This window comes from Chiloscyllium punctatum, chromosome 49 (assembly GCF_047496795.1).
Source record: "Chiloscyllium punctatum isolate Juve2018m chromosome 49, sChiPun1.3, whole genome shotgun sequence".
Classification (NCBI taxonomy): domain Eukaryota; kingdom Metazoa; phylum Chordata; class Chondrichthyes; order Orectolobiformes; family Hemiscylliidae; genus Chiloscyllium; species Chiloscyllium punctatum.
Window position 1 is genome coordinate 27238318 of NC_092787.1, and position 52343 is coordinate 27290660.

General features: G+C 48.5%; 1 protein-coding gene across 1 annotated transcript; it reads left to right on the forward strand.

The window, feature by feature from the left end:
- The first annotated feature begins 357 nt into the window (after positions 1 to 357).
- On the forward strand, positions 358 to 37802 carry gfi1b (growth factor independent 1B transcription repressor). Its single transcript, XM_072565678.1, has 7 exons — positions 358 to 517; positions 4353 to 4470; positions 14179 to 14343; positions 19056 to 19321; positions 24413 to 24550; positions 27295 to 27460; positions 36465 to 37802. Exons 2-7 carry the CDS (start codon positions 4365 to 4367, stop codon positions 36644 to 36646), a joined length of 1023 nt encoding a protein of 340 aa, XP_072421779.1. The 5' UTR covers positions 358 to 517; positions 4353 to 4364; the 3' UTR covers positions 36647 to 37802.
- Positions 37803 to 52343: the final 14541 nt, after the last annotated feature.

Consider the following 52343-nt stretch of genomic DNA (forward strand, 5'->3'; position numbering starts at 1 on the left):
GTCACTCTCTCTCACACCCAGTCACTGTCTGTGTGTCTCTGTCTCCCTCTGTCACTCTCTCTCACACCCAGTCTCTGTCTCTCTGTCTCCCTCTGTCACTCTCTCTCACACCCAGTCTCTGTCTCTGTGTCTCCCTCTGTCACTCTCTCTCACACCCAGTCACTGACTCTGTCTCTCTCTCTCGGTTGAAACAGTTTGAAGTTGTCCCGTTCCCCATTGGCCAGTGAGTGCCTCCCCAAAAACAGATTTGTGGGTGTGTGGGGGAATGTCATTATCAGATTGAAAAATCAGGGCGGGTTACACACACACACACACCCACCCAGACAGAGAGAGACAGAGAGAAGCGGCAGAGCCGGGGAGCGCGGAGACCGGCGGGTTGAGCTGCGGAGATAGTTGCGTCTCTCCAGGATCGCGGTTGCCGGTTGCTGAAGGCGGAGGGTATTGGAGACTCCATCCCAGCCCGGGGGTAGGAAGGAGCAGCTGGAAATCTGGGAATCTGCCGGCGAGAGGGAGCCAGGTGATAGTGAACCGGTTGCCTATTGCTCAGGGGCTTGTGTTTGTTTTCTGTGACCGGGGCAGGAACTTCACCCTGTTCCCAGGTTCCGAGAGGAGTGAATCCCTAATCCTCATCCTGGTCACTCCGTCCGTGCCAGTGAATCCGCCTTTAGTCCCAGAAAACTACAAACCCACTCTGTCCCAATCCCAATCTCTCTCCCCCGATCCCTCTCTCTCCCAATCCCCAGCTCTCTCTCTCCCAAACCCTCTCTCTCAATCCCAATCTCTCTCCCCTGATCCCTCTCTCTTCCAATCCCCAGATCTCTCTTTCCCAATCCCAATCCCAATCTCTCTCCCCCGATCCCTCTCTCTCCCAATCCCCAGCTCTCTCTCCCAAACCCTCTCTCCCAATCCCAATCTCTCTCCCCCATCCCTCTCTCTTCCAATCCCCAGATCTCTCTCTCCCAATCCCAATCCCAATCTCTCTCCCCGATCCCTCTCTCTCCCAAACCCTCTTTCCCAATCCCCCTCCCAATCCCAATCTCTCTCCCCTGATCTCTCTCTCTCTCCCAATCCCCAGCTCTCTCTCTCCCAACCGCTCTCTCCCAATCCCTATCTCTCTCCCCTGATTTCTCTCTCTCCCATTCCCCACCTCTCTCTCCCAATCCCAATCTCTTTCCCAGATCCCTCTCTCTTCCAAACCCTCTCTCCCAATCCCAATCTCCCTCCCAATGCCTCTTTCCTAATCCCTCTCTCTCCCAATCCATCGCTCCAATCCTTGTCTAGTTCCTGGTTCCAACCCCAGTCTCCAATCCCAATCTCTTTCTCAATCCCAGTCTCCTCTCCAATCTGTTTCTCTCCTAATCTGCATCTCTCTCCAAATCCAATGTCTCTCCAAACTCCAGTCTCTCTCCAACCAAATCTTGCCCAAATCCTGGATCGGCTCCATTCCCGGTCTCTCTTCCATTCCCAGTCTCTGACCCAATACCAGCTCGAACTAATCTCACTATGTCCCAATTCATTTTCCTTAATCCCAGTCTTCCTCGATCTGTCTACCCTAAATGCAGTCTCCCTCAATTCCAGTCTCCTTTATCCTAGTCCCTCTCCAGTCTGTTCCAATCCCAGCCTCTCTCTAATCTCAGTCTGTCCCTGTCCAAGTCTCCCTCAGTTCCAGTCTGTCCCAGTCCTGGTCTGAATTTAAAGGAACTAATTCGGCAATTTGCTTTGTTCCTAAAAATAGTTTGTTAAAGGGTTGCCATCCTCATAAAAACCATGTTAATCTCATTGAGGATGTTGGAGGCTTGGAAGTGGAATCTTTTTATCAGACATAAGAATCTACGAACTTGAAGGAGTAGGCCATTCAGCCCATTGAGCAAGCTAGTCAGGAAGATCATGCTTCAAAGGATTGTAATGTCAAGACTACTTGACATTAACCATTGACTCACTCATTAATCAATAATCCATTAACCTCTGTCATAAAGGAACTCAGGACCCTGCCTCCACTGCATTGGGCATTTATTTAGATAAAAATAAGGTGCAAGGGTATGGGGAGGGTGCAGGAGATTGGCACAGAGGGAAAGCTGCTCATTGAACAAGTTGGAGTAGGCATGAGGGATCTGGAACGATTCCCTCTTTCTGCTGTCTGGGGCAGACGGTTCCAAAGACTCTTGGCTCTTTGAATGAAAACAGTTTTCCTCCTCTCTGTTTTTAAATGAGAGAGCCTTTGTTTTAAAACTGTGTCGCCCAGTTCTAGTCTCTCCCAAGAGGACAGAAACACTGTCTCGGTGTCCACCCTCTCAAGTCCCCTCAGGATTGTCTATGTCCCAGTAAGATCACTTCTCATTTTTTCCGAACTCCAACAGATACAAGACCTTCCCTCGTATGATAACTCCACTCTCCTACCCCAAGGATTCAGCCCTACAAAACTTCTCTGAACTGAACTGGTTTTTCAAATAATTAAATACTTTCTCAAGTAAGGAGATCAAAGCTGTCCACAGATCTCCAGAAGGGATCTGACCAATACCCTGCACAAATGTAGCAAAACATTCCTGCTTTTCTGTTTTAACTCCAGCTTGTTGAAATGATACAAGTGCTGAATTTGGTGTGATTAGAATTGTTACAATTCAAATGGAAAATAAACATTTGGTTAAGTTTACCACCACCTTCTCCAGGAGTGAATAATAAATGCTCCATCAGTGATGCCCACATCAATAAATAAATATTTTCTAAACTTGACTTGAACATTGATCACATTCCAGGGATCTTCTGGGATCTGTTGAAAATCCATTACTGTCTCTGGTCATTTAAACCCCCTCTCCCTCCCTTTCTCACCATTCGACTAGAGAGAAAGAAATATATGACGTGAAAAAAATTAGGTAAATATCAGACAATTAGCATAGCTTGGCAAGATGCCAGATTTATGACATAGGATGAAATCCCTGTGCCTTTAGAAATACGTAATATAATCAAGAAGAGTCAGTGTGGCTTTATAAACAGGAATTCATTCTTGACAAATTTATTACAGCTCTTTATGGAAGAAACAAGCAGGATAGATAAAGGTTAAGCAATGGATGTAATATATTTGGATTTTCAGAAGGAGTTTGATAGGGTATCTCAGAGTTGGCGAGAGCCCACAGTGTTGGGGTGGTATATTAGTACAGATAGAGGATTGACAAAGTAATCAGAGTTAAGATAAAGGGGACATTTTTGAGGATGGCAACATATAACTAGTGGAATGCCATAGGGATCAGTGCTGGGACCCAGGAAAGTAAATTTGGAAATGATATGAAAATAATTGGGAAGGCAAGTGGTGAAGATGGCACAAGGAGTTTGCAGAGGGATAGAGACAAGTTAAAGGTGTGGGCAAAACTCAACGGATGGAATGTAATATGGGAAAACATGATATTATGCAATTTGGCAGAAAGAATAGAGGAGGTGAAGATTATTTAATTGGAGAAAGACTGCAGAAAGTGACAGAACTGATTATTTTGGGAGTCCTATCCATAAATCACAAAATGCTAGCAGCCATATTCAGTGGGTAATAGGGAGGGTAAACGTATGTTAGATTTTATTTCAAAGGAAATGGAGTATAAAAACAGGGAGGTTTTATTAAAACTATACAAGACATTAATCAGACCCCAGTTGGAATACTGTGAACAGGATTGGGTCCCTTATCTAAGGAAAGATAGACTGGCATTGGGGGGCAGTCCAGAGAAGGTTTACTCGGCTAATCCTAGGGATGGAGGGACTGTCAGCCGAGGAGAGGGTGAGAAGGTTGAGTATGTACTTGATGGAGTTTATAAGAATGAGATGTGACTTTGTTGAACAGGGGTGATATGGAGCAGTTGTTTCAATGTGTGGGAGTCTACGAGCATCTCAGAATACGGGGTGGCACAGTTAATACAAGAGATGAGGAGGAATTTCTTCTCTTGGAGTGGTGAATCTGTGGAATTCTTTATTGTCAGGATGAGGTCATTCAGTATATTCAAGGCTGAGACTGATTTTTAATCAGGAAGGGGGATCAAGGGTTATGGGGAAAAGGCAGGAAAGTGGAGTTGGGGATGATCAGATCAATCATGATCCCAATGAATGGTGGAGAAGACTCGATGGGCTGAATGGTCTACTGCTGCTCCTTATATTTTACGGTTTTATATCTCCTCTGCACCCTCATTGGTCAATATTTGGAACTGGTTCTCAGATAGAGTCGATGGCGGGGCTGCCCAGTAAAAGTGTGGAAAATGAGATTTTTGATTTAGTCTGGGGTTAGAATGAATAAACGATGGGCCAAACAGCTGTCTACATCTTGTTTTTAGCTCTTTTCAAATGATGATGCTTTATTTTCCCCAATCTTTCTCCAGAGGGCTGTCACAATGCCACGATCATTTCTGGTGAAGATAAAGAAGACTTACCATCAGGTTCGTCCCACCGATGATGAAGTGTTTCTCAAACTGGAGCCAGCACCATTGCCTCCTGTTGGTGAGTATCCTTTGGGACATGCAGCTGTCGATGAGTGTGTAATAACGGAGGGAGAATTCATCAATCCATTATGATATCATTATCTCCCCAAGACTCTAGCTCCCTCCCATGCTTCACCTTTAACCCATCCCTTGTTCAATCCATATTTCTCTCTTTCCTTTCTCTCGATTCACTCATGGGATGTGGGCATCTCTGGCTATTACTCAGCCCCCAATTAACAGTTAAGAGTCCATCACGTTGCTGGAGGCACACATAGACCAGTCCAGGTAAGGACGACAGTTTTTTGAAGGACATTAGTGAACCAGATGGGTTTTTCCCCAATAATTAGCAATGGTTAGCAATGGTTATCATTAGATCCTTAACACCAGATTCTTTTCTTAAATGAATTCCAATTTTACCATCTACTGTAGTGGGATTTGAACCCTGGACCCAGGATATGAAATGAGTTTCTGGATTAATAGACTAGCGATAATACCACCAGGCAGCTGTCTCCCCTATTGCTCTTCTCTCACCTTCTTCCACTTTCCGTTTCCCTTTGACTTTCCAGCATTTTTGTTTGGCGTATCTCTACATCCTTTGCCTCTTGATCGATGACACGGTCAATCTAAAAGGCTGGTGGAAGTGGAGGCTGGAATGCACTGAGGAAGGTTTGCCATAACCGTATATATTCCCGGTTTGACCCCACCCAGAGCTCTGTCTACATCGCACCTTGGGTGGCCATGAATGAGTGGAGCACAGTTTCACTCAGAATGTTGCCATGATTCCATATTTTAATGATAAGGAGATGGCACATTAGTCAGTTCTGGTTGAGCAAGAGCTGCCATCTGTGGTGAAGTCTTCTCCTGGAGGGGTCATCACATGCTCTCACCCTCCAGCCATTGGTCAGCTAATGCATGGCACAATACCTTCCTCCACCAATGGGAAAACACAAAACTTTATGACCCACTTGGGTGGTGTCAAACTGTCAGCCAATCAGCCTTTTGGGTCCCTTTGCAATATTTAGATTAGATTCGATTCGATGCCCTACCCTTTGGCCCAACAAGTCCATACCAAACAGCAACCCACCCAGACCCATTCCCCAACTCTATAATTACCCCTGACTAATGCACCTAACACTACGGGCAATTTAGCATGGCCAATTCACCTGACCTGCACATCTTTGGATTGTGGGAGGAAACCGGAGCCCCTGAAGGAAACCCATACAGACACGGGGAGAATGTGCAAACTCCACACAGAAAGTCAAATAACCTATGTATATAATATTTATATTTTCAAGAAGGAAGTCAATACAACTGTGGTCTAAAGGGATCAAGGATAGTGGGCAGGATGATGGCACTGAACTCAATAATCAGCCATGATCAAATTGTATGGTGTGGAAGGCTTGAGGGATTGAATGGCTTACTCCTGTTCCTATCTTCTGTGTTTCTATTTGGGAAAGAGAAAATGACAAAAATCCATTTTTTTAACACTCCTCTGGTCTCTCTCCACACAATATCCTGGAAACTGGTCTGTTCTCTGTCCTCTCATGGGATGTGGGTATCACAGGCCAGCTAAAGTTACCCATCTTTAATTGTCCCTTGAACTGAGTGGCTCTCGAGTCCATCTCAAAGAGTTAGCCATTAACCATATTGCTGTGGGTCTAGAGTCACATGTCAACCAGACCAAATAAGGATGGGCAGATTTCCTTTCCCAAAGGACATTGATGGGTTTTCACAACAATTGACAATGGTTGTCATTCAGCTAAATCTCAATTTCCAGATTTATTAATTGAATTGTAATTCCACCAATTGCCATGGAGGGAGTCAAACCTGTGTTCCCTGAGCATTAGCCTGGGATCTTCAATCCCTGGAGACTCCTGGCCAATCCTGGAGTGTTGGCAACCTTAAATTAATTTAGTTGAAGATTTTAGGGATTTGAAGAAGAATTAATCAGGTAGCTCGGGTTGATCGGGTGATGCCTTCTTTTGAAACAGTGCCCCCTCATTCTAGATGTCCCCCATGAGTAACATTTTAAAGATTTGGGCCAAAGGCAGGTAGATGGTGTTAGGCCACAGATCAGCCATGATCTCATTGAACAGTGGAGGAACAGGCTGGAGGGGCTGAACGGCCTACTCCTGTTCCCGAGGTGAAGCCTCTGGATGTCACTGAAGAGTTATCCAATGGGATTGGAAAGATTCTGACCACTTTCTGATTACCTTGGGAGGGGGCAGTTGTAGATCATGTGATTGAAACATACATTGAATCAACCCAGCTTACTCTTTGCCAAGTGATTGTGGGACCTGCATGTACCCAGCTAGAAGACAATATTTTCAAGTGAGGGGGAAAAACAGACAAGAAAATAGAAACGTTCTCACCCAATGTGGAAATATTTATGTGTAAACTTTGCGCTGATTATTATTAATTTTTTTGGGATGGGGTGGAGTTGGCTTAAGGGACAGGAGTCGCGGCTTGTCTTGCTAACAGTAAACACAGAAGGGCATTATCTTTCCGCCATCAGCAACTACAGCTTTCACAGCGCTAAAGATTGAAAACCCTTAGCTCCCAACTGCAGTGGCTGCTAATGGGCTAGATAAATGATTTGCATGAAGCTGGGATGGGAAGTAATCTCCGTTGTGTCGCATAAACAGACAGGCCATGCAGATCTCCAGAGGTAACTGGTTCACCCAGGAGCAGGGATGGGGAGGGAGAGAGTGAAGATGAAAAGGTTGATGTGAGTTTGTTGAAAACTCATCCCAACAGCAGGTGTCAAACTGTGATGTTGCTTCAAATAAAACAAGGCATCGTAATTCATGATGTAGTTGCAGACCATCATTCAAATGAAATAATGCAGTCGTAGCTGGAGAGATCGGGTAGGTCAGGCCTGTACTCAGAGTTGAGATGAAACCTTATTGAGACATACAAGATTCTGAGGGGCCTTGACAGGGGAAGGTGTGGAGAGGTTGGGGGAGAGTCTAGGACCAGAGGGTATCATTTCAGAATGGGGGGGGGGGTCACACATTGAAGCCAGGAATGAGGAGAAATTTCCTCTGCAACAGGGGAGTGAATCATAGAGTCATAGAGATGTACAGTATGGAGCATCCAAAGAGCAGTAATCAGGAATACAGACAGAGTGCCTGAAGGGTGGAGAGATAAACGTCGATTTTACTGCTCCTCGGATGCTGCCTGAACTGCTGTGCTTTTCCAGCACCCATCCATGCTGACCAGATATCCGAACCCAACCTAGTCCCACCTGCCTGCACCGAGCCCATATCCCTCCAAACTCTTCCTAGTCATATACCCATCCAAATGCCTCTTAAATGTTGCAATTGTACCAGCCTCCACCACTTCCTCTGGCAGCTCATTCCATATATGTACCACCCTCTGTGTGAAAAGGTTTCCCCTTGAGTCACTTTTATATCTTTCCCCTTTCACCCTAAACCTATGCCCTCTAGTTCTGGACTCCCTGACCCCAGGGAAAAGACTTTGTCTATTTATCCAATCCATGCCCCTCAGAATTTTGTAAACCTCTATAAGGTTACCCCTCAGCCTCCGACGATCCAGGGAAAACAGCCCCAGCCTGTTCATCCTCTCCTTATAGCTCAAATCCTCCAACCCTGGCAACATCCTTGTAAATCTTTTCTGAACCCTTTCAAGTTTCACAACATCTTTCTGATAGGAAGGAGACCAGAATTGCACGCAATATTCCAACAGTAGCCTAACCAATGTCCTGTACAGCCACAACATGACCTCCCAACTCCTGTACTCAATACTCTGACCAATAAAGGAAAGCATACCAAACGCCTTCTTCACTATCCAATCTACCTGCGATTCCACTTTCAAGGAGCTATGAACCTGCACTCCAAGGTCTCTGTGTTCAGCAACACTCCCTAGGACCTTACCAATAAGTGTATAAGTCCTGCTAAGATTTGCTTTCCCAAAATGCAGCACCTCGCATTTATCTGAATTAAACTCCATCTGCCACTTCTCAGCCCATTGGCCCATCTGGTCCAGATCCTGTTGTAATCTGTGGAATTCTTTACTGCAGAGGGCTGAGGCTGGGTCATTCAAAATATTCAAGGCTGAGATCAACTTCATTTTAATCAGAAAGGGAATCGAGAGTTGTGGGGTGAGGCAGGAATGTGAAGCTGAGGATGACCAGATCAGCTATGATCTCACTGAATGATGGAACAGACTCGATGGGTTGAATGGCCTACGTCTGCTGGTACATTTTATGGTTTTATTAAAGGACTCCATAATGATGGGAAATACAGCACATTGCAAAATATGGGGCTCCTTAATTTTCAGGATAAAACTGAGAACTACTACAATCTACATTTTGCTTCACAGTCCATAGATAATTTATGGTGAGTTTGAGATTATTAAATTCCCAACCATTTACAGACCTTGAGTTTTAAAAACTCAGAGATTGACACCCCTTCTAGTTAATTCATTCTCTCTTTGCATCAGAGAGCTGTGGAAGTTCAGTCGTTGGGAATGTTTCAGGCGGAGACCTACTTGTTAAAAACACAGGGCTAGCAGAGGAAATGACAGTGAGGCAGTGGTTCAGCTACAATCTTGTAGAAACATAAAAAATAGCAGCAGGAGTAGGCCATTCGGCCCTTTGAACTTGCTCTATCATTCAATAGGATCATGGCTGATCATCTGCTCAGTTCCCTCTTCTGGCTTTCTCCACCACACCCTTTGATCCTTTTAGCCTTAAGACCTGGATCTAACTCCTTCCTGAAAACATTCAATGTTTTGGACTCAACCACTTTCTATGGGAGAGAATTCCACAGGCTGCCCTGTGTCGGGGTAAAAACATGGTTCCCCCGTCTCTGGGTAAAGACATGGTTCCCCCGTCTCTGGGTAAAAACATGGTTCCCCCGTCTCTGGGTAAAAACATGGCTTCCCCCCTCTTTGGGTAAAGACATGGCTCCCCCCTCTATGGGTAAAGACATGGCTCCCCAGTTCCTGGGTAAAGATATGGCTCCCCCCTCTCTGGGTAAAGACATGTCTGCCCCCGTCTCTGGGTAAAGACATGGCTCCCCCATTCTTGGGTGAAGACATTTCTCCTCATCTCAATTGAATGGTAGAGAGAGTTCCAAGGGTTGAAATAATTTACTCCTGCTCCTACTTCTTAAGTTCCTGTGTCCACGACCATTCTTGGAGGTTTGTGCATTCCCTTCTGATTCCATCACACACACACACACACACACACCTTCTCTTGTGGCAAGAGATGTGGGCCATGGGAGGTGAGATTCAGGAGCTTTCTGGCATCTATGTGGGCAAGCCATTCAGATCTAACGGTTAGGAGGTCGACAAGAGATGGACTCACCCAACATCAGACACAGACTGCAGTTCACCACCATCACTCATGGGCAATTAAGGACGGGCAATAAATGTGGTCCCAGTCAGAAACGTTGTGTGAGGAAATAGAAAGAGTCCAAATAAAGGCTGAGTAAAAGGAACAGCAGACGGAGGGCAGAATTTGAAGAGTGTCGCAATTTCAAAGGGTTGTGGAGTTGGTCAGATGTAGGAGCTGATGTAACCAGTCTGAACCACAATGTGATTCATAATGTGGGGGGAGAGTGAGAGAATTTAGAAATTGCTACCCAAAAAAAAAGACCATTCGGCCTGTGGTGCCTGTGCTCACTCTATATTAGAGCTATACATTTATGTTCTGGGGTTGTGAAAGGCGCTAAGGAAATGCATGCTTTTTTGTTAAAGTCTGTCCACGTCTGCTCTCTCCCTGCCATTGCTTCCTCTGTTATGAAGGAAAGGAAAGTTATTGCAGAGGTTAAAACTGTGTTGATTTTTTCACACTATGTTAAGGATTGGAATGTGGAGCAGTTAAACCAGGGCACTGTATTCAAATCAGTTCCATTCAAATCACGGTCTGCTCAGTAGAAGGTGGAGGCAGGTAATTCCAGCAGAACCTGGGTTTTGCAAATGTGTGTTCAGAAGGAGGGTTACACACAACAAAGTGATTAAAATGAAAATCTGAAGGGAACCTTTTCCTGGGATTCCAGAACAGATACAGCATATATCATTATCGATATAATCTTTTATCCCATTTACTCTTGTGAGTTTATTGTTGTATTTCCCCTTAAACACGTTGATGCCATTTCTCTCAACTACTGTGTGGTAACAAATTCCATCTGTTCTTCATTGTATTGCTCAGTATCTGTTTTATAAGTGTATATTTGCCCAAAAATGTGATTTATTTGTGTAAGATAAAAGGTACACGACTTGAAAGTCATAAAAGTTGCAATAAAACTCAAACATACAAACATGAGTCCAGAACAGGAGGAGGCCATTCGGCCCCCCTCCAATCTGCTTCACCATCCAAATGAGATTCTGCCTGATCTGATGACTCCACATTCCCTCCTATCCTCTCATAATCTTTCACCTCCTTGCTTCCCAAGAATCTATCCACCTCTGCCTTTAACAATGAAGAGTCTACTCCCACAACTTTTGGAGAAGTGTTCCAAAGACTTATGACCTCTCTGTGAGAACAAAGTATTCTTCAGCTCTGTCTTAAACAGGTGACCCCTTATTTTTAAACTATGACCCAGCTCTCCCACAAGGTGAAACATCCTCTCCACATTCACCCAGTCAAGATTCATCAGAACCTTGCATTTTTCAATTCTTAACCTTCTAACCTCCAGCAGATACAAGCCTCGCCCGTCCAGTCTTTCCTCATACGACAGTCACCTATTGCAGATATCAGTGAGGTAAAAATAGTGACTGCAGATGCTGGAAACCAGATTCTGGATTAGTGGTGCTGGAAGAGCACAGCAGTTCAGGCAGCAGTTCAGGGCTAAAGGTGTCCATGCTTCAGGCTCTCTGCCTTTATTCCTGATGAAGGGCTTTTGCCCGAAACGTCGATTTTGCTGCTCCTTGGATGCTGCCTGAACTGCTGTGCTCTTCTAGCACCACTAATCCAGAATATTGCAGATATCAGTCTCACAGACCTCTTCTGAACTGCTTCCCAATGCATTCACCTCTGTCCATAAATAAGAAGACCAATACTCTTCACAGATGTGATCTCACCAATGCCCTGTATAACTGAAACGTAAGCCCTCTCTCCTTTTTTGATTGAATCGCTCTCCCGATCAAGAGGGAGGAGATGGTCCAGTGGTATTATCGCTGAATTGTTAATCCAGAGATCCAGGTAACATTCTGGGGACCTATGTTCAAATTCCCGCCACGGCAGATGGTGGAATTTGAATTCAGTAAATATCCAGAATTAAGAATCTAGTGATGGTCATGAATTGATTGTTGCAAAATCCCACCTGATTCACTAACTCCCTTTAGGGAAGGAAATCTGCTATCCTTACCTGGTCTAGCCTACATGTGATTCCAACAATGTGGTTGACTCTTAACTCCCCTCTGGGCAATTAGGGATGGGCTGGCCTCATTCCTTGAGTGAATAAAGAATAATATTCTGCTAGCTTTCCTGATTACCTGCTGTACCTGAATATTAATCTTCGGCGATTCACACATGAGGATACTCAGATCCCTCTGCATCTCAGGACTCTGTAAATTCTCACCATTTAGATGATATGCATCTTTTTTTAAAATTCTTCTTGCCAAAATGAACAATTTTACATTTTCCCACATTGACTCCAAACAGCATGTCCCTATTTGAGGGTCCTCAAAACCGTTGTAATTGTCTCGATATGTGCAGTGTACATTCCTTGTCAGGGGTTCGACAGTTGCCCAGCTCCTCGATATACTATGGAATGAAAGACCCCAGACAGTGGTCTTTCCCCACTGCACCTTGGCGGCAGCTGCCCCAAACTTTACTGTGTCCCTCCAGCACGTCGTCCTGGGCCTTGGAATGTGACAGGCTGCAACACTGGGACAAGGTCAACTCTCTACACTGGAAGACCAACAGGTTTTGGGCAGACCGAGGAGCTGATGGTCCTCCAGGTGCAGTTGGGATTTGTCTCAGTGTGTTTCCCAGGGAACCGACTGTAGAACACAGGATCTCGCATCACGGAGCTGCTTAGGACAGACCTCAACAAAAACCCACTGCCCCTGTAGGAAAGTGCTGTTGGGAAAGACCGGTCTTGGTGTTTGTTTGATAATTCCCTGTTGTATCCCTATTGATGCCTGTGCCCAAAGCTCCGAGATTACCTCCCTCAAGCCTCCCTGTCTCTATCCCATTGGCCTCCTTGAAGACAATCCCTAAATCGAGATTTTGGTCTCTGATGTAATATCTCCTTAAGTGGCTAGGTGTAACATTTTGTTTTATAATGGTCCTGTGTAGTGGGATGGTTTGTTGTATAAATTGCTGTTATGTTAAAAATCACACAACACCAGGTTAGAGTCCAACAGATTTAATTGGAAGCACTAGCTTTAAGAGCGCCACTCCTTCATCAGGTGGTTGTCCCCAACAGTGCTCCGAAAGCTAGTGCTTCCAATTGAACCTCTTGGACTATAACCTGGTGATGTGTGATTTTTAACTTTGTACACCCCAGTCCAACACCGGCATAGAACATAGAACATAGAACAGTACAGCACAGAACAGGCCCTTCAGCCCACAATGTTGTGCCGACCACTGATCCTCATGTATGCACCCTCAAATTTCTGTGACCATGTGCATGTCCAGCAGTCTCTTAAATGTCCCCAATGACCTCGCTTCCACAACTGCTGCTGGCAACACATTCCATGCTCTCACAACACTCTGTGTAAAGAACCCGCCTCTGACCTCCCCTCTATACTTTCCTCCAACCAGCTTAAAACTATGACCCCTCGTGTTAGTCATTTCTGCCCTGGGAAATCGTCTCTGGCTATCAACTCTATCTATGCCTCTCATTATCTTGTATACCTCAATTAGGTCCCCTCTCCTCCTCTTCTCCAATGAAAAAATCCGAGTTCAGTCAACTTCTCTTCATAAGATAAGTCCTCCATTCCAGGCAGCATCCTGGTAAACCTCCTCTGAACCCTCTCCAAAGCATCCACATCTTTCCTATAATAGGGTGACCAGAACTGGACACAGTATTCCAAGTGCGGTCTAACCAAAGTTTTATAGAGCTGCAACAAGATCTCACGACTCTTAAACTCGATCCCCCTGTTAATGAAAGCCAAAACACCACATGCTTTCTTAATAACCCTGTCCACTTGGGTGGCCATTTTAAGGGAACTATGTACCTGCACACCAAGATCCCTCTGTTCCTCCACACTGCCAAGAATCCTATCCTTAATCCTTTACTCAGCTTTCAAATTCGACCTTCCAAACCTTGCATTTATCCAGGTTGAACTCCAAATCATTGTCATTATGTGTTGTTCTAAGACTGTGGAACGATAGAGGACAGAAGGAGGCCACTCATGCCCTCATCCCTGTGTTTACTCCTCAAAGAGCTATCCAGTTTGGTCCAATCCCTCTGTTCCTTCATTATCGTCCTCCGGATTTTCACCTCTCAAATATATTTATCTAATTCTCTTTGGAAGTTCCAAATGAATCTGCTTCAAACGCCCCTAGTTTTGGGTTCTCCCACAAACAACACAACATTAATCATGTTGTTAAAATACTTGATTGACTGTAAACCTATGATGAAAAGCAGTATCGGAATTTTGGACTGAGGTGGGAGCAGGGTCAGGGGGATGATAGGACCTCTTGCAGTTAAAGCAGAAGGTTGATATAAATTATGACAGACCCTGTTTCTGGATCTCTGCAAGGTTTAAATGAAACACATCTGGTTTCCCATTGCTATTCCCCCAGATTCACCTTCTTGGTCTCTGGGACACCGTGTAGAACCCAAGGCTGGGGTGAAAGGTCATGACACCCAGCCTGGGTGGGAGGAGCTTCCATGGGAGAACAGCACAGCCAATGAGAGGGCATCTCGATGTCACATGACCAAGGACACCACCCACACCTTCTCTTCAGGTAAGAAGACCCAGTTTCCTATTTGTGAAGAGGAAGATCCTGCCATTTAAAATTGAGGGGTGTTGAGGAATGAGGCGGATTCAACAAGGAAAATCTCACTGATTTTCCTTGGGGAAGGGATCTGCCATTCTTACCTGGTCTGACCTACGTGTGACTCCAGACGTATGGCAATGGACTGGACTCTTCACTGCCCTCTGGCACTTAGGGATGGGCAATAGATGCTGGCATGACTCGTGATATCCACGTAGCATTGATGAATAATTTTTTTAAAAACTTATAGGCATGAGTTTCATGATCTCAATTTCCAACTCAACTCACAATGGTAGGGAAAATGGAGCTTGTATTACTCTGGTTGGACCTAGGAGTACTATCAGCAGATCAGGGCACCACAGCACAAGAAGGATTTATTGGCCTTGGAGGGAGAGTAATGTAGGTTTACAGGAATGATACCTGGGCTTCAGAGGTTGCATTATGAAGAGAGATTATGCAATTTAGGCCCGTTTTCTCTGGAATTTAGAAGGCTAGGGAGTGATCTGATCAAAGTCTCCAAGATATTAACAGGAAAAAACAGGGTAGATAAAGATAAACTATTTTCACTGGGGATTCTAGAACTAGATTCTAGAATTAGGGCCAGACAGTTCAGGAGAGATGTTAGGAAGCACAACTACACACAAAGGGTGGGAGATGTTTGGAATGCTCTTCCACAAATGGTAATAAATGTTGGATTAGTTGGCCATTTTAAATCTGAGAGAGAGAATTTTTTGTTAAGCACAGGTATTAAGGGATATGGGCCAAAGGCCACAGATCAGCCATGGTCTCGTTGTATATTGGGACAGGCTGGAGGGGATGAATGGCCTACTCCTGTTCCTGTTTTCTTTCATTACTTCAGAATGTCATTGCAATTGAAGCCAACAAAGTATTTTTGAGGTGTAACTCCTGGCATGATGTAAGAAAAACTGCACCCATGATGATCATGTGATCGGATAGTAGTCCTGTCAGATCAGTAATGGCCTGGACATCCTGACTCCCTCCCTCCCGTCTCCCAGCCACTCCTCCTGTTCTTTCAAAGACTGACTGTGGAATATTTAACGTTTTCCTGAGAGAGCAGGCTCTTTTGCGTCTCCTCTGACAGAGCAGCACTCCCTGTGTGGCCAACTCATGATCATATCAGGCCTGACCCCGTGACAAAGGGTCATGTGATTGCTCATGTGACACCCCACCTTGAGCCAGATGTGGCAAGTGTACTGAAGAGGGGAGGGCAGAGGCTGAAACCTGGTGTCGGGTTGTACTCTGGGGTCAATAAGATGAAGAAGTGTCCATTTCAAACAGTAATTCTGTGGGACTTCCAGTGAAGTTCCGGCTCCCGCTGATTGAGAAAGGCATTTTGTGTGTGTATTTGTTTAGTGTGTTGATTCTGTACAGGAAGTGAACAGTTGAGTCAAAATAAAGTTTATGGTGGTGTACAGATTGTGAGTTGTTAAAAATAATTACTTCCACAACAGCATTTTGTCAGTGAATTTGGCTTTAATGGGATTAACAGTGCATCCTTGAAATGTGTCTCTAATGGGGCTGAGATTCCTCGTCAGATCAGTGGACAGTATGGTGACCATAAGAGGAGCTATTTGATGCATTGATTTACTCTGAACGTTTCAGTATCCAGCACCATGGCGCTGCTCAGACTTTGCTCTGCGATGTACCATTTTCCCTCCATTCACTTGGAGCCAGCTGATGCAGTTTATTTCTCTGACCTCTCCCGACCCCTTGCTCTGCCTGACACTCCTGGAGTGGCACTGGGCGAAACTCCAGCTCTCACAGCTGTTCAGTGAATGCCCCTTGCATCAGGCACCCAGTGACATTGCTGGAACCCCAAGCCAAGCTCCTTTGCTGGGAGAGAGCCAGCAGTGACCTGTCCTAAATGCCTCCTTCCCCATACTCCCTCATCAACACCTTCCCTCCAATTCCTTTTCTCTCCTGTGCGTTTCAAATTCACCGCGCCCCCCCCAAAACCTCATTCGTCCCAATCTCTCCAAACCCCTCGAGCCCATCGGAATCCCCGCACTCACTCAATTCTCGTCCCTCGAATCATAGAGCCCCCGCGGCGTGGAAACAGGCCATTCTGCCCAAGGTACCCACACTGACCCTCCAAAGAGCATCCCACCCAGGCCCACTCCACCATTCTCTCCCTGTAACCCGACATTTCCCATGGCCAATCCACCCTAACCTGTACATTCCAGGACACTGAGGGACAATTTAGCATGGTCATTCCACCCTAACCTGCACATTCCTGGACACTGTGGGACAATTTCCCATGGCCAATCCACCCTAACCTGCACATCCCAGGACACTGTGGGACAACTTAGCATGGCCAATCCACCCTGACCTGCACTTCCCAGAACACTGTGGGACAACTTAGCATGGCCAATCCACCCTAACCTGTGCATCCCTGGACACTGTGGGACAATTTCCCATGGCCAATCCACCCTAACCTGCACATCCCTGGACACTGTGGGACAATTTCCCATGGCCAATCCACCCTAACCTGCACATCCCTGGACACTGTGGGACAATTTCCCATGCCCAATCCACCCTAAAGTGCACATCCCTGGACACTGTGGGACAATTTCCCATGCCCAATCCACCCTAAAGTGCACATCCCTGGATACTGTGGGACAACTTAGCATGGCCATTCCACCCTAACCTGCACATCCCTGGACACTGTGGGACAATTTCCCATGGCCAATCCACCCTAACCTGCACATCCCTGGACACTGTGGGACAATTTCCCATGGCCAATCCACCCTAACCTGCACATCCCAGGACACTGGGGGACAATTTAGCATGGCCAATCCACCTTGACCTGCACTTCCCAGAACAGTGTGGGACAATTTAGCATGGCCAATCCACCCTAACCTGCGCATCCCTGGACACTGTGGGACAATTTCCCGTGGCCAATCCACCCTAACCTGCGCATCCCTGGACACTGTGGGACAATTTCCCATGCCCAATCCACCCTAACCTGCACATCCCAGGACACTGTGGGACAACTTAGCATGGCCTACCCACCCTAACCTGTACACCTTTGGACTGTGGGAGGAGACTGTTGGAGGAGTCAATAGATGTGAAGCTGGAAAAACACAGAGGGCCAGACAGCATCCGAGGAGCAATAAGGTCAACATTTCTCTCGAAGGGGTTTTGGGCTGAAATGTTGACTTTCCTGCTCCTCAGATGCTGTCTGACCCACTGTGTCCTTCCAGCTCCAAACCTATTGTGTCCGGCTTCCAGCATCTGCAGTCCTTACTGTCTCCAGCACTCAAAGAAAACCCACGCAGACACAGGGAGAACAAGCAAACTCCACCCCCCACCCCCCACCCTCCTCTCATTTATCTCTCCACCCTTCAGGCACTCTGCCTGTATTCCTGATGAAGGGCTTTTGCCCGAAACGTCAATTTTACTCCTCCTCGGATGCTGCCTGAACTGCTGTGCTTTTCCAGCACCACTCTAATCTAAACTCCACACAGACAGTCGCCACCCCCCCCCCCCCCCCCCCCCCCCCCCCCCCCTCCTGCCGAGGCTGGAATTGAACCTTGGTCCCTGGCGTTGTGGGGCAGTAGTGCTAACCACTGAACCTTGAGCATCCTTGACTCCACCAACTGGTGATACCTTGGAAGGTGGCTATAAAAATGAAAATTGCGCAAGGCAGGATAGGCTGAGCTTGGGCCTGCGGGAGTTTAGAAACTGTACCACCTGATTGTGTGTGTGTTTCGATCGGGTCGCGAGGGATTGTGACAGGGTGCACGTGGACAGTGCGAGAGGCTAGGACGGGAAATTCTTCTAAAATTAAGGAGTCAGCCGTTTCCGATGGTGATTATGTGAAGGTTTTTCCCCAAAAGGGGTCATCAGTCTTTGAAAAGGTGGTGAAAACACAGTCTTTGAAGGCAGAGGTGGGGGGGATTCTTGAGAAGTGAGGGGTAGAGGGAGGAGGTGAGGGGAGGGTGTTGGGAGTAGGCCGGACTCAAGGAATCAGGTTAGTCGCGACGTTATTGAAAGGTGTAGCAGCTCAGAGGGCCCGAACGACCAACTCCTGATTGGTTTGTTCACTGGACTGTGCCTTCAGCTTCTTCGCTCCATTGAGTGGGCCATGTCCACGTTGGTAGCACCCTGGCCTCTGAGCCGCGAGGTTCTGGGTTCAAGTCTCATTCCAGGAATAGTACACCACAGACCAGGCTGACAGCCTGGTGCAGGGCTGAGGCACGGAAGGGTTGGCCTTTCATGTGGCAGGTTAACCTGAGACCCCAGGGGCCCTTCAAGGGGATGTATGAGCTCCCCTGGCACTATAGTGAAGACAAGCAGGGAGGTTACCACCATGAAAATAAACAGACCATCATTACCGTGTTCCTATGGGATCTTGCTGTGTGGAACTTGGCTGCTCTGTTTCCTGCATCACAACAGTCAATGCACTTTAAAAATACCTCATTGGCCGGCAAGTACTTCCTGACATCTTGGAAGATGGCATCAGGAATTGTTTGATTGAATCTAAATGGCTCCCCAGTTGATGTTAGGAGGAGTTTGTGTTGGGAAGATGGGTGTTTGGAAGTGGGGCATTTGGAGGTGAAATCCCAAGGGGGCGTGCCCTCAGGGAGAGGCAGGCTTGGAGTTGCCAGAGGGCCAGTATGTTTGAGGTGTACATTGACTCTAGTTCCTTTCTGTTGCAGAGTCAGCCTCTCTCGCCCCAAGCTCAGCCAGTGATGAAGATTGCATACTGTCCCCAGTCTCCACGCCTGGCTTCCCTTGGGAGCGATTCCAGAATGTGTACGATCTGTGCCACCTCTCCTCCAGCTTCTCCTCCCCTCTCCTGATGGATAAAGCCGATTTGTACGGAGCCCGTGTTTCGGGACCCTTGGAGATTGACCAACCGATCGACTACAGCACCCACTACAGCTCAGCATCCAGCTCCTACAACTGCGTCAAGTGTAACAAGGTAATAGCAGCTGAAGTCACTCCAGGAGAAGGTCCACAATGTTCCAGCTCATTGTTGACAGGTGCACGTCACAGTCTCAGCCTGATTTAGCGAAATGTTGTCTCTGTGGGTAACAGCCTCATTCCATGAATCCATGTCCCACCTCAGGGAGCTGAGTGTGTGACTGAGGATGTGCTGTCCTACTGGAGCTGCTGTCTGTGTTAAACTACCTACTGCCCTCTTCCCTTCATGAGATTTGGGCATTCCTGCAAAGGTCAGCAATTATTGCCCATCCCTAATTGCCCAGAGGGCAGTTAAGAGTCAACCACCACGCTGTGGGTCTGCAGTCACATGTGGCCAGACCAGGTAAGGATGGCAGCTTCCTTCCCTGAAGAACATTACATTGATGATCTTTGTCATGGTTTCTATGACTGAGACCAGCTTTCAATTCCAAATTGAACAGTAATTTAAGTAATAAATACTTAAATTTCAACTGCCCGAATCAAACCCATGTCACAGAATCTTAGAAAACTACAGGAAAAAGGCCCTCCATTGAGTCTGTGCTGGTCAATAACACCTACATAACTATTCTAATCCCATTTGCTAGCACTGAGTGTTGTATGCCTTGGCATCACTGGTGCATATCTAAACCCTTCCTCAATGTGATGAGGGTTCCTCCTTCTCCCACCCTCACAGGCAGTGAGTTCCAGAATCCCACCACTCTCTGGGTGAAAAGATTTTTCTCACATCCCCTCTAAATCTTCTGCCCGTTCCCTTCAGTCTATGCCCGGGGTCACTGATCCCTCTATCAATGGGAAATCTTCCTTCCTGTCTATGCTCCTTATAATGTTATTCACCTCAACCATGTCCCCCCCCTCAATCTCCTCTGCTTTAAGGAAAACAACCCCAGTCTATCCAATCTCTCTTCATCACTGAAACTCTCCAGTCCAGACATCATCCTGATAAATCTCCTCTGTACCCTCTCCAGTGGTATCATATCCCCCCATAATGTGGATTCCAGAATTGCACACAGTACTGTCGCTGAGGCTTAGTCAACATTTTATATAATTCCAGCATCACCTCCCTGCTCTGAAACACTATGCCTCGGCCAATATATGTCTTCGTAACCCATCCCCCATGGGGAAGACAGTAGAGCAACAATGGCAGGAGTTTCTGGGTGTAATTGAGGACACAGTACAGAGGTTCATCCCAAAGAAAGGATGGATATCAAAGGAAGTCAGGAAATGTATCATAGAAAAAGAGAGAGCCTATAAAGTAGCCAAGAGCACTGGGAAATCAGAAGATTGGGAAGGCTACAAAAACAAACAGAGGATAACAAAGAGAGAAATAAGGAAGGAGAGGATCAAATATGAAGGTAGGCTAGCCAGTAATATTAGAAATGATAGTAAAATTTTCTTTCAATACATAAGAAACAAACGAGAGGCAAAAGTAGACATTGGGCTGCTCCAAATTGATGCAGGAAGGCTAGTGATGGGAGATAAGGAAATAGCTGGAGAACTTAATAAATACTTTGTGTCAGTCTTTACAGTGGAAGACATGAGTAATATCCCAACAATTAAGGAGGGTCAAGGGGCAGAGTTGAATATGGTAGCCTTTACAAAAGAGAAATTGCTAGAAAAGCTAAAAGTTCTAAAAATTGATAAATCTCCTGGCCCGGATGGGTTACATCCTAGAGTTCTGAGGGAGGTGGCTAGGGAAATAGCAGAGACGTTGGTTGTAATCTTTCAAGAATCACTCGAGTCAGGGAAAGTCCCAGATGATTGGAAAATCGCTGTTGTCACCCACTTGTTCAAGAAAGGATCAAGACAAAAGATGGAAAATTATAGGCTGATTAGCCTAACCTCTGTTGTAGGTAAAATTCTAGAATCCATCGTTAAGGATGAGATTTCTAAATTGTTGGAAGTGCAGGGTCAGATTAGAACAAGTCGGCATGGATTTAGTAAGGGGAGGTCGTGCCTGACAAACCTGTTAGAATTCTTTGAAGAGCTAACAAGTAGGTTAGACCAGGGAAACCAAGTGGATGTTATCTACCTAGGCTTCCAAAAGGCTTTTGATAAGGTGCCTTATGGGAGGCTGCTGAGTAAGGTGAGGGCCCCTGGTGTTTGAGGTGAGCTACTGGCATGGATTGAGGATTGATGGTCTGACAGAAGGCAGAGAGTTGGGATAAAAGGTTCTTTTTCGGAATGGCAGCTGGTGATAAGTGGTGTCCCGCAGGGTTCAGTGTTGGGGTCGCAGCTGTTCACTTTATATATTAATGATCTGGATGAAGGGACTAGGGGCATTCTGGTGAAGTCTGCCGATGATATGAAGTTAGGTGAACAGTACAGAGGAGGTGGGGAGGCTGCAGAAAGATTTAGACAATTTAGGAGAGTGGTCCAGGAAATGGCTGATGAAACTCAATGTGAGCAAATGCAAGGTCTTGCACTTTGGAAAAAAGAATTCAGGCATGGACTATTTTCCAAACGGTGAGAAAATTCATAAAGCCAAAGTACAAAGGGATCTGGGAGTGCTAGCCCAGGATTCTCTAAAGGTTGACTTGTCGGTTGAGTCCGTGGTTAAGAAAGCAAATGTAATGTTGTCATTTATCTCAAGAGGGTTGGAATGTAAAAAGCAGTGATGTGCTACTGACACTTTATAGGGCTCTAGTTAGGCCCCATTTGGAATACTGTGTCCAGTTTGGGCCCCGCCCCTCAGGAAGGACATACTGGCACTGGAGTGTGTCCAGCGAAGATTCACATGGATGATCCCTGGAATGGTAGGCCTAACATACGATGAATGGCTGAGGATGCTGGGATTGTAGTCATTAGATTTAGACGGTTGAGGGGAGATCTAATAGAAACTTACAAGTTAATGAATGGCTTAGAAAAGGTGGATGCTGGGAAGTTGTTTCCGTCAGGCGGGGAAACTAGGACCTGTGGGCACAGTCTAAGAATTAGAGGGGTCAATTTAGAACAGAAATGAAGAGACATTTCTTCAGCCAGCGAGTGGTGGGCCTGTGGAATTTATTGCCACGGAGCGTAGTGGAGGCTGGGACGTTAAATGTCTTCAAGGCAGAGATTGATAAATTCTTAATCTCGCAAGGAATTAAGGGATACGGGGAGAGTGCGGATAAGTGGAGTTGAAATGCCCATCAGCCATGATTAAATGATGGAGTGGACTTGATGGGCCAAATGGCCTTACTTCCATTCCTATGTCTTATGGACTTAACCACGTTATCCCGCTGTCCTGATATTTTAAGGGACTGGTGGACATGATGAAGGGCTTATACCCGAAACATTGAATCTCCTGCTCCTCTGATGCTACCTGACCTGCTGTGCTTTTCCAGCACCACATTCTCGATTCTGGTGGACACGGGCTCCAAGTTCCCTCTGATCCTCAGTGCCTCCCGGAGTCCTACTGTTGATCATGGATTCCCTTGCCTAGTTGGTCCTGCCCAAGTGCATCACCCTCACACTTACCCAGATTGAATCCCATTGCCACTGATCAGCTCATCTGACCAGCCCGTCTATATCCACCTCTAATCTAAGGCTATCCTCCTCATCGTTCAACACCTTCCCAATTTTCCTACCGTTCACAAACTTACTGATCACCTCACCTTATTCAAGTCAAAATAATTTATATTCACCTCAAACAGCAAGGGCCCCAGCACTGATCCTGTTGGAGCCTCAGTGGACACAGTGGGATACTGTCTGCAGAACATTATTCTGAGCCTGGGTTTGTCATTCTCATGAGCTGACCATTCAGGAGCAGGCGAGTGCTCCCTGATATACTGGTCAATGTTGATCCTTCGACCCACACCCCATAAAGGAGACGTCCTGTCAATGGTGTTAGTGGGATCTTGCTTTGCCCAAAGTGGCAGTTGTGATTGACTCACAGCTGATGATTCACATACACTTTGGCAGGTGTGTCAATGCTTAGGGGTGTCCAGAGATCCTGGACGATCCTAGAGACGGGAACTATTTTTTTAGAAGGTGTCTGTGATTTTTCTTTTTCAAAAGAAAAAAATAAATCCGACCCCATCCGTGGGGATACTGGGATTTCCTTGGTTTGATCACCATCACCGGTGAGACGCAGACTGACACACCTTCCCTCCCTCAGGATATCGGCCTCCATACATACCCCAGGTCACACTGAGAATGAACAAATAAATGAACGAATGAATGAACGAATGAATTGATGAATGGACAAATGAATGAACAAACAAACGAATGAGAGAACAAATGAATGAAGGAACGAATGAATGAACCTAGACCATTACAGCACAGTACAAGCCCTTTGGTCCTTAATGTTGCGCCACCCTGTGAAACAAACCTGAAGCCGACCTAACCTATACTATTCCATTCTCATCCATATGTTTATCCAATGACCATTTAAATGCCCTTAAAGTTGGCGAGTCTACTACTGTTGTAGGCAGTGCATTCCACGTCCCTACTACTCTCTGAGTAAAGAAATTACCTCTGTCATCTGTCCTATATCTATCACCTCTCAATTTGAAGCTATGTTCCCTTGTACTAGCCATTAACATCCAAGGAAAAAGGCTCTCACTGTCCACCCTATCTAAACCTCTGTTTATATTATATATCCCAATTAAGTCACCTCTCAATCTCCTTCTCTCTAATGAAAACAGCCTCAAGTCCCTTAGATTATCCTCCTTAGACCTTCCCTCCATACCAGGCAATAAATCTCAGTAAATCTCCTCTGAACCCTTTCCAGAGCTTCCACATCCTTCCTATAATACGGTGACCAGAACTGTACGCAGTACTTCAATTGCAGCTGCACCAGAGCTTTGTACAGCTGCAGCATGACCTCGTGGCTTTGAAAATCAATCTCTCTATCCATAAAAACTAACAGACCATATGCCTTTTTAACAACCCTATCAAACTGGGTGGCAGCTTTCAAGGATCTCTGTACCTGGCCACCGAGATCTCCCTCATCTACACTACCAAAAATCTTACCATTAGCCCAGCACTCTGTATTCCTGTTACTCCTTCCAAATAAAAGAATGAATGAATGAATGAACAGGTGAATTAATTCCCTGGGGAGGGGCTCTATGTTGAGATCCCTGTATTAATGACCCAATTCCCCAACCAGGTATTCTCCACCGCCCATGGTCTTGAGGTCCATGTCAGGAGGTCACACAGTGGGATTCGACCTTATGCCTGTGAGCTGTGTGGGAAGACGTTTGGTCATGGAGTCAGTCTGGAGCAGCACATGAACATTCACTCACAGGTACCCAGCACCGACTGTGTAACAACATCAAGGATCGGGGGGGCTTCGGGATGAGTAACATCCAAACACACCAGGGTTGGGGAAGAGGGCATAGAGGGGGAGGGGGCTACACACCAGTGAGAGTCAGTCCCTTCAAGAGGGGAAGGGTGACCCCGTACCCCAGTGAGAGTCAGCCCCTTCAGGAGAGGGTGGGGGACCCCGTACCCTAGTGAGAGTCAGTCCCTTCAAGAGGGGAAGGGTGACCCTGTACCCCAGTGAGAGTCAGCCCCTTCAGGAGAGGGTGGGGGATCCCGTACCCTAGTGAGAGTCAGTCCCTTCAAGAGGGGAAGGGTGACCCCGTACCCCAGTGAGAGTCAGCCCCTTCAGGAGAGGGTGGGGGACCCCGTACCCTAGTGAGAGTCAGTCCCTTCAGGAGAGGGAGGGGGACCCCGTACCCCAGTGAGAGTCAGTCCCTTCAGGAGAGGGTGGGGGACCCCGTACCCTAGTGACAATCAGCCCCTTCAGGAGAGGGAGGGGGACCCCGTACCCCAGTGAGAGTCATCCCCTTCAGGAGAGGGTGGGGGACCCCGTACCCCAGTGAGAGTCATCCCCTTCAGGAGAGGGTGGGGGACCCCGTACCCTAGTGAGAGTCAGCCCCTTCAGGAGAGGGAGGGGGACCCCATACCCCAGTGAGAGTCAGCCCCTTCAGGAGAGGGTGGGGGACCCTGTACCCTAGTGAGAGTCAGCCCCTTCAGGAGAGGGAGGGGGACCCCATACACCAGTGAGAGTCAGCCCCTTCAGGAGAGGGAGGGGTAACCCGTACCCCAGTGGGAGTCAGCCTCTTCAGGAGAGGGAGGGGGACCCCATACACCAGTGAGAGTCAGCCCCTTCAGGAGAGGGAGGGGGACCCTGTACCCTAGTGAGAGTCAGCCCCTTCAGGAGAGGGAGGGGGACCCTGTACCCTAGTGAGAGTCAGCCCCTTCAGGAGAGGGAGGGGGACCCCGTACCCCAATGGGAGTCAGCCCCTTCAGGAGAGGGATGGGGACCCTGTACCCCAGTGGGAGTCAGCCTCTTCAGGAGAGGGAGGGGGACCCCGTACCCCAATGGGAGTCAGCCCCTTCAGGAGAGGGAGGGGGACCCCGTACCCCAGTGGGAGTCAGCCTCTTCAGGAGAGGGTGGGGGACCCCGTACCCTAGTGAGAGTCAGTCCCTTCAAGAGGGGAAGGGTGACCCCGTACCCCAGTGAGAGTCAGCCCCTTCAGGAGAGGGAGGGGGACCCCGTACCCCAGTGGGAGTCAACCTCTTCAGGAGAGGGTGGGGGACCCCGTACCCTAGTTGGAGTCAGTCACTTCAAGAGGGGAAGGGTGACCCCGTACCCCAGTGGGAGTCAGCCCTTTCAGGAGAGGGAGGGGGACCCCGTACCCCAGTGGGAGTCAGCCTCTTCAGGAGAGGGAGGGGGACCCCATACCCCAGTGAGAGTCAGCCCCTTCAGGAGAGGGAGGGGGACCCCGTACCCCAGTGGGAGTCAGCCTCTTCAGGAGAGGGTGGGGGACCCCGTACCCTAGTGAGAGTCAGTCCCTTCAAGAGGGGAAGGGTGACCCCGTACCCCAGTGAGAGTCAGCCCCTTCAGGAGAGGGAGGGGGACCCCGTACCCCAGTGGGAGTCAGCCTCTTCAGGAGAGGGTGGGGGACCCCGTACCCTAGTTGGAGTCAGTCACTTCAAGAGGGGAAGGGTGACCCCGTACCCCAGTGGGAGTCAGCCCTTTCAGGAGAGGGAGGGGGACCCCGTACCCCAGTGGGAGTCAGCCTCTTCAGGAGAGGGTGGGGGACCCCGTACCCTAGTTGGAGTCAGTCACTTCAAGAGGGGAAGGGTGACCCCGTACCCCAGTGGGAGTCAGCCCTTTCAGGAGAGGGAGGGGGACCCCGTACCCCAGTGGGAGTCAGCCTCTTCAGGAGAGGGAGGGGGACCCCGTACCCCAGTGGGAGTCAGCCTCTTCAGGAGAGGGTGGGGGACCCCGTACCCTAGTTGGAGTCAGTCACTTCAAGAGGGGAAGGGTGACCCCGTACCCCAGTGGGAGTCAGCCCTTTCAGGAGAGGGAGGGGGACCCCGTACCCCAATGGGAGTCAGCCTCTTCAGGAGAGGGAGGGGGACCCTGTACCCCAGTGGGAGTCAGCCCCTTCAGGAGTGGGAGGGGGACCCTGTACCCCAGTGGGAGTCATCCCCTTCAGGAGAGGGTGGGGGACCCCGTACCCTAGTGAGAGTCAGCCCCTTCAGGAGAGGGAGGGGGACCCCATACCCCAGTGAGAGTCAGCTCCTTCAGGAGAGGGAGGGGGACCCTGTACCCCAGTGGGAGTCAGCCCCTTCAGGAGAGGGTGGGGGACCCTGTACCCCAGTGGGAGTCAGCCCCTTCAGGAGAGGGTGGGGGACCCTGTACCCCAGTGGGAGTCAGCCCTTTCAGGAGAGGGAGGGGGACCCCATACCCCAGTGAGAGTCAGCTCCTTCAGGAGAGGGAGGGGGACCCTGTACCCCAGTGGGAGTCAGCCCTTTCAGGAGAGGGAGGGGGACCCTGTACCCCAGTGAGAGTCAGCTCCTTCAGGAGAGGGAGGGGGACCCTGTACCCCAGTGGGAGTCAGCCTCTTCAGGAGAGGGAGGGGGTTAAATCAGAAAACAGGAATGTGATATTCCCACATGAAGAGGCATCATGATGGATTGGGACAGGATTTTGTTTTGGAGGCTCAGACTCTCTTGTGTTTTACTCTTTTGTAGGAAAGAATCTTTGAATGTAAAATGTGTGGGAAAAGCTTTAAGAGATCATCTACATTGTCCACCCACCTCCTGATCCACTCAGACACCCGGCCGTATCCCTGTCAATACTGTGGGAAACGATTCCACCAGAAATCCGACATGAAGAAACATACATACATCCACACAGGTACGTGGGCAATATACCCCGAACCACACAGGTACGTGGGCAATATACCCCGAACCACACAGGTACGTGGGCAATATACCCCGATCCACACAGGTACGTGGGCAATATACCCTGAACCATACAGGTATGTGGGCAATATACCCCGAACCACACAGGTACGTGGGCAATATACCCCGAACCACACAGGTATGTGGGCAATATAACCTGAACCATACAGGTACGTGGGCAATATACCCCGATCCACACAGGTACGTGGGCAATATACCCTGAACCATACAGATACGTGGGCAATATACACCGAACCACACAGGTACGTGGCCAATATACCCTGAACCACACAGGTACGTGGGCAATATACCCCGAACCACACAGGTACGTGGGCAATATACCCTGAACCATACAGGTATGTGGGCAATATACCCCGAACCACACAGGTATGTGGGCAATATACCCTGAACCATACAGGTATGTGGGCAATATACCCTGAACCACACAGGTATGTGGGCAATATACCCCGAACCACACAGGTACGTGGGCAATATACCCTGAACCATACAGGTACGTGGGCAATATACCCTGAACCATACAGGTATGTGGGCAATATACCCCGAACCACACAGGTACGTGGGCAATATACCCCGAACCATACAGGTACGTGGGCAATATACCCCGAACCATACAGGTACGTGGGCAATATACCCTGAACCATACAGGTACGTGGGCAATATACCCTGAACCATACAGGTACGTGGGCAATATACCCCGAACCATACAGGTACGTGGGCAATATACCCTGATCCACACAGGTACGTGGGCAATATACCCCGAACCACACAGGTACGTGGGCAATATACCCCGAACCACACAGGTACGTGGGCAATATACCCCGAACCACACAGGTACGTGGGCAATATACCCCGAACCATACAGGTATGTGGGCAATATACCCCGAACCACACAGGTACGTGGGCAATATACCCCGAACCACACAGGTACGTGGGTAATATACCCCGAACCATACAGGTTCGTGGGCAATATACCCCGAACCACACAGGTACGTGGGCAATATATCCCGAACCACACAGGTGCATGGGCAATATACCCCGATCCACACAGGTACGTGAGCAATATACCCCGAACCACACAGGTATGTGGGCAATATACCCCGAACCACACAGGTACGTGGGCAATATACCCCGAACCACACAGGTACGTGGGCAATATACCCCGAACCACACAGGTACGTGGGCAATATACCCCGAACCACACAGGTATGTGGGCAATATAACCTGAACCATACAGGTACGTGGGCAATATACCCCGATCCACACAGGTACGTGGGCAATATACCCCGAACCATACAGGTACGTGGGCAATATACCCCGAACCACACAGGTACGTGGGCAATATACCCCGAACCACACAGGTACGTGGGCAATATACCCCGAACCACACAGGTACGTGGGCAATATACCCCGAACCATACAGGCACATGGGCAATATACCCCGATCCACACAGGTACGTGGGCAATATACCCCGAACCATACAGGCACATGGGCAATATACCCTGATCCACACAGGTACATGGGCAATATACCCCAAACCACACAGGTACGTTGGCAATATACCCCGATCCATACAGGTACGTAGGCAATATACCCCGATCCACACAGGTACGTGGGCAATATACCCCGAACCACACAGGTATGTGGGCAATATACCCTGATTCACATAGGTACGTGCTGAAAATGTGTTGCTGGAAAAGCCCAGCAGGTCAGGCAGCATCCAAGGAGCAGGAGAATCGACGTTTCAGGCATGAACCCTTCTTCAGGAATGAGGAAAGTGTGCCAAGCAGGCTAAGATAAAAGGTAGGGAGGAGGGACTTGGGGGAGGGGCGTTGGAAACGCGATAGGTGGAAGGAGGTTAAGGTGAGGGTGATAGGCCGGAGTGGGGGGTGGGGGCGGAGAGGTCAGGAAGAAGATTGCAGGTTAGAAAGGTGGTGCTTAGTTTGAGGGTTGGGACTAAGACAAGGTGGAGGGAGGGGAAATGAGGAAATTGGAGAAATCTGAGTTCATCCCTTGTGGTTGGAGGGTTCCTATGCGGAAGATGAGGTGCTCTTCCTCCAGCCGTCGTATTGCTATGGTCTGGCGATGGAGGAGTCCAAGGACCTGCACGTCCTTAGTGGAGTGGGAGGGGGAGTTGAAGTGTTGAGCCACAGGGTGGTTGGGTTGGTTGGTCCGGGTGTCCCAGAGGTGTTCTCTGAAACGTTCCGCAAGTAGGTGGCCTGTCTCCCCAATATAGAGGAGGCCACATCTGTTGCAGCGGATGCAGTAAATGATGTGTGTGGAGGTGCAGGTGAATTTGTGGTGGATATGGAAGGATCCCTTGGGGCCTTGGAGGGAAGTAAGGGGGGAGGTGTGGGCACAAGTTTTGCATTTCTTGCGGTTGCAGGGGAAGGTGCCGGGAGTGGAGGTTGGGTTGGTGGGGGGTGTGGACCTGACGAGGGAGTCACGGAGGGAGTGGTCTTTTCGGAACGCTGATAGGGGAGGGGAGGGAAATATATCCCTGGTGGTGAGGTCCGTTTGGAGGTGGCGGAAATGACGACGGGTGATACGATGTATATGGAGGTTGGTGGGGTGGTAGGTGAGGACCAGTGGGGTTCTGTCCTGGTGGCGATTGGAGGGTCGGGGCTCAAGGGCGGAGGAGCAGGAAGTGGAGGAGATGCGGTGGAGGGCATCGTCGATCACGTCTGGGGGGAAATGGCGGTCTTTGAAGGAGGAGGCCATCTGGGTTGTACAGTTTTGGAACTGGTCCTCCTGGGAGCAGATGCGGCGGAGACAAAGGAATTGGGAATATGGGATGGCGTTTTTACAGGGGGCAGGGTGGGAGGAGGTGTAGTCTAGGTAGCTGTTGGAGTCGGTTGGTTTATAGTAAATGTCCGTGTTGAGTTGGTCCCCGAGATAGAAATGGAGAGGTCTAGGAAGGGGAGGGAAGAGTCTGAGACAGTCCAGGTAAATTTGAGGTCGGGGTGGAAGGTGTTGGTAAAGTGGATGAACTGTTCAACCTCCTCATGGGAGCACGAGGCAGCACCGATACAGTCATCGATGTAGCGGAGGAAAAGGTGGGGGGTGGTGCCAGTGTAGCTGCGGAAGATGGACTGTTCCACATATCCTACGAAGAGGCAGGCATAGCTGGGGCCCATGCAGGTGCCCATGGCTACTTCTTTGGTTTGGAGGAAGTGGGAGGATTGGAAAGAGAAGTTGTTCAGAGTGAGGACCAATTCAGTCAGTCGAAGGAGGGTGTCAGTGGAAGGGTACTGGTTGGTACGGCGGGAAAGGAAGAAGCGGAAGGCTTTGAGTCCTTCGTGATGGGGGATGGAGGTGTACAGGGACTGGATGTCCATGGTGAAGATAAGGCGTTGGGGACCGGGGAAGCAAAAATCATGGAGGAGGTGGAGTGCGTGGGTGGTGTCCCGAACGTAGGTGGGGAGTACTTGGACTAAGGGGGACAGGACCATGTCGAGGTATGCAGAGATGAGTTCGGTGGGGCAGGAGCAGGCTGAGACAATGGGTCGGCCGGGGCAGGCAGGTTTGTGGATTTTGGGCAGGAGGTAGAAACGGGCGGTGCGGGGTTGTGGGACTATGAGGTTGGAGGTGGTGGATGGGAGATTCCGGCTCCTCTGCCTTTGAGCCCCACCCCTCCAATCGCTACCAGGACAGAACCCCACTGGTCCTCACCTACCACCCCACCAACCTCCATATACATCGTATCATCCGTCGTCATTTCCGCCACCTCCAAACAGACTCCACCACTAGGGACATATTTCCCTCCCCTCCCCTATCAGCGTTGCGAAAAGACCACTCCCTCCGTGACTCCCTCGTCAGGTCCACACCCCCCACCAACCCAACCTCCACTCCCGGCACCTTCCCCTGCAACCGCAAGAAATGCAAAACTTGCGCCCACCCCTTCCCCCTTACTTCCCTCCAAGGCCCCAAGGGATCCTTCCATATCCGCCACAAATTCACCTGCACCTCCACACACACCATTTACTGCATCCGCTGCACCCGATGTGGCCTCCTCTTGGGGAGACAGCCGCCTACTTGCGGAACGTTTCAGAGAACACCTCTGGGACACCCGGACCAACCAACCCAACCGCCCCGTGGCTGAACACTTTAACTCCCCTTCCCACTCCACCAAGGACATGCAGGTCCTTGGACTCCTCCATCATCAGACCATGGCAACACGACGGTTGGAGGAAGAGCACCTCATCTTCCGCATAGGAACCCTCCAACCACAAGGGATGAACTCAGATTTCTCCAGTTTCCTCATTTCCCCTCCCTCCACCTTGTCTCAGTCCCAACCCTCGAACTCAGCACCACCTTCCTAACCTGCAATCTTCTTCTTGACCTCTCCGTTCCCACCCCCCACTCCGGCCTATCACCCTCACCTTAACCTCCTTCCACCTATCGCGTTTCCAACGCCCCTCCCCCAAGTCCCTCCTCCCTACCTTTTATCTTAGCCTGCTTGGCACACTTTCCTCATTCCTGAAGAAGGGCTCATGCCCGAAATGTCGATTCTCCTGTTCCTTGGATGCTGCCTGACCTGCTGGGCTTTTCCAGCAACACATTTTCAGCTCTGATCTCCAGCACCTGCAGTCCTCACTTTCTCCTTCCACACAGGTACGTGGGCAATATACCCTGAACCACACAGGTACTTGGGCAATATACCCCCATCCACACAGGTACGTGGGCAATATACCCCCATCCACACAGGTACGTGGGCAATATACCCCGAACCATACAGGTACGTAGGCAATATACCCTGATCCACACAGGTACATGGGCAATATACCCCCATCCACACAGGTACGTGGGCAATATACCCCCATCCACACATGTACACGAGCAATATACCCCATCCACACAGGTACGTAGGCAATATACCCCCTTCCACACAGGTACGTGGGCAATATACCCCATCCACACAGGTACGTGGGCAATATACCCCCATCCACACAGGTACGTGGGCAACATACCCCATCTACACATATACACAGGCAATATACCCCCATACACACACTACACAGGCAATATAACCCCATCCACAGATGTACACAAGCAATATACCCCATCCACACAGGTACGTAGGCAATATACCCCCTTCCACACAGGTACGTGGGCAATATACCCCATCCACACAGGTACGTGGGCAATATACCCCCATCCACACAGGTACGTGGGCAATATACCCCATCTACACATATACACAGGCAATATACCACCATACACACACTACACAGGCAATATAACCCCATCCACACATGTACACGAGCAATATGCCCCTTCCACACAGGTACGTGGGCAATATACCCCCATCCACACAGGTACGTGAGCAATATACCCCCATCCACACAGGTACGTGGGCAATATACCCCATCTACACATATACACAAGCAATATACCCCCATACACACCCTACACAGGCAATATAACCCCATCCACACATGTACACGAGCAATATACCCCTTCCACACAGGTACGTGGGCAATATACCACCATACACACACCACACAGGCAATATACCCCCTTCCACACAGGTACGTGGGCATTATACCCCATCTACACATATACACAGGCAATATACCCCCATACACACACTACACAGGCAATATAACCCCATCCACACATGTACACGAGCAATATACCCCATCCACACAGGTACATGGGCAATATACCCCCATCCACACAGGTACGTGGGCAATATACCCCATCTACACATATACACAGGCAATATACCACCATACACACACTACACAGGCAATATAACCCCATCCACACATGTACACGAGCAATATGCCCCTTCCACACAGGTACGTGGGCAATATACCCCCATCCACACAGGTACGTGGGCAATATACCCCCATCCACACAGGTACGTGGGCAATATACCCCATCTACACATATACACAGGCAATATACCACCATACACACACTACACAGGCAATATAACCCCATCCACACATGTACACGAGCAATATGCCCCTTCCACACAGGTACATGGGCAATATACCCCCATCCACACAGGTACGTGGGCAATATACCCCCATCCACACAGGTACGTGGGCAATATACCCCATCTACACATATACACAGGCAATATACCCCCATACACACACTACACAGGCAATATAACCCCATCCACACATGTACAGAGCAATATACCCCATCCACACAGATATGTAGGCAATATACCCCCATCCACACAGGTACGTGGACAATATACCCCCATCCACACAGGTATGTGGGCAATATACACCCATCCACACAGGTATGCAGAGTCTATCCCCATGCACAGTTATGCAGGGAAATACCTGCAGTTAGACCCGATTTCTCTGGGTAAAGTGAAGACTGAGAGTAAATAAACTCTTTCACTTGTATAGCAACCTTCCTGAGCTGTAGCTTTGGAGCTGATTGTAATATTATGTTTAAACACAGTCCCTCCTGTAATGTCAGAATCATAGCAATCTGTTAAACGCCAAGCTGATGGTAAATTTGGTCTGAAATATTGATGACACACGTGATTCCGGAAGTCAGCAGACGAATGCTTGCCTGAACATCAGCTCCCCTTGCTCACCTTGGTACCACCTGTAGCTCAGACACAGATTCTCTTCACCTGTTGGTTGTTTAGGACCTCCTGTGAGTGAACTGGGAGTGTCCCTAACTCTGGTCAAGGAGGCCTGGATTCAAGTCCTACTTGATCCAGAGGTGTGTAATAACATCACTGAGCAGAGGAATAGGAAAATATCTCACTAAAGATAGTGGTGTCCAGTCACTTGAGCTCAGAACTAGAGCCTGACACAGCAAGTGCTGAAGGAGTGCTGTGTATTTCAGTTGTATGCAGGTATTGGACATTATCATGTGTGACCTCGTCAATAAAGAAAGACTGAAACAGGTTATATGGGATTTTTGTGGCTGCACATTCAAAAAATACATCTCTGTAAATAAATGTTTATGAAGGTAAAACAGATGGATTCAATCTTAAACTCCTCGCCTGACTCACAGCAATTAATCTCCACTTTGAAATGACAGTTTAAAGATTGGCCCTGTTTACCCTCTGACATCAGTGTCAATAATCTCTTGGCTGCTACCTCAACGAAGAACAAGGAAGTTGACCTCAATTCAAACAGGAGTAGGCCATTCGGCCTTCGACTCTAGCCCACTAATCAATCAGATCATGGTGGATCTAATGTTAAACTCACTCTATATTCCTGTATATCCCTGATAATCAGACAGTCACATGGATTTATCATACAGTAAAAGGCCCTTTGGCCCATTGGGTCTGTGCCAGTCAATAATAACCCCCTAACTATTGTAATCACATTTCCCAGCACTTGGCCCATAGCCTGGGCATCGCAAATGCACATCGAAATCCTTCTTCAATGTGATGAGGATTTCAGCCCCTCCATCCTCACAGGCAACGAGTTCCAGATTCCCCACCACCCTCTATGAGTGTCGGATGGAGTTTAATTTAGATAAATGTGAGGTGCTGCATTTTGTAAAGGCAAATCAGGACAGGATTTATACATGTTATGGTAAAGTCCTGGGCAATGTTGCTGAACAAAGAGACCTTGGAGTGCAGGATCATACTTGCTTGTAAATGGAGTCTCAGGTAGATAGGATACTAAGGTGCCATTTGGTATGCTTTCCTTTATTGGTCAAAACATTGAGTTTCAGAGTTGGGAGGTCATTTTGTGGCTGTACAGGACATTGGTTAGGCAATTAGTGGAATACGGTGTGCAATTCTGATCTCCCCACTACAGGAAAGATGTTGTGAAACTTGAAAGGGCTCAGAAACAATTTCCAAAGATGTTGCCAGATTTGGAGGATTTGAGCTACAGGGAGAGGCTGAACAGGCTGGGGCTGTTTTCCCTGGAACGTCGGAGGCTGAGGGATGACCTTATAGAGGTTTATAAAGTCATGAGGGGCATGGATTGGGTAAACAGACAAAATCTCTTCACTGGGGTGGGGAAGTCCAGAACTAGTGGGCATAGGTTTAAGGTAAGAGGGGAAAATTTTTAAAGTGATACGCAGAGACTGGTGCGTGTATGGAATGAGCTTCCAGAGGAAGTGGAGGAGGCTGGTACAATTACAGCATTTAAAAGGCATCTGGATGGGTCTATGATAGGAAGCTGGTTATGAGCCAAATGCTGGCAAATGGGACTAGATTGGGTTGGGATAACTGGTCGGCATGGACGAGTTGACCGAAGGGTCTGCTTCCATGCTGTACATCTCTATGATTCTATGCTAACCTTTGGCATTGCAGGAATTAAACCCACATTGTTGGGGCCACTCTGTATTAGGAACCAGCTGTCTGGCCAATTGAGTAAACTGAACCCCTTTAACCTATCTAGCCTTTACTTGTGAGGTCATCTTGATGTCCTGGCTCCAATACACATCTCTTAAGCAAGGTTAATCAAGGATATTATCTGGTCATTGTTTCATGGATGTTTGTGGGATCTACCTGTGCACAAAATGGCGGTGGTGTTCCTATATTGAAACAAAGGCTGTGTCTCAAAGAATTGTATTGGTGGCACTCTGGCTCCGTGGTTAGCACTGCTGCCTCACAGCTCCAGGGACTCAGGTTCGATTCCACCCTCGGGTGACTGTCTGTGTGGAGTTTGCACATTCTCCCCGTGTCTGTGTGGGTTTCCTCCAACAGTCCAAAGATGTGCAGGTTAGGGTGGATTGGCCATGGGAAATTGCCCATAGTGTTCAGAGCTGTGTAGACTTGGTGGATTGGCTGTGGGAAATGTCGGGGTTAAGGGGAGAGGGTGAGGGGGGGGTGGGATGCTCTTCAGAGGGTTGGTGTGAACGCGATGGGCTTAATAGCCTGCCTCCACACTGCAGGGATGTAACTGGCTGTGAAGTGTATCGGGAGGCCGTGAGGAGAGAGTCTGAGCTCGGTTTGTTTCACTCGGGGTTTTTCTGGTTTGTTTATTTCCAGGAGAGAAGCCTCACAAGTGCCAGGTGTGTGGAAAATCCTTCAGCCAAAGCTCCAACCTCATCACCCACAGCCGCAAGCATTCAGGCTTCAAACCTTTTGGCTGTGAACTCTGCACCAAAGGTTTTCAGCGCAAGGTGGATCTCCGGCGTCATCGGGAGACCCAGCATGGGATGAAGGTGTAGGAGCGAGCAGACATCCTGCATGGTTTGGAGTGGGTGAACGTACAGTCAACTGGCCATGCCCTTTGGAATGTTCTGGAGAGCCACTCTGTTTCAGGGCATTTAGGGGTTTGGCCACAAATACTGGAACATCTGATCCCTCTGCGCTGTCGCCCATTCTCACCTTCGCTGTCATTACTCCAGAGGTGGTCTGTGTGATTCCGGAGTTAATGTCAATGTCATAGAGTCTTAGAGATGTACAGCACGGAAACAGACCCTTCAGTCCAACTCATTCATTATGACCAGATATCTGAAATAAATCTAGTCCCATTTGCCAGCACTTGACCCACATCCCTCTAAACCCTTCCTATCATCCTTGATTATCCGAAAGTCAATTATCCAAATAAGTCTGCAAGGTGCCAATGCTTGGTTAAACTGTGTTATCTGGCATCCGATTATCCGAACATTCGATTATCTTAACAAAATACTCTCTGTCGTTCGGACAATCAAGGCTCCTCTGTACCCATCCAGATGCCTTTTAAATGTTGCAATTGTACCAGCCTCTATCACTTCCTCTGGCAGCTCATTCCATACACGCACCACCCTCTGCGTGAAAAAGATGCCCCTTAAGTCCTTTTCAAATCTTCCCCTCGCCACCCTAAATCTATGCCGTCTAGTTCTGGACTCCCCGACTCCAGGAAAAAGTCATTGTCTATTCACCATATCCAAGCCCCTCATGATTTTATAATCCTCTATAAGGTCACCCTTCAGCCTCTGACGCTCCAGGGAAAACAGCCCCCGGCCTGTTCAGCCTCTCCCTATAGTTTAAACCCTCCAACTCTCCCAACATTGTTGTAAATCTTAACTGAACCCTTTCAAGTTTCACAACATCCTTCTGATAGGATGGAGACCAGAATTGCACGCAAAATTCCAAAAGTGGCCTAAGCAATGTCATCAGGAAGCCCCTGTTACCACCAAAATGGAGCAGGCTCATCACTCTCAGGCTATCACCCTCCTCTCTAACCTTACAACCTCTGTCAGCGCCTAAAATCCTTCAACAACTCCACAATTAGCGAGTTTTGAGAAGATTTGTAGCTCAGGTTGAGGTTCTGGATGTAGGTTTGCTCGCTGAGCTGGAAGGTTCATTTCCAAATGTTTCGTCACCATACGAGGGAACATCTTCAGTTGGCCTCAGGCGAAGATGTTACCTAGTAGGGTGACGAAACGTCTGGAAATGAACCTTCCAGCTCAGCGAGCAAACCTACATCCAAAGCTCCACAATTCTACGTTCTGACCTCTCATGTATCACACAGTCTCTTTGCTCCCTCAGTGGTGTTGACCTTAAACTTTGCAATTTTCTCCTGCAACTTCTTCACCTGTCTCTCTCTACTCCTAAGACAATTCCCAAGAATCTACCTCTTCGTCCATGGACTAAGTTTGTGGTAAGCCATGCTATTCGCCTCTTTTTTAAAATTTGCTCAGTGTCAATGTTTCTCTTTAAGATGCTACATAAATGCAAGTTGTTGTTGCTGCTAATGAACTTAAGTCAAACCAATCCTGCAGGTGCTGAGTTCGGAAGCAGTTATTTTTGACTTGAAATGTTCATTCTGTTTCTCTCTCTCCAGATGCTGCCAGACCTGCTGGGCTTTTCCAGCATTTTCTGATTTTATTTTCAATCTCCAACATCTGCAGCGATAGAATTATGTGGCTCTCTCTTTGGTGCGGAGGGACAGTGTGACCCCAGTGCTGCGGGGTTTGTGGAGGGGCGGTGTGAATTAGTTGGGGGTTCCTGCTCTCTGACACCGTCCCATGTGCTGCACGACCTGAACATTGATGGAAGGGCAAGGACAGAAAACAGAATTATTTAGAGAACGTGACTAACCTTTGTAATAAAAGCAAATTACTGCAGATGCTGGAATCTGAAACCAACAGAGGAAATGCATTCACTAATAAATCCACTAATTTTCACTCATGAAAATCTCATCAGGTCTGGCAGCATCTGTAAGGAGAGAAAAGAGCTGACGTTTCGAGTCGAACTGACTTCTATCTCGCAGAGGCTGAGCGCCAACTCTCAGATTCCTCCTCCTACCTCCCCCTGGAGCATGACCACACCACTGAGCACCGAGCCATTGTCTCCAAAACCGTGACTGACCTGATTTCCTCCGGATGCCTCCCCCCGACAGCTTCCGACCTCACAGTCTCCCAACCCCGGACAGCCAGTTTCTACCTAATCTCCAAAATCCACAAGAAGGACTGTCCCGGCCGGCCCATTGTACCAGCAGAGCTTTGACAACGGTCAGTTAGACTCGAAATGTGACTGACCTTGTGTTGGGAACCTCTCTTTAATTTCAGTGTTTGCTTTTATGCACATGAACACGATATTAGACAAAGAGACACAGAGCAGGAGTAGACCATTCGGCCCCTTGAGTCTGCTATGCCATTCAATACAATCATGGCTGATCCCTTATCTCAATGCAATATTCCCACTTTCTCTCCATACCTGTTGGTGCCTTTAGAGATTTACCCATCACTTCTTTGACTGTATTTTTAGAAACAATAGGAGCTGGAGGCCCTTTGAGCCTGCTCTGCCATTCATCGTGATTATGGCCAAGTCACCAGTTCCTGCATTTGCCCACGTCCATGTTCAGTGACCAGGCCTCTCCAACCTTCTGTAGGAGATAACTCCACAAGTTCACCAGCCTCTGAGTGAAGAAATATTTCCTCATCAATGGTCTACTCCGTATCGCCCCCAGACAGTGTCGCTTGTCCCTGCGGTGCTGAGGATGGATCACTGGAGACTCGAAACATGAAATACTGCTTTCTCTTCCCGGATGCTGAGTTTCTCCAACACTTTATGTTTTTGTTTGTCCCTGGTTTTAGGTTCCCCAACCAGCGTAACCATCCTCCCAGCAACTTGCGTGTGGCCACCCTGGGTAGACTTTTCAATCAGGAACAAGTGAGGACTGCAGATGTTGAGATCAGAGTCAAAAAGGGTGGCCCTGGAAAAGCCCAGCCAGTCAGGCAGCATCCGAAGGGCAGTAGAGTCAACGTTTCGGGCATAAGCTCTCCATTCTGATGAAGGGCTTATGCCTGAAACGTCGATTCTCCTGCTGTTCAGATGCTGTGTTTTTCCTGCACCACACTTTTCAACTGCATTTCAATCAAACTGTGCAGAACAGAAACAGACCATTTAGTCCAAATGGACTATGCTAGCCCTGTGCTTATGCCACATCTCAGTCTTCTATCCCACCCTAACATCCCTTTGATATATTCCTTTCTTCCTGATGTGGTTATTCAGCCCCTTCTCATAAAGTATACACTTTACCCACTTCTTGTGGGGGTTAGTTCCACGTTCTCCCCATTTTCTGTGTGAAGTGATTTCTCCGGAATTCCCGATTGGATTTATTAGTGGCCGCCTGATATTTAGGACTCACAGTCTTAATCTCCACCATTAGTGTCTCTGTCTCCATCTGACCTGTCAAACCCTTTGTGAATCCTGTGCTATGTTGACCCTCAGATTTCCTTTCTCTTCAGAAAGCAGTGATAATAAACCTCTCAGGCTGGTATTTTCCTCACAATGCTCTTCAGTTGCTGGGGGATTGCTTTTCAAAGCGTAGCTTCCTGGCTGAAGAATTCAGCACCCAGTTATTTGGATTATTCCAGTGTAACTCCTCATGGGGAATGATCACCTCTCTTCCTCCAGCATGTGTCCCAGTGTGGGGGGAGGGATAAGGGCGGGGCAGGGAGCGCAGCATGGAAGAAGGCCATTCACCCCATTATACCTCTGCTAGCTCTTTCAGAGAGCTCTCAATCTGTCCATATTCTGGCAATTTGAGAGTTGATTTGTTCTCAAAGAGGCACAGGCCTGCTTTATCATTAGATACAGGCGTGACCAGAGGTGAATATGACCTGAGGGTAATTATGCCTCGAGTTGGAGGAGGGGGAAGGGTTGAGTGAGCAGGGACCTTCATGACCTCAGTCGCTACAGGGGAATTGAACCCATGCTGTTGGGATCACTTTACATCGCGACCGGCCATCCAGTCAACTGAGCTAATCCCTTCCCACTCCCCGCAACAACTATTTCTCCAATTCCCTTTGGGAATCTGCTTTCAGGCAAAACATACTCTGGGTCCCAACATTCCTGTCCCCCTCTTTTTAAGCTGATTGTTTTAAACCTGAAAATCACAGCCAGTTCGGCAGCATCCATGGAGAGAGAGCAAGTTAACGTTTCGAGTCTAGGCTGTGATTTCCAGCATTTTTTGTTGAAGTACAAATCCCAGTGCCTGTAGTAATTTGCTCCTGTGGTTTAAATCTGTACCCTCTGCTTTTCTCCACTCCCTGACCATGTGGGTGCTGGGACTTACTCTTGTTGCTGTGTGAAACCCACTGCCCATCTCCACCAACCTGCCGTCTAATCCCCAGGCTCCTGGGCCCAGAGGATTCCCAGGAATACCAGGATTCCCTGACAGGCACTGCAGGGGTCCTGAAGGGGACGCCCAGTGAAGGTACCTCCTCATCTCACCCACTCCCTCAGCACTGAGTGGGCAACTGCTGCTCTCTGAATCTCTGGCCTCTTTGGAAACCGGGAAGGGTAGGTCCATCTGCGCCCGGGCACTGCTGAGGGTCTGACCTGGGAAACAACGGGTTTACTGACACCCCCCACCCCCCCCACTCCACTCCACTCTCTCCTGGTGACTGAAGATGTGCTTATGACAGTGACAGAGCAGGAGGAAAGGATGTACTCAGGATTGTGGAGAGGAAACTGACCAATGTGTCAGGCCACCATCTGTGTGTGACACTGATGGCACTAACTCTCCGAGATTACAGTGGCATCTCCAGAAGTTGGGTTAGAGCAGAATCCTGGGCACCCGAGAGAGAGAGAGAGACACACAGGCTCAGGGGCTGTCAAGGAAATTATATTGTTTTCTTTTCAGAAAATTATTTTTGAACTCTTATTTATTATATTAGAGCTAGAAAGTCAATCACTCTTGGTTGACAGTCAATCATAGAATCCCTACAGTGCAGGAAGAGGCCATCAAGCCCATCAAATCTGTACTGACCCTCAGAAGGGCACCCCATCCAGACCCACCTCATTCCCATAATGCCTCATGGGGTTTTTAACCATAGCTAACGTACCTAAGCCGCACTGTCCGGGATGCTACGGAGCTATCAATCCTAACCTGCACATCTTTGGGAGGAAACTGGAGCATCTGGAGGAAATGCATGCAGACAAGGGGAGAATGTGCAAACTGCACATGGACAGTCACCCTGAGGCGGGAATCAAACCTGGGTCCTTGGTGCCATGAGGCAGCAGTGCTAACCACTGAGCCACTGTGACAACTTAATATTCAGAAGCATCGTCCAATGGACGCGGGAGAATCCATTCCCATTCTGATTGGCTGTGAGCACTGTGAAAATGGACATGTCAAGCAGCCAATAGTGATCATGGCTTGGGGGAGGGGGGGGTGGTGGATTTGGAGATGATGGTGACACCAGGACAATGTTGACTGGGAGAGGGTGGGAATGTGAGGAGTGTCAGATCAGCCATGATCTTACATATAAGGAGTGTCTGAGGACTCTGGGTTTATACTCGATTGAGTTTAGAAGGATGGGAGGGGATCCATCTGAAACATACAAAATACCGAATGGCCTGGACAGAGTAGATATTGGGAAGATGTTTCCATTGGTAGGAGAGACTAGGACCAGAGGGTGCAGCCATAGAGTAAAGGGAAAGGCCTTTAGAATGGGGAGAAGGAGAAACTGCTTCAGCCAGAGAGTGGGAAATCTGTGGAATTCACTGCCATAGAAGGCTGTGGAGACCAGGGCATTGAGTATATTTAAGATGGCTATAGATAGGTTCTTGATGTCAAGGGTTATTGGGGAGAATGGGGTTGAGAAACGTATCAGCCATGATTGAGTGGCGGAGCAGACTCGATGGGCTGAATGGCCCAATTTCTGCTCCTATGCCTTATGGTCTTATCGAATAATAGAGCAGCCGCCGGGGCTGAATGGCATACTCCTTTTGCTATTTCCTAAGGTCTTGTGATGGATTCCCAGTGCGTTCTGATGAAGCTTCCTTAACTGTTGTTTTGCCTCTTTCTGTTTCTGATGCTGGATGGACTTTATTAAAATAAATGTTTGCTGAATTAACTGGCTTTCAGTTGAATTCTTTGCCTCAGTTTTACTCCAAAGAGGTTGTTTTTCTGACCAGTCCCTCCGGGTTCTGCTGTGTAATCCCCAGCCCCAATGAAGCAGTAGTTGGCATCAACCTTGCCAATGTATACCACCCTCTGAGAGAGACTGGCTGTCTGTTGCCAGATTCAACAACAACAGCTTTTGTTCAATACCAGGCTGGCAGAGACGTTACTGGCATTGGGTTCGAGGTGCAACCAGACAGGTGCCAGCTGCAAGTATCACTCCCTCCTCTGAATCAGAAGGTCACAGAGGTCTACAGCACAGAAAAAGGCCCTTCAGCCCATCTGGTCAAAAACATCCCTCCCATAATGTGGTTTCCAGAACTGCACACAATTCTCTCACTGTGGCCTAACCAATGTTTTATGTAATTCCAGCATCACCTCCCTGCTCCTAAATTATATACCGTGACTAATAAAGGCAAGAATCCCAAAAGCCTCCTTTACCTCTATGTCCACAACTCCTGCCATCTTCTGGGAGACACAAACACCAAGGTCTCTTGGCTCACCTTCTGGGTTTGAATCCCACTCGAGGTTTTGAGTGTAAAACCCACGCCTGGCACTCCAGCGCAGTACTGGGAGAGTGCTGCACTGTCTGAGGTATCTTCTTTCAGGTGAGGGGTTCAAGCGGGCACCCATACATCACTGTGTCCTGTGGGATGTCGAAGATCCCACCGCACTGTTATAAAGAGGAGCAGGAGAATTCTGGCTAATAATTCCTCAATCAGCGTCACATTATTGTCACATTTCTGTTCACTTGGTGAAAATGAGTTGCTGGATTTCCTACAATACAACAGTGACAACACTTCAGAAATATTTCATTAGTGGGAAAGCAGGCAGTCCTGAAAAACAGAATTTAATTATTTTTAATAAAGGAGAGATCCAGTGAAAGAGTGGGGGTTTGTAGCCAGTAATAGGAGCACCTTCATCTCAGTGTCTAAGCAGGAGGAAGAGGAACCATCGAATTGTGTGTGTGCGTGTGTGCGTGCGCGCATGTGTGTGTGTGAGTGTGAGAGAGTGAGTTTAGGTGGGTGTACAGTGGTACAGGAATGTCAGAGGGTATGGGAGATTTGAGTGTGTGAATGTGTGTGTATGTGTGTCTGTGTGTGCATGCACACCTATGTCCAACAGGTTTATTTGGGAAGCACTAGTTTTTGGGTGCTGCTCCTTGGTCAGGTGGTTGGGACCTGCTGTCACTGTCCCTGTCATGGTCTATGTTCATTAGTTAAAAATCACAACCACCTGATGAAGGAGCAGTGCTCCAAAAGCTAGTGCTTCCAATTAAACCTGGACTATAAACCGGTGTTGCGTGATTTTTAACTTTGTCAACCACAGTCCAACACTGGCTCCTCCACATCAGAGCTATGTCTGTGAGTGTGTGTGTTGTATGTGAGCTGATATCAGTGCTCACTAACCGAGATAGAGCTTTCCAGGGAATGAGTAAGGAAGTTGGTGAGCAAGGTGTTAAATCTTTATCTTGCGACCTTACTCTGAGCCACTGGGGAGAGCCATGTGATGGGATTTTGTCTATAGCCAAAGGAAAATTTGCCTGCGACCTTTAACCTCTCCACCATGCATAGAGCGCGTGCATACACACACACACACACACACTCATATATCTTGCCCCACCCCCCCCACTCTGTCCCATCCTGCAATCCTCCCCACTACTCCAACTAACTGAGTGGACTGTGGGCTAGAACAGTTCCTGCAAAGGCTGAGCAGGGCGTTTAAATAGTTGACAAACAAATTTGCTGTGATGTTGAGGGAGCTGATTGTTTCAAATGTGTCAAGATTTCAGTCGAGAGCTGCCTGAGACAAAGGCAAATCAGGGAGTTTGGGAAAGAGACACAAATCAGTATTGGAGCTGTGTGGCTGAGAGTTGAACAGGTTTGGGAACTCTGGTGCCGAGTATGCAAATATCGGAGTCACTTGCCTCATTGTATTTGAAGACACTGGCTTTTATTGGCAGGTTCTGAGAAGTCACTACCAGCTGGGACCCACTGTCACTGTCCCTGCCATGGTCTATGTCCACTAGTTAAAAATCTCACAACACCAGGTTATAGTCCAACAGGTTTATTCAGAATTACAGTACTAACGTTTGGAGCACTGCTCCTTCATCTGGTAGCTGTGGAGCAGCAGCATTCTGAAAGCTTTTACTTCCAAATAAACCTGTTGGACTTCAACCTGGTGTCGTCTAATTTTTAACTTTGTCCACCCCATTCCAACACTGGCACCTCCACATCCTGTGTGTTTGTGTGAGCGCGCATGTCTATGCCTGTGAGTGTGTTACGTGTATATCTGTGTATCTGTCTGTGTCTGTGAGTGTGTGTCAGTGTGTATCTGTGTATCTGAGCTGAAAAATGTGTTGCTGGAAAAGCGCAGCAGGATTCCTGAAGAAGGGCTTATGCCCGAAACGTCGATTCTCCTGTTCCTTGGATGCTGCCTGACATGCTGCGCTTTTCCAGCAACACATTTTTAAGCTCTGATCTCCAGCATCTGCAGTCCTCACTTTCTCCTGGTGTATCTGTGTATCTGTCTATGTGTCTGTGTGTCAGTGTGTATCTGTCTGTCTTTGTGTGTGTCAGTGTCTTTCTGTGTCAGTGTGTATTTGTGTGTGTGTCAGTGTGTATCTTTTATCTGTGTCTGTGTCTGTGTGTCAGTGTGTATCTGAGTATCTGTCTGTGTCTGTGTTTGTGTGTCAGTGCGCATCTGAGTATCTGTCTGTGTCTGTGAGTGTGTGTATGTGTGCCTGTGTGTGTATGTGTGCCTGTGTGTGTGTCAGTGTGTATTTGTGTGTGTGTCAGTGTGTATCTTTTATCTGTCTGTCTGCATCTGTGTCAGCGTGCATCTGAGTATTTGTCTGTGTCTGAGTGTGTGTATGTGTGCCTGTGTGTGTCAGTGTGTGTATGTGTGCCTGTGGGTGTGTCAGTGGGTATCTGTTCATTTGTCTGTGTCTGTGTGTGTGTCAGTGTGTCAGTGCGTATCTGTGTATCTATCTATGTCTGTGTGTCAGTGTATATCTGTGTATCTGTGTCTGTGAGTATGTGTGCCTGTGTGTGTCAGTGTATTTTTTGCCTGTGGGTGTGTCAGTGGGTATCTGTTCATTTGTCTGTGTCTGTGTGTGTGTCAGTGTGTCAGTGTGTATCTGTGTATCTATCTATGTCTGTGTGTCAGTGTATATCTGTGTATCTGTGTCTGTGAGTATGTGTGCCTGTGTGTGTCAGTGTATTTTTTGCCTGTGTGTGTGTCAGTGGGTATCTGTGTATTTGTCTGTGTCTGTGTGTGTGTGTGTGTCAGTGTGTATCTGTGTGTCTATCAATGTCTGTGTGTCAGTGTGTATCTATGTATCTGTGTGTGTCCGTGTGTATATATACAGCTTAAAAATGTGTTGCTGGAAAAGCGCAGCAGGCCAGGCAGCATCCAAGGAGCAGGAGAATCGACGTTTCGGGCATGAGCCCTTCTTCAGATCCCTGAAGGAGGGCTCATGCCCGATTCTCCTGCTCCTTTGATGCTGCCTGACCTGCTGCGCTTTTCCAGCAACACATTTTTAAGCTCTGATCTCCAGCATCTGCAGTCCTCACTTTCTCCTAGTATATATACAGCTGACCATTACCACAGCCGTGAGCTGGTATCAGTGCTTACAGAGATAGACCTTTCCAGGGACTGAGAATGGAAACTGGTGAACAAGGTTTTAAATCTTTACCTTGCGACCTCACTCTGAGCCACTGGAGAGAGGCACATGATGGGATTTTGCCTGCAGTCAAGGGAAGATTTTAGAAGAAAGAGAGATGATCTTATTGAAACCTATAAAATCCTGAGGCACTTAACCGGGAGGATGCTGAGAGGATGTTTCTGTTTGTGTACCAGGGTGAAGATTGTTCCCACTTGTAAAAGCAAAGAAGGACAAGAGGATGTGGACTAAAAGTGATTTGCTAAAGGAGCAAATGTGATGGGAGAATAAACGTTTTCATGTAGACAGTGGTTCAGGTCTGGAATACATTGCCCAGAAATGTGAGGGATGCAGGTTCAACTGAGGCACTCAAGAAGGGCCTTGGATGGTCATTTGGATAGAAGTGAGGTGCAGGGATATGGAGAAACTAGGAAAGAGATTGGCAGTAGGGAATGGTGAAGAGCTAGCACTGGTGTGATGGGCCAAGTTGCCTCATTCTGTGCTGTGGCAAAAGTGAGGACTGCGGATGCTGGAGATTAGAGTGGTGCTGGAAAAGCACAGCAGGTCAGGCAGCATCCGAGGAGCAGGAGGGTCGACGTTTCGGGCCGGAGCCCTTCATCAGGAATGCGGCTGGGAGCCTCGGGGGGTGGAGAGATAAATGGGAGGGGAGTGGGGCTGGGGCGGAAGGTATCTGAGAGTGCAATGGGGGCTGGAGGTGGGGTAAAGGTGATAGGTCGGAGGGGAGGGTGGAGTGGATAGGTGGGAAGGAAAATTGACAGATGGGACAGGTCACAAGGACAGTGCTGAGCTGGAGTTTGGAAATGGGAAAAGGTGGGGGGAGGAGAATTGAGGAAACTGGTGAAATCCACATTGATGTCATGAGGTTGAAGTGTTCGAAGGCAAAAACTGAGGCATTCAGGACATTCTCCTGGCATTGGGTGGTTAGGGAGTGGTGATGGAGGAGGCCCAGGACCTGCATGTCCTTGGCAGAGTGGGAGGGGGAGTTGAAGAGTTCGGCTGCGGGGTAGTGGGGTTAGCTGGTGCGGGTGTCCCAGAGATGTTCCCTAAAGTGCTCTGCTAGGAGGCGTCCAGTCTCCCCAATGTAGAGACCACATCAGGAGCAACGATACAATAAATGACGTGTGGAAGTGCAGGTGAAACTTTGATGGATGTGGAAGGCTCCTTTAGGGCCTTGGATGGAGGTGAGGGAGGAGGTGTGGGCACAGGTTTTGCAATTCCTGCAGTGGCAGGAGAAAGTGCCAGGATGGGAGGGTGGGTTGTAGGGGGGGCGTGGGCCTGACCAGGTAGTCACGGAAGGAACGGTCTTTACTGAAAGCAGAGAAGGGTGGGGAGGGAAATACATCCATGGTGATGGGGTCTGTTTGTAGGTGGCAGAAATGCAGAGGATGATGCAATGTATGCGGAGGTTGGTGGGGTGGAAGATGAGGACGGGGTGGGGGGGGTGTCCTTGTTACAGCTGGAGGGGTGGGTTTTGAGAGTAGAGGTGCGGGATGTGGATGAGATGCATTGGAGGGCATCTTTAACCACGTGGGAGGGGAAATTGCGGTCTCTAAAGAAGGAGGCCATCTGGTGGAACTGGTCCTCCTGGGAGCAGATATGGCGGAGGCGGAGGATTTGGGAATACGGGATAGCATTTTTGCAGGAGGTAGGGTGGGAAGAGGTGTAATCCAGGTAGCTGTGGGAGTCAGTGGGTTTGTAGAATATGTCAGTGTTGAGTCGGTCACTGTTATGGAGATGGAGAGGTCCAGGAAGGGGAGGGAGGTGTCAGAGATGGTCCAGGTGAATTTAAAGTCGGGCTGGAATATGCTGGTGAAGTTAATGAATTGCTCAACCTCCTCGTGGGAGCATGAGGTGGTGCCGATGCAGTCATCAATGTAGCGGAGGAAGAGATGAGCAGTGGTCCCGGTGTAACTATGGAAGATGGACTGTTCCATGTAACTGACGAAGAGACAGGAATAGCTGGGGCTCATGTGGGCGCCCATGGCTACCCCTTTCAACTGGAGGAAGTGGGACTATTCAAAGGAGACATTATTGAGGGTGAGGATCAGTTCACCCAAACTAATGAAACTGTCCGTGGAAGGGTACTGGTGAGCATGTTGGGAGAGGAAGAAACTGAGGGCTTGGAGGCCCTGGTCATGGTGGATGGAGGTGTATAGGGACTGGATGTTCATAGTGAAGATGAGGCATCGGGGGCTGGGGAAACAAAAGTCTTGGTGAGGTGGAGGGCGTGGGTTCTCTGCTGTCACAATTCTGAGATTGATTCTGACTGGAACGAGAGCAAACAGGTTAAAACGAAGGGGTCTTCTATTTAAAATGATCTTTGCCTCAGAGAGTGCTGGAGGGAGCACACTGTTCGTGTAATTTTAAGGCAGAGATTGATAGCTTCCTGACCCGAGGGGGAGTTGAAGGGCATCAGTGAAGGGAAGGGGGGGGGGGGGGTGTTTAGAGGGCAATGTGGAGTTGAGGCCATACCCAAATCAGCCATGACCTTACTGATTAGTGAGACTAGGCTGACGGGAAGAATGGTCTGCTGCTGTCCCTGATGTTTGTGTCATGGCTGCTATGCCCTGTGAATGTGTTGGGCGAATACTGAACTGTCCAATGGCCAGCTTCATTACCAAAGGTGTCGGCTGCTGCTGGGGTTGTGGGAGGGTGGGAAGGGGGGGTGGGGTAAGTGGGGGTGGGGGGTACGGGAGGGGGCAACATGCTCTGAGGGAAAGGTCAAGTGTCCAAGAGAGACTCAAATACTTCCCCCCCCTTCCCCCCTTCATTCCCTTGCTTTCGGCCAGTCCCATTGTACAAGGGGTGTTCCCTTTCAGATGAGATGCTAAACTGAGGACCCCCTTACAGTATCAGTTGGATGTCAAAGGGTCCACTTTGAAGAAGAGCATGGATATTTTTCCCTGGTTTCCCGGTAAGCAGGTTGGGATGGTGACTCAGTGGTTCATGCTGCTGCCTCACAGCACCAGGGACACAGGTTCAATTCCAGCCTTGGGTGGCTGTCTGGGTGGAGTTTACACAGTCTCCCCGTGTCTGCGGGGGCTTCCCCCGGGTGTTCCAGTTTCCTCCCACAGTCCAGAGCTGTGCACGTTAGGGTGGATTGGCCATACTAAATCGTCCATAGTGTCCAACGCTGTGCAGGCTAGGTGGGTTAACCATGGGAAATGCAGGGTTACGGTGAGGGTCTGGGCCTGGGAGGGATGCTCTTCGGATGGTCAGTGTGGACTTGATGGGCCGAATGAACTGCCTCTGCACTGTAGGGGTTGTATGGTTCAATGGTGGCCTTAGCTGCCACAGGAACTGAACGTGTTGTTGATGCCGTGCTGCATCACTAACCAGTCCCTGGTGGGTGGCGGGGGGATGGGGTGGTGGTGTGGTTGGTTGGAAGCATGCTTAGAAATACAAGCATTTCAAAAGAGCAGAGTTTACCTGCTCAATCCAGTGATCTGTGTGTGGGTTGTGGCACTCCATACATCTTATCCTCCCCTCCCCCCACCCCCCCACCCGCACCTCCTCCAGTGTAAAGCAAGATACAGACTGGTTCCGTCTAAGTGCAAATCTGTCTTCGCTTTAAGAATAGAGGCAAATGCACAACCAAATATGCAAATCAGGAGCCAGCGCCATGGATACGGAGGTTGACTGGCAGGTTGCACTTAGCATGCAGGATGTAGGTTCAGTAAGTGCCGCATGTTTGGTGATCTCAGACAATTGCTCTAAAACGAAACCCAAAAGTGGTGATCTTGATTTCCAACAATCAGTCAAACAGGTCCCTGCCCCAAATCAGACAGACACCATGTCACACAGTGCGGACACGTCCAGGGGAGAGTGACTCAGTATCCGTATGGAAGGTGTGGTGCATCAGAAGGAATTATGCTCAAAACATCGATTCTCCTGCTCCTCAGATGCTGCCTGGCTTGCTGTGCCTTTTCTATGCCACACTTTTCAACTCTGATCTCCAGCATCTGCAATCCTCACTTTCTCTCAGTATCAGTCTGTACGGGTGAAACAGACACTGTGGCTGCTGGTGAGAATGGCACTGCCAGTCAGACCCTTCATGTCTGCCTGAACTCTCTGTGCCATCCCATATACTTGTAGCAGCTGTGGGTGAGGGGAGGGGGAGAGACTGTCGCACATCTCCTGCAGGAATGTGCCTTTGCAAAGGGAGGCTGGAGGGAAATGCAGTGATTTTATTTTTGTCGAGGTTTGTCCCAGGCAGCTCCGTGAGGTGGGATTCTGTGCTGTACGGCCTGTCCCCTGGGCAGCACACTGAGACAAACATCAACTGGAGGACCATCAAATAGGTGAAAGATGCTCTTTGCTCTGCCCGAAACGTATTGGTTTTCTAGAGCCCCACCGAGTGTTGCAGACTGGCACGTTCCAAGGCCCAGTACTACGTGCTGAGGGATGCAGTAAAGTTTGGGGCAGCTGGTGCCAAGGCGCAGTGGGGAAAGATGGCCGTACAGGGTCTTTTGGCCAAAGTACAATGGGGTTCCTCTCAGTTATCAGACCCTCCCAGTGCCTTGAATACTGTATACAGTATGTAGGTAGTATCTTGCATTAGTAAGAAATGCCTTGATTTATTTGTTAAAACTGTAACAAAAATGTTTGTTCACCAGATGCAAAGTCTGTATAGAACTGAACTGCTCTAGGGACGATGTATATAAAGATTTTTGATGAATAAAGAATACTTTTGAAATAGAAGAGGGACAAAAGTACACAAAGTGCTGTCTCAGTGGTGAGAAAGTGTAACCCAGTGATACCCAGGGTACTGAGAGATGGCTGAGGGCTGGGAGAGGGGAGTAAGCAGGGACGTTGGTCAGTGGGGGGGAGAGGGGTGTATGGGAGACTGATTAGCAAGGTTAGATCTCACAGAATACAGGGAGAACTAATCATTTGGATACAGAACTGGTTCAAAGGTGGAAGGCAGAGGGTGGTGGTGGAGGGTTGTTTTTCAGACTGGAGGCCTGTGACCAGTGGAGTGCCACAAGGATCGGTGCTGGGACCACTACATTTTGTCATTTACATAAATGATTTGGATGCGAGCATAAGAGGCACAGTTAGTGAGTTTGCAGATGACACCAAAATTGGAGGTGTAGTGGACAGCGAAGAGGGTCACCTCAGATTACAACAGGATCTTGACCAGATGGGCCAATGGGCTGAGAAGTGGCAGATGGAGTTTAATTCAGATAAATGCGAGGTGCTGCATTTTGGGAAAGCAAGTCTTAGCAGGACTTATACACTTAATAGTAAGGTCCTAGGGAGTGCAGGTTCATAGCTCCTTGAAAGTGGAGTTGCAGGTAGATAGGATAGTGAAGAAGGCGTTTGGTATGCTTTCTTTTATTGATCAGAGTATTGAGTACAGGAGTTGGGAAGTCATGTTGTGGCTGTACAGGACATTGGTTAGGCCACTGTTGCAATATTGCATGCAATTCTGGTCTCCTTCCTATCAGAAAGATGTTGTGAAACTTGAAAGAGTACACAAAAGATTTCCAAGGATGTTGCCAGGGTTGGAGGATTTGAGCCACAGGGAGAGGCTGAACAGCCTGGGGCTGTTTTCCCTGGAGCATCATAGGCTGAGGGGTGACCTTATAGAGGTTTATAAAATTAGGAGGGGCATGGATAGGATAAATAGGCAAAGTCTTTTCCCTGGGGTCCGGGAGTCCAGAACTAGACAGCATAGGTCTAGGGTGAGAAGGGAAAGATATAAAAGAGACCTAAGGGGCAACTTTTTCACACAGAGGGTAGTACGTGTATGGAATGAGCTGCCAGAGGAAGTGGTGGAGGCTGGTACAATTGCAACATTTAAGAGGCATTTGGATGGGTATATGAATAGGAAGGG

Coding starts and splice junctions, on each gene's coding strand:
- gfi1b (XM_072565678.1), top strand. CDS start 4,365: ATGCCACGATCATTTCTGGTGAAGATAAAGAAGACTTACCATCAGGTT. Junction 24,551..27,294: donor ACATGAACATTCACTCACAG/GTACCCAGCACC, acceptor ACTCTTTTGTAG/GAAAGAATCTTTGAATGTAA. Junction 27,461..36,464: donor ACATACATACATCCACACAG/GTACGTGGGCAA, acceptor GTTTATTTCCAG/GAGAGAAGCCTCACAAGTGC.